The sequence below is a fragment of the Onychostoma macrolepis genome, chromosome 21 (assembly GCF_012432095.1).
Source record: "Onychostoma macrolepis isolate SWU-2019 chromosome 21, ASM1243209v1, whole genome shotgun sequence".
NCBI classification, from domain to species: Eukaryota; Metazoa; Chordata; class Actinopteri; order Cypriniformes; family Cyprinidae; genus Onychostoma; species Onychostoma macrolepis.
This window is the reverse complement of record NC_081175.1, coordinates 22578937-22639884: the sequence shown is the minus strand read 5'-3', so window position 1 is coordinate 22639884 and position 60948 is coordinate 22578937. Positions and strand designations below refer to the sequence as shown.

Sequence of the window (60948 nt, the reverse complement as noted above, 5' to 3'; positions counted from 1 at the left end):
CATATTTGTATCATTTCGAATTCGGCTGACTCATAACACTGTATCAAAACAGTTCTTCATTTTTATGTAAATGAGACCTTACGGAGCACAGGAATTGTTATCTTATAACTAATGCAGTCCTGTTACACTGGATAAAATGCTTAGTTAATCACTAAAAACAACAAATTGTTTTATCATATCTGTTTGATTAGGAGTAATACTCTTAAAAGAGCAGGTGTTCTCTGTCTGAAAACAATTCATTTGTTCTGTTTACTTGTTCTGCTCGGTGTTTGTGTGTTTGAATAGCACAACATGAATTATGCAACCACCTGAGAAAAAAAATATCATAAAAACAGCTGGACAGAATTTGAAAACAAATGTCGGGTCAGTGAAATTTAAAATGTAATATCCGCAATCATACTGTGATAAGAAATCATGGTTAAGGACAGTTTTTTTGTTTTTGTTTTGCAACTAATAGGGATAATTTTGATCTAAAAGGGATTAGAATAATTTATTTACATTCTTTTTTTAAGAGGGGGGAAAAAAAGAGTGAACTTTTGATACTTAGTTTAAAGTCTCCATAAAGTCTAGACATTGGCTTTGATGACATCAACCTTGTGTCTTAAATCTGAAGCTTGGATTGCAATGAAAGTGTTGAAGGAAAAAGACAAGCAGGGTTTCTCACTACAAAAAACAAGGCATGAAAACTAATCTCAGCCAAGATTCATCAGCAGGATCATGCAAACAGCTCCATGGAAACACGTCCTTTTGGAGGCAGATCATTTATCTGGGCTTCCAAGCACTTGAGATCGACACCGTCTGATATGTTTAGAGTTGCTTATTCATGAGAGATGGTTCCCAATCTCATGAGATGTGAGATTAGTCATCAGGAAGGTTTGCTGGCGAGGGCGTCTTCATTTCATCAGATGGTTGGGGATGGAGACTGCAAACAAGAAACAGCTGTTGTTTTGTCAGCCACTAGGGGGCAAAACTTTCAGTAAGTCTCCTCAGTTCATCAGTGCCACAACTAACATAGTTCTATCAATCACAAGGGTATGGATAGCACTAAAATAAAAAGAACTACAACATTCAATACATGTACTATTAGCTTAATTCTTTTTAATTTCCCCTGGCCTTGTGGGACATTTGGGTCCCTTAACAGCTTACATAGCAGTCAGAGGTCAAGGATGAAGAATTGGTGCAAACAATCCCTGTTGTGAGGGAATCAGTTAGCCAACACGGTCTCATTTGCCTAGTTTAACCTCAGAGGGCAATCAGAGTGAGAGCTTTAAATTATGTCATTGTCATGACAGGGCATATAATTATTTTATAATTTCATATTTAAAAATTTTCTCACAGATAAATTACAGAATTATTTCACAGATAAAAATTTTTTTTAAATTAAATAGCATTACATTTGCACTGCCAATGTACAGATTTTTTTAAGAACTAAACATGGGGAGGTTAAATGTCAACTACTTTGTCAAGCATCTGGCCTATCTGTTAGGCTTTTTTCTATTCTATACTAAATATTATACATGCAATTTTTATTATCTAATTAATTGAGAGACACATGTTTGTTTAACATATTAGCACACATTTATGACTCCGGCTGTGTCCTTAAGTAGTTAAAATAAAATTTGTTTACTCAATAAATGAATAAATGTACAATGTTGAAAAAATTGAAACTGTAAATAAAAGAAAGACTGAAGTATGTTTTACAAGAAAATACAATTTCAGTTTTTCTACATGAAAATTTCACCTTCAATTCAATGTGTTACTTGCTGTTTCTTTGTAATTTTTTGTGCAATTTCTGATTTCTACACCATTTTTTTCAGCACACATATTATCATACATTTATATATGACTTTAGCTGTGTCCTTAAATAGTTAAATGTATAATAATAACAAAAATGAATGAATAAATAAATAATTAAATAAATAAATATGCTTTAAAATGTTTTTATGTAGCCTATTATAATATAATATTTCAGTTTTTCTACATGAAAATTTCACCTTTAATGTGTTACGTGCTGTTTCTTTATATTTTTTTGTGCAATTTCTGATTGAAAATTATTTCTACACCATTTTTTCAGCACACATATTATCATACATTTATATATGACTTATAAGCTATAAGCTGTGTCCTTGAATAATTAAATATATAATAATAATAAACAAATAAATAAATACATTTGGTATCTAAGTGTTTTTTTGTTGTTGTTGTTTGTTTGTTTGTTTTTGTTTTTTTATATACGTAGCCTATTATAATATAATATTTAACTCAAACCTTACACACAAGGATTTCGCCCCAGGAATATCTTTAATGTTACATGTGGCAGTTATTAAATATTAAATTCATAACTTGCTTTCCTGAACCTATGGAAGTTGATCAAGTGCGGGAGTAGGAGGGGCTGGTGGGAATCTGCGCGTGGGGCTTCGCAGGAGGTAACCAATCAATACTCTCTCAATTCCTCAAAGTAACGCTGAACTTCAAGACGCTGGCTTTAAACGGACAAATATCTTTTTCTTTTTTTTTTTTAGCATCTCAGAGTGTCTGAAATGAGCTACACGGGCAGAGGAACTCCTCTCAGACTTGCTGTGGTGGTAATGCTGTTCTCATCGGGAACGCCGTGGACTTTCCGAGAGGAGAAGGAGGATGTGGACAGGTAAAGTGTCCGTGCAGTGCGCGCGCTGTCAGCTCGCTGTTTACAAGAACTCAGAGGATTGAATGTTTGTTTCTTCTGCGTGAGGCAGATTTGTTTACGTAAAAAGAAACAGCTGACGGCTCCTTTGTCTTACAGAGAAGTGTGTTCAGAGAGCAAAATCGCAACTACGAAATACCCGTGCGTAAAATCCACAGGAGAGGTGACTACATGCTACAGGTAAGAGACTGTTTACTTCTCCATATTAACATTCTGTAGGTTCTTGTGTATGATAATGTTTATATATTGGCTTTTGTAATGTAGTATGTAATATAATAAAATCGTTTTGTATTTATTGAATTGGACGTCACCACTTCCCATATGGGATAAATAAAGAGTCCTGATTGTCTGTCTATCTATCTGTCTATCATGATTGTTTATTTTACATTTTTATGCAATGAAATCTGTTTTGCCTGAAGTTTTTCTGAAAATCTTGTTTGCAGGTAGGCTGCCAAGAAATTATGTTTAGTTGTTTTATGATTAAGTTTGAAATGGTACCACTGGCTCCATTTCTGAAGGCAGCCAGTTTTTAATGTACCATGGTATTCTACATCACTAGCAATACAGACTCCAGCTGTGCTTTATGCATTTCTTATGTGGCCAGGGAGAAAACGTATTAAGTTTATATTTAGAAAATGAGACCCATATTTTTTTCCTTTTAAATTTAAAATGACTCAAATTTGTTCACTCAGTTACTATTCTTTCTCACAGACACACATACACGCACACACACACACACACACACACACATATATATATATATATATAGGGAGAGAGAGAGCGAGAGATTAAAAGAGACTTTTAAAAATGCCAGATTATCACTTGCTTATTAAGTGTTTCCTCGAGAGTGACCTGTACTGTTTCTGTTCCCAAAGTGGCCAGGGATTCCTTTCATTGGGTTAGCTGTGTTGGTGTCTTGTGTGGGGCATGTAAAATAATCCTGTTTTCATTCCTGTGACCGTTTAGAATTAGTGAAAGAAAGCAAGGAGATATTATTCTTTGAAGGTTAGGGATTATGATGCTGGAACTTTAAGCCGGCTCCGGATGCAAAGCAGAGCCAGACTCCTCAGCTTTACGGTGGTAACTTGACTTACTCTCAGAACCAACTGACTTGCTATGTTCAACACAAAAGTTTTTTATGAATGTACTTGTATCCAAGTTAACAAGGATACAGGTTGCTGAGCTCCAAAAGACAGAAGGCACCATAAACTTGGTCCATATAGTTTGTCCTCCAAAAAAGTAAAGTCAATGGAATACTTTTATTCTTCAACATTTCTCCTTTGTTCCATGGAAGACAATTTTCATTTTGGTTGTTTCATTTCATGAATTATTGTGAATTATTCCTTATCTAGAATAAAAATCAAGCAATAGAAACTGTATATGAAGAGATTTTATTCTCTCTCTTGCATCACTTCTTAGTCGTCACCCTTTCTCTTCTATGGTGGTGCATTTCATTCCACCTGCATGCTGGAAGTAGCAAGTTAAAGCACAAACTACTACAGGCTTTTTATTTCAGCAGGCGTTGATGTGCGATGCTTTGAAACGCTTGCCAAAATTGTCGTTAAGCTTGTCCTTGTAAATTCTTGGCGTGTGTGGTGCACCAACACTGGTGACCTGTGGAGTCCCTGAGTCTCTCAAGCGTGCATGGAGAGTATTTGCACACTGGGTTTCATGTGAGCAGGCTTGCTATTACCATTTGCTCATATGCAGATGACTAAAATGACTCAATCGCAGTGTTGATATGAGCTCATTGTAAATTAACAGGTGCAGTTAAGCCACCACACCTCTTTTCGTTTGTGGCTTGGCGACTCTTAAACTCATGATGTGAGGAAATATTTGTTCAACTGATGCTTCTGATCTGATCTGATCTTCCGTGCATCTGTTCCTGTGGTAGACACATGCCTGCAAGGCAGGGTTTGTCTCTTGTATAGATCATATAATGTCAAACAGAGGAAAACGTTCAAGCATCGCAGTGTGACATTTTCTTTGGTTGTGATCCATCCTGGAGTTGGATAGTTTCAAAAACTGGGAAAGGATGTAGCGCTAAAACGTTTGGTCCATCATTGAGTGTTTAATTTTTTTTTTTGAGTTCTTAAGGGCTGTGTCTCAGAAAATATCTATGCATGTGTGTAAAAGTATTTTGGCGTTATTTTGTACTAATATGCATGTGGCTAATGGTTAACACTTGTATCTGAATAAGGGCTGTCAGTTGATTACATTTTAAATTAAACTACATTATTTGCTTTTTTTTCATCGAATTAAACTGCATGTTTATGAAAATAGTCCACAGGTTTTCACATTTTTATTTTTGTTTTATTGAATAATTTAATTTAATTATAATAATTATTAACACAAAATTCTTTTAAACACCATTTATATAAGTAATCACATAAAAGAAATAAACTGACAGCTCTGATCTGAATGCTTTCATGTTGCTAAAATGTGGGCCAAAGATTAATTAATGGTAAGTTTTATTGGAAGGAAACCATTTTACAAAGGAAAGCAGTGTATTCTGAAAGTCTGCTGTGCAGTTGTTGATATTGTGCCATAGAATTTATAGGTCTTAGTTTTAAATGAACTGCAGCATACAAAGTGAGTTAGTACTGTAGTCTTGGATTAATAGACGTATTTTTTCTCAGGACTGGGATCAGGGACAACATTGTGAAGCCAGATCAAAATGAATCAGAACAGCCCTTTCCAGAACATACTGAAGGTGTTTCTGGAGAACTTGGTTCTTGGTTGTTCTTCCAAATATTTCTGGTGGTTTCAGGCCTGTTTCTACACTCTTGAAGCATTCCAGGCCAAAAGGCAAAGGGAACCAAACAGACAAAGGCCATATCATATTAACCTCTCGTTTTTTTTCCTCTCACTAACTCCTCTAGGGCTGAAAACCAGCCATGAACTTAAACATAAAGTTCATCTGACCACAAGCACTTGTTCGTCGCCAGAAGAAAGCTTTTTAATTATCGGCTGAACCTTTATACAAACTGGGAAGCCTCTAGAGGCCAGTCGCATGTCTTTCACGACCCTCTAGTTCATCTTTAATGTCCACTGGTGTCGAGGGAGTTTATTTCCAGAAGTGTCCATTAAAAGAAACAAGATCATATTGGGTTTTTCAACCCAGACATGTCTAAAAGCTCTCTTGAGCAAATGCAGATGTGTCTGGCATATGCACGGTAAGCTAAAACCTGTAGCATGGCTTCACAAGGGTACTGGTTGCCTACCACTGAACAGCTCCAGGTCTGATTGTTGAAGTACTATGAGATTTGGGACTGAAAGCAGTAGGACAACGGTTTTCCAAAATACTTTATCTCTAGTTCCATTGTTTGGACAAACAGGTTACAGTAGCCCCATCCCATACTCTTTGGTTTAACCAGGAGGTGAACTACAGGAATCCATAATTGCACTACAACAAAGTCCTTCACAAATGTGATGTTTAGTACTTTTTTGTTTTTTTGTTTATGACCATGAGGCAAGGAAATGTTTTTTTTCCCCATCTTTTTTGTCAGAGGACTGTATTGAGGAGAAGACAATTGAAGTTGAAGAATCTGTCAGTGTCCTGTTTCTTTTGTATTTGGAACAGACTTATTGTTTGTTCTCTTGAATACACATGGGAATATTTGAGTTATTTTTATTCTGTTCATCAGTTTTGATGAACACAGTCCAGAGGCATGTAGACAAACTGCTATCTATGGAAACTTGTTTCTACCACAGAAAAAGAAGGTATTTCCGACATTTAATCTCAGTTCTTGCGGTTCTGAGTTCATATCTTACAATTCTGACTTCTCAGAATTGGAAGATATAATCTCAGAATTGTGAAATGAACTCGCAATTCTGAGAAGAAAACTCTGAATTTGTTAAAATTAAAAAATGTAAAAAAAAAAATGTAAAAATTATTAGATGAAAATGTCACAATTACCTTTTTTTTAATCCATGGTTGGGGAAAAACATGCAGATTTGTAAAATCAGAAACTCAGAATTATGAGGGGAAAAAGTCAGAATGGCAATATAGCTTATGGCTTGCAATTGTGCGATATAAACTCATAATTCTCAGAAAGTCACTGTGAGATATAAACTTAAAAAAAAAAAATGTATTACTTTTATTCATGGTTTTATTCAACAAGTTTCTATAATGGTCAGAGCACGGTGGTGAGGAGAAAAATGTAGCACAGATTTAAAAAAATTGGTTGACTTTTTTTCTTACTAATTGTCTTAATTAAACTCGCATCATTTGTTAGAAAAAATCATGTGCTCTCATACAAGGTTGTTTGCAATTGTTTTTGTGTTTGGATTTTTGAAGTCCATCACTTTTAATTGATTTAGACTTTGTGTTCATATTTCATCAGGAACAGTTTATCTAAACTATTTTTTATGAGCATGAACTCTGTCTTCTAGATTAACACTTATGAAATATGGAACAAATCTCATTTAACGGCAACACATGTGCAGCTGAAGACGTAAGAGACCTCTGCTACTTAATTGCAAAAATATTTAAGTGTGATTTATTTCCAACAAACATTTTATGAAGGGTTTGTACTTCCCTTTAATATTCAATAGACACAAGGATGTAATTGATGCGAATCACTCTCAGAGCATCTGCCCTTTGGGATTCCAGTGCATTTAATTTCATGACTTAGGCAGAAATATTACGCAATTTTACAATGATTAATGCTCTTCTTGGTTAAGTTAACCAGATGGTTCATATCAGTGAAAGTCTTCATCAATCAGCTCAAAGTGCTCATCAGGCCGAACACGCTGTCAAACAAACCGTTTTGTCCACCAGCTCGTGAAATTCCCGGGGAATCGGATATTGGCGTTGTTGACCCATGAAACGAAAAGGGTGATTTAACAGGAAATCCTTTGCATTGTTCTCTGTTGTGTCTTTACGATTACCGTGGGGATTAATGGCAGCAGATCAAACAGTGGTCAATGTGCCAGTCTTTTGTTTGTGGTATTGTTTTTTTGAATATCATATGAATTCCTTCTTGTTTGCTCATACAGAGCTCTGGTTATAGTCTCTGTTATGGGGTGTTTTTATAGCCACAATGATTTTACGCAGGGGTTACGATTCCATCTGAATGTGTATCTTTTTAAAGCACAAGTGAGTCATGAGTTCAGATGCTTAAACCAAATGGACCACTGACCACCAAGTCAACACCACTCAAGCTGATTTATAAGCTTTTCAACTGGCCGGTATTTATGACAGGGATGACCCTCATTGTCCTCTCCAAAAACCAAAAAGTTAATGAATGTCCACATTTTCAGGCAGCTCAGGAACGCGCTAGATCGAGTGACTGATTCTAGTTGGGACGCAGCCAGAGTTTATTTGGGATCAGTTGAGCCAAGCTAGTCAAAGCATGGAGAAAACTGAATGCATTACCCAACAACCTCTGGAATTTACACAAGTCCCTGATGGATTCTGTGATAATTCTGTTGAAAATAGCGGTGGTGGAAAATGGCGTTTGTTTTCTAGCACTCTCCTTTAATATTTTCTCTCTTTGCTTTCCACATCTTGTCATGACGCTGTTTCTTTCAACGCAGGTCTGGTTGGTGATGCCGTGTTGCTGTGTGTACACAGCTGTAAGCCATGAATTCAGATGTGTTCATGAACGTTCTTCGAAATATCAGTCTTGAAGAAATTATCCAAGGTGAAACGCCCCATTGACATCTAAACAAATTACGTCAACTTCAGACAGATTGGCTCGTGTGATTTTATGAATATAATGAAACCATTATGATATTGATCTATAAAGTAGATCATTAGCTGTGATTTTTATTTGAAAAATCTCCAGTGAATCTCTCATATAAAATGCTATGAATGGCTCCGAAAGTAGCTAGAAGGGAAACTTAATGACTAAAGAAACAACTAGTCAATACTAAAGAATATAAATTATGCAACCATGTTTTTACTAGCCTACTTATATAAGCTTGTGAAATTGTTTTTAAATCATATTTCAGACAGTACCTCATAAATGATCAAAGCAATACCATGTTATTGTGAAGTGACATTATGGTGTCACATACAAATGATGGCCATCCCTCTCACTGTCTTATGTTCACAAAGGTTAATTTCCTGACCACAGTTTTACATAGTTTTGCTATTAATCGCCAATTTTCTTGCAGTAATTACAAGCAATGGTGGACTGTTTTGTCTCACTAGTCAAAACGATACAGACTCATGGTTAGGCCGGTAATGGTTTGCTCATGCAATTAGAAGGTCAAAGGGCAACAACCTGAATAATTGGGGCCTGATGTGGTAAATCCAGTGAACCATGTTGCTGTTCAACCAGTTCCCATTACTTCATTTTATTCAATTTAGAATAACGGTTTTCTATTGTAATATATTTTAAAAAGTTATTTATTCCTGTGTTGGTAAATCTTAATTTTCCGTAGCCATTAGTCAGCTTAATATTTTTGTGGTAACGGTGATTCATTTTATTTTTTGATAATAAGACAGAATTTCAAAACACAACAGAATATATTAAAATGTAAGTCTTTTGTAACATTATTTACTGTTGCTTTTGATAAATTTAAAACATTCTTATTCTGAATAAATACAATTCTTTAAAAGAAAAAAAACTAAATATGTTAGTGTAAATGTATAACTTTTTTATACTGTGTGCATTTGCATAATATAAAGCGTACAGTCACTTTAGTTGTCAAAAAACACAATTTTAGTTTACATTATAAACAGTAAGGGAGTTGCCACTATTGAAATGCCATGACCAATCAACTACTACTCCCTTTATAGCAGTAACCCAATATTTATGCAGTTTTGATTGTGGAGTAAATTGATATAGGTGATTATACACTTGGAAAAAGGGTGTGTTACATATCCCAAATAAATCTCTATCTCAGGTGTCTTGCAGCACATACTGTATGTCACACATACAGTACATCATCTGTTCATTTCAGTGCTTTGTGAATGGAAAGCATATACAGGGCTCGCAAAATTTCAAAATCCCTGGTAGCCCTTCGGGCAGGTACTCTTCAGATTTTGGTAGCCCGAAAATTAATTTAACTAGCCCAAATGAAATTTATTTTATTTTTTTATTTTTTTAAATATAGAAAATCAGATAGGAGTTTAAATGTCAAATCAAAAATATCTTCAATACACAAATATCAACAAATATGAAGGAAGGAATCTTATTTCACTATTTACAGGGTATCTGCAGAATTTTTAAAAATAAATTTAAGGCAATTTATGACCCATTTTAAGAGCTGCATGAGTAAAATGAACACAGAATGAGCGGGGTTGGACAATGGTAACATGCAGTATTGAGTCATAAAATTACATGATTTACAGCTCAGATACAGGTTTTCACAAAAACAAAAATCTTATACAACAGCTTTTCAGGTTATAGACCATTTTTATGAAAAGGGATAAATCAAGCATATAAATTATGTTAATTTAAAGTGTATTAATTGTTAAAATTTTTAGAAGGCATATTAACTTCTTTCTCATTTACAACTCTATGTGTTTGCTGCGTAAAAAGTTGATATTTGCATTGATCTGACCATAAACAGCAAGAAAGGCTTATTGGAAATGCAAATTCATCCTCTGCCACGAGGTGGCGCTTTAGGAGCGCTGAAATATTGCGGTTTCCCCGGAAACGCTGTACACAAAGCAGCTCCGCGCTCAGAAACGCTGCTTTATCAGGCATTATAGTTTAGATGAAATTAAAATGCCAACGACACATTTCTGAGGACACTCGGTTACCTTCAGATACATTCACATAAAGACATCCACGCCGCGTTTTGACTTGAAACGTGCAGCGCTCATATTTATTCAATGACATCATTGCCTTTTGAAGTTTAATCCTGCATTATCACGACTCTTGTCTTTCTGTCCCCAACTGTAAGACCTCTAGAAATTATAATTAAGACATTTCTTATACCATTTAACGTATTTAAAACTTTTTATGGCCTTAAGTTTGATACAACTCACTTTAAGAGTTTTTAAGGACCAGCGGGAAATCTGTATTTAAGGAGCCCGTCGGGCAGGCGGTGATACATTTTGGTAGCCCGACTGGAAAACACAATAGCCCCGGGACGTCAGGCTAGCGATTTTGCGAGCCCTGATATATACTAAGTGCAACTGAAGTCATGTGATCTAGAACTAATTGTCTGGTACCTTTGGCTCTGTTTCCAAGGTCAAATTAATTTGAAATACGCTTGTTGTAGGATGAGTTTGCTTGTATAACTGGTGAATCTCAACCCTGAGAGACATTGCCAGTTGGCAGAACCTTCCCTGCTTGAGTTCTGCCAGTCGTTGAGGATAAATAAGTCAATGCCTCAGCTCATTGAGAAACCTCTCGGCTGAAGTGAATGTAAAATGAGTCTCTCTCCATCCTGGCTTCAGAGAGACCTGGGGAACTTGATATTTAAGGCCTATTTTTTCCAGTAGTTGACTGAAAAAAGAAGACCTCTTTTCGGCACAATCTGAGAGCACAGTTGAGCAACAGGGAGTCTGCAGCACTGTTTTGGATATCTTGGCAGGCGTGCGGGGGAGAGGACGTGTTGTTTTTGTTGTGTTGCATTCCTCAGTGATGTATGAATTGCCTTGGATCTCTGGTCTTGCTCTCGTTCACGTTTGCTGATTGCGCATCATTATATCCTGTTATCTATCCTAAAGTTATCACATCTCTGTTTCTCATCATTATTTAAAGTTGGGACGGTGGTGTCATGTCCCTAGTACTTTGACATCTGACCGAAGTTTGTATGTACTATAATGTGTGGCGATCTGCTGGAATTCTGTAACTTGTTTGCTGAGTTACAGTTGCATGTGTCACCAGTGGCGTACAGCGGCCATGTTTTCTACCACACACAGCTGTGCGCTCTATACTGCCCTTTTGCTTTTCTGCGGTTCACTGTCCGTTCTAGTGAAATCACAAATCAAAATGCAAACAAATGTGTTCCCACTGCTGATATACATCTACTGTGGCACAGCTGCAATTTTGGCTTATTAAAATCAAAAATTATTTTAAGGCGGGTTGGAGCCTTGAATGTCTTGTATTTTAAGCGAAAAACATTTCCACGTCATCCATCCAGTTTTTGACACAACTAGCACTACCACTTAAAAGACACAAGGGAAACAATGAAGCATCATTCTTACAAACGCAGAAGTTTTAGGTGAAATTTTCATGTCAGCCATGATGATTTACATCTTGGCAAGTGTTTTGATCCACCTGTAAGTAATTGCAGTGGGTGTAGATTGATATCTGCCATTAATGTAGTTTTCTTAATGTTCTCATGTCAGTCTTTTTAAAAACAATGCAGAGCAGATGCAGTTAACTAAAACACTTTGTCACCAGAGCAACCTGATGTTTATGTCAGAGGTCTTCAGCTGTCTGTAATTGACGGCCAATCACAAGAGAAGGAAATTGTTAATACGAATCAAGTGTTTTGTTGTATGATAAAGTCATTGCATAAGCTGAAGATTGTGAAACGGTATGTTTTGTGCATGAACTCATTTTCCTTGCACTTTCAAGGCTGTAAAGATTCGAAGCGCCTTTTATCAGAGCTGTAAATAAAAGTAAAAATTTCCTTGTCGTTTCTTTTGGATGGTCTTCAGTAATTTCTCTCCACTGTTTGGAGAAACAGAAAAATTATAGTCTCTTTCTCCCCAGAGCCATTTTTATTGAGTTAGCCATGTTAACAAAGTATGTTGTTACAGTTATGAAGGATAGGAAGACATAATTTGCTTTTATCTAGAAATATCTACTGGAGTTATTGACTAATTTTTAAATTAAAAACTATATTTCTGCATAACACATTCTTTGCTATGTTATTCAGCTCATTTCAGATGATGTCAAGCAGTAGTTATTTGAGGCATAGAGGCATTGATTGATGTTCTCTGAATTTAATTACTTATGTTTTCCACCCAGAAAGAACCCGAGGCAAAGTCAATGTGAGCAGTTATTAGATTAGAGAGTTTGGATGAATATAGCATTTGACAGGTAGCTCTAAACAAACCCAAATTAATAGGTTTAATATTCAATGTATATAGCGGCCTTAAATCTCAACCAGCGGATAGTGCTGGCTTTCTTCCTAGGCTCATGATATGTAATGAAGTACACTGGTATAGGAGTATCACAGCAGGATATCTTGTGATATGCCAGAGCACTGGCAAACAAGCTCTATAAATGTCATATATATCTGTTAAGTCTCATATATCATCATGAGCACGCTTGGTAAGAATTCTTCTGCTTCTCAGAGTCAGCCATAAACCAAAGCTGTAGGCAGTCTTTATTTTATTTGCAGTATTATACCATTGCGTGACTTTTTACAATAAACCAGTACTGAGTTCAATATGAAATCATTTGATTCAGTTCATTTCACGTCTTTGTATTTGTGGATTCCTCAGTGTGTACTAAAGGGAAAAAATGTCCTATTTATAGATGCAGTGTTTTATGCCACGCTTGAAAGGTTGCGGTATTTATAGATGTATTCATGCAGAAATCTAAGTGAGATGTGCAGTAGTTTCCCATTCCTTTTCCTGATGTCTTTCTGGTCTCACCAGGCTAAATGAACTTGCATTTTACTGTTATATAATGTATTATAATTTAGTGCGGTTGTTTATTAGTACAAACACAGTTTTTGGATGGCTTTGAATTCCTTTTTTGTCTTGAAAGCTCTCTGTGGATTGTCTTTCCTTCCTGATTTTCTTTGTGTTTGAGTGCCAAACTTTAAGAATCTCTGCTCTTTGCGGCATGATGTGCCAGGCAATACACAAGGCCAATGAAGTGAATTACAGTAAAAGGTCATTCTCTTAGATTGTAATTCATTTGTGAAGTGCTCTCTGCAAGATGCATAGATCATCTGAGACTGTTCTTGGTGACTTTTGTGTCCCTCGTAGTGTGTAAATAAGATGCATAGTTAATAGACTTTTAAAAATGAATTATGGCCTTTTGGAAACGCAAGTATCATTATATAGGCCTAAATGGAATTTACTTTCATATAAATAAAATGTAAATAAAACATCTGTATGCTTGTAATGTAAATATTATAAAACTAAATATTTATTTATTTATTTAAAGGTGCTATAGAATGGAAACCTGTATTTACCTTAGCATAGTTGAATAATAAGAGTTCTGTACATGGAAATGACATACTGTGAGCCTCAAACACCATTGTTTCCTCCTTCTTATGTAAATCTCGTGAATAAAATAGACCACTGAAAAATAGGCGAATCAGAACATAACACCGACTGTGACGTAACATTCGGGATCACTAATAGTTACGCCCCCAACATTTGCATATACCCGCCCATGTTCTAGGCCAGCTGAACCTACACAGCCAAATCATCAGAAGTTGTGCAGGTATTGTGAAGAAACAAGCGAGGACAACCGCGAAAATGGCAGATCATGGAAATTAATGTTATGTTTCAGGCTGTGCAGCAGATGTGAAGTGCAGGGATGGGTTGGTGTCTGTATTCAGAAAGGTACGGAAAGCAAATAACGCGTTCTAATAATATAATGCAAACCTCTAAAGGGATATGGTTAGCTCCTTGCTAGCGGTAGCCTGTTACATTGCAGTACATAAGATTTCACTTACCACATAAACAGAGTAAGTAGAGGCGACTGAGGATGATGGCGAATGATTTACAGATCCTGAGCACCACTGACAAGCATCTGATCTTGTAAAATGTGTGGTAAGTACTGCCGCTCCATAGTATAAACAGTTTGTGCAATCGCGAATCTTGAAAGTGAAAGTAAAAAGCGATCGTGCATTTGAAAGCAGTTTATAATTACCCAACGATATAACTGTGAGAAAGAGTATTTAAATATATAGTTTCCACCCTGTGTTTCCTTCCTGCTGTGAGCTACTGAAATAAGCAGCACTGTGAAACAGCCAATCAGAGCAGAGCCGCACTGTGAAACAGCCAATCAGAGCAGAGCTCAAGATTATTATTCATGACCCTTCCAAATAAGCCAATAAGGAAATTAACTGCAAGTAAGTTTATCACTTTAAGTGATTTTAGATTTTATAAGTTATTGACCTTACATGGTCAACCCTGTTAGGGTGGTTTTGTACTTTGTAGAAATAACTGTCAATCATGTTACTTCTCATAAGGTAGATTAACATTGATTACTGTAATTAAAGCCAGGCACACATTTCAAATGATAAACAATTTTATTTGGACACAAACACAGAACTTGCAAAGTGATCAGAGTAATAGTGATTAGTTAAAATTAGTCTTTTAGATTTTAATATCGTCCTGAACGTGGCCATACAGTATATTGCTTTTACTCCTAAATTTTTCTGTTGATGATGAGAGTTATCCTAATTATTTAATTTTATTTAATTTTATTTTTATTTAATTTCACAATTTTATTGTGAAAAACTATAGCGTCACCTAATCTTTTTATATAAACCTGGTCTTGGAATGTCTCCTTTTTTCATAGCCTTGAGTCTTATTTACATAGCTTATGTTTCCATAACATGCTCATTGTTCTCATTTACTGTTCATTACATTGAATATAGTTGCCATGGTTGTTGCATTTCTTTGCCAGGGTTGTTTTATCAAAATGATAGTAATGACCTTCATGATCCTTCATAAGTGCTCCAGTTCCCATTGGTTTCCTCTTCTGAGATCAAGTTTCAGCACTACAAAAACTACCAACACAGAAGAGCTTAAAGAAAAACAGACCTTCAACCAAAAGGGATTTAACTTGTTTAGGCTTGGATAATTATCTCGCTTTGCATCTTTGTTTGGGGCTGTGAATATAAATCTTGATTTATTTTTTTTTTTCAAGATGATTACCTATAATTTATATTAATAATGTTTTATTTACTTTTCTTAATGGCAGAAATGGCAGATGATGAGCTGGGTATAATTAAAGATGAAGTAATTTGGCACAAAAACAGTACAACTGGGCGTTAGTATTATTTTATTTTGATCCAGACTTACAGTAATACTAGCTGTCCAGACCTGTAAGCTGGGCACTGAAACGTCTTTTAATCCATGTGCTTTAGGTGATCAGGTCAAATAGAATGTGACTGAGCATGTTGGTAGCTAAAAATGTTGACGTACTTGCCAAAAAAATGGGGAGTTTGATCCACGTCTCTCTTTGCTGTGGATTAGCCTCAAGGTTTTGGCTTGGCGGAGGTCCACTCATCCTGTCTACGTGTTTACCACAAACTTCCAAGCTTCTGTTAATCACGGGTGAAGACTTAGATGATTTGTTTCTTGCTCATTATTTGCTATTATGAATGGCATGTGTTTCTATAAACTAGTCTCATTTGCACAATGCTGTGATAGGTTTGTTTGTTCATGTTCGGCTCACTTGGAAAAGTATGACTGAAACATCCTGTTTTACCAAATATTTGTGCGCTGCTTGGAAAAGCTATACTTCTAACATAGGAATAATACTGATTTAATTACTTGGCAGCACATTCATTGTGCATGTTGCACAGAGCTTTGTTCATTAATTGACCATTCACCTGAAAATCACTTTGTCTGTGAGTTGTAAACAGATTTTTAGCGTATAATTGATGTTTGTTTCTTTTTATTTTTCAAGTTTTATTAGCGACAGGAAATGAGTGGAAGAAGGCAAGAATTGGCTGGGTGGTGATCTCAGTGGTAATCATAGGGTTTTGTGTATAAACTAAACATTTTATGTATGAACAACTTTAACTTTTTACTGTGGGTTCATAGAATATTGAATTCATGGAATTATTACATTGACTTTATTGTAGTGCTGGACAACGATTAATCGCATCCAAAATAAAAGTTTTTGTTTATATAATATACAGTATGTGTGTGTACTGTGTATATTTATTATGTATATATAAAGACACACACATACAGTATATATTTTTAAAATATTTACATGTATATATTTATATTCATATAATTTATATTAGATATAAATATATTTAATATATAAACATAATTTTTTTTCTTAAATATATAAATGCATGTGTGTGTATTTATATAAATATACACAGTACACACACATATATTATGTACACAAAAACTTTTATTTTGGATGCGATTAATCACGATTAATCATTGCCCAGCACTACTTTATTGTATTTAATCTGTGACATAAATGTGATGGGATTGAATGCAATTAATTGAAACATTTACGTCAGATATAACTCTACTATTTAAATAGTAAAATGTAACTATACAAATATTTATAATATAAAGTATTTATAATGATTGTTCTGAGAAAAAAAAAAAAAACCTTCTAAAGCTGTGCAAGTTTTTTTTTGTTGTTGTTGTTGTTTTTTGAGAGATAAGTCTTTTATTTTCACCAAGGGGGCTTTTACTTGGTCAAAAATGCAGTAAAACTGTAATATTGTGAAATATTACAATTGAAATATAACACTAAAATTCAGCAGCCTTTTAGTCTTTAGTATCACATGATCCTTTAGAAATCATTATAATATATTAATTTGGTGCTAAAAAAAAACATTATTTATTATCAGTGTTGATAACAGTTCTGTCATGACAACTCTCAGAGAGTTTAGCAAGGTAATACTATATGCATGGCGATGTTAATGCTTGCTACTGCCATTACATCCACAGACTGATGTGAGCATTTAAGAATTACTGCTGCTGCACATATATATGAAATAACCTCCATATATTACATACATGAAATCACCCCATAGCAGATCTATACAGGTGGAGCTGGGGAAGGTGGAGGGTTTCTGAAGTGTGCTGCAACTACCGCAAGTACTAGCCAAGTATGAGCAGATATTGAATGTTGAGCAGCAAGCTTATTAGCTGCTGATGTGAAAAGAAACCAATCAGCTGCACCATGTGAGTAATGATGTGATTATACACTGTAAAAAAAAAAAAAAAGAAAAGTTGAGCCAACTTAAAATTTTAAGGCAACCAGCTTCAGCAGATTTTTGAGTTTGCTCAACTTATTTTTGTGGGAGATTCTCCAATTTTTGTTTTATAAACTTGAAACGACAAGTTGAGAAAACTCAAAAATCTGCTGAAGCTGGTTGCCTTAAAATTTTAAGTTGGCTCAACTTTTTTTTTTTTACAGTGTATCAAATTGAGTTAAAACCTATAGGCCTAGAGTCTCATGACAGAACAAATGTTACAGTACATTTGTGCTGCTTTTTGGAAAACTATCATGCATTTTTTTTTAAATGAATGTTTATGTAAAAAGGTTCAAAAGGACAGCATTTATTTAAAATGATTCATTTTCCCATTTTACCTTGTCAGGACAACACCGTAACAGACCCCCATGTGAGGATGAGTCTAGTCATCACTGAACATAGCCGGCGCTCTAAATGTTTCAGTCCCTGCAGTACTGACAAACTCTTGGCTCTTTATAACTGCATGAAAAATAGCGCTGTCACTCTGTCTTTGCCGCACACTTATCCTTTTTAAGCGTAATTTTGACAATATTCATTTGCCCCTGCCATGGTTTCAGGGGGGGTTTGTGTTGAATAGGTGCCATAAGTTTGAATGCAGACTACTGAGGATTTGGCTTCCTAAAGAGAAACAGATGTTAGCTTTGGCCAGAATTAAAGCAGGATGGTCGAAACACAGGTTGATGATGTATAGGGCTTTGTACTGTGTCAACGTGTGATGTGTGTGTGTGTGTGTGTGTGTGTGTGTGTGTGTGTGCACACCTTTATCCTGTTAAGTGTGTTCTAATGGAACTACTACCGTGGGCCTAATGATTATTTAAGAGGAATATAAGAGTGGGACTACATTTTGCATCAACATGACCCCTGTGTGTACACCCTGGGCAGGGTGTAAAAATGCGGTTTCCAGGTTTGAATCCGCGGCATTACGTTTAAAACTCGAGTTGTAAAATCTCTTTGAATTTTGATGCTGGATAAATTCTTAAAATTCTGAAAAAAAATAAAATAAAAATGTAAATAAATAAAGTATGCATTTGCAAATAAGTGCTTTTGGATTATTTTTATTATTGAAAAAATTTCATTCAAATTGCTAGGTAGTTTCACAAATAATTACAAAGAAACTGCTAGTAACACATTAAATTAAGCATGAGATTTTGAAGTAGACTGACTGAAATATTATTTTCTTCCAATAATTATTGTTTCATTTACAACTTCAAAAAATCATTTCAGTAGTAACAGTAGTTTTATTTATTTTGCAGCTTTTAAAACTCAAGGTTGCTTTAAAGAAAACAAAGCATGTGATTTTTTTTAATGAAGCTGAGAGATTTTCATACATCATACAGGATCTGTTGGATTTGAAGACTTTTTCCCACCAATGCTATAAATTCCCAGCATGGCTAAATTGTGCTTATTTTAATTCTTTATTTTTTTGGAAAGGCATTAAATGTGTTAAACTGCGTGACTGATGTGTAGTGGATAATGAAGTCAAGCACGGATTGTCAAGAAACTGTTTATGTGGGTTTGCATAGGAAATTGTACGTGGTTCCGCAAAACCACAGTCTGGGTTTTTCCTCCTTTAGGTGGTTAACCATTTGCCTGTTTTGGGATTTTCAACGCATATTTTACTGCAAAGCATTTCGTTTCTGTTTTACTGTCTTGCTTTATACACAATTTGCGGTCATTTTAACTCTTAATTTATTCTCCCATTAGGAGAAGAGACGATAATTTATCAGACCTCTAGGATTTTAGCTAGCGAAAGGAAATGTTCTGCACTGTTTAAGTGCTATAGTACCAATCATTTTCTATTGCTAACAGCTGGATTTTCAAGCATTTGGATGCCAGTCCTCTTTTCATTTCTTTTTAGCACATTTTGACATTGTACCACCATTATAATATATGCTTCTGAATTTTAATATTTTTGTCAGTCAGATGGACTTTCCAGGTCACACATAAGTCACTTAAACACACTGCTTTCAGTTCAGGACATGCAAATTGTACCCACTCTGTTTTCTTGCTAAATCGCAGGGAAAAACCTGGTCATCTGATACCCCGTAAGCCTTTGACTCTCCAACAAATTGGATGTGAAAGAAAAAACCTCTTTGTCTGAGAATACTTTAACTACGGCTATCGTTAAAATCGCCTTGTTGACATATATAATATATTTTCCGCTTAACTGAAACATTTGTTCCCAAGCAACAACTCTTTGTCCTGATTTGGTGTTTTTGTAAACCTCTTTTCAGAGGTCAGTGCCTCCAGGATTGATTTTTTTCAGAAACGATGGACGTGTTCATTCATTCATCCCATCATTCTTTCGTGTCCTTCGGCAGTAAACGTGTCACTGTTTAAGAAGCGGCTCAAGTGGTCAGTCCATGCACTTGACATTTTCCTGGAAAAAACTCCCGTTACTGTGCAAATAGTCCGTCTGTTGAGGATTCCAGTAGTCGAAGCCCTTTCTTCTTCGTTGATCTGGCCCAAGGCCAGCGGTGTAGTATGGTTTGAGTTAAGGGAGTATAATGTGAAGAAAGGACGTCCGTAAACGTGGATTCTGTATAACAACTTATGGATGGGCATGTTCTCTGTAATTTCCGGGGTTGTCAGGGTGAGAGACATCACACCGGTTAAATTCAGTGCCAGTCCTCCTTAACACGCTTCTAAAGATACCTTGACTTCCTCCGCCTGCTGTATATTGAAGCCAGACGTTGCAGATTTCTTGGTTGTTCAAGGGTTTGTGTTTGTGTATCTGAGACGACACACATCTTTTCTTTGTTTGGTTTAATTAACCTTATCGCTTACAGGCTCAAAAGAGATATTTAGATGGTCCAGATAAAGAAACCGGTTACTGAGTGTGGAGAGAGAGAGAGAGATGAAGATGAGGATAGAGATTGTTCCGCATGTGATTACTGGCCAAAAGGAGACAGAACTGCGTCTAACCACAACCACATGGGCTTTGGGGGGTCTTTTCTAGAACCCTCCGACTGTTGTCAGGAAAACAAAGAAGTCGGCAATTTCTAATGTCAGTGAGCATGTGCAACAACAAAAACCGAGACGTTCACATGTGCGTCTCAGGTCGGGAATTTAGAATGTGATGGAAAAACAAGACCTCACACGATAATGATATAAATATTCTGCAACAGGTCGCCTCATATAATTTGGGTTCAAAATGATTATCGAAGCAGTTTTAGTTTTATTTTTCACTGATGTTTTATGTTATCAAGTAAAATGTTGGCCAGTGTGTCAGACTACCTGCACATTCACACTCTGAAACGTGGCGACTGATTTAAATTTTCCAAACCACTGACGATGCTCCAGCTGGGAATGCGTTACTAAGCGTGAAGTGAACATTATTAAATTAAGCAAACCATTCATGCGGGTTTGATATATACATTATTTGTTTAGGATAAGACCAGGCTTGACAGGGGATTTTGGAGAAACTGTCTCTCACACACACACACACACACACACACACTACCATGGAAAAGGTTGGGGTCATTGAGTGTTTTTGTTAGAGTGTTCTGAATGGTTGGCAGGGGATTTTGGGAGGTTGTCTTGTCTAGTGCCTCTTTTATTATCTGCCAGGTGAAAATTGTTCATTTCTCCTCTCCTCAAAAAGCTCAATGGGTGCTACGTGAAATAGATAAGGTGTTTTGTAAAGATGGGATAGGTCGGAGAGAGCATTTGATTAAATAACGGTAATTCTGTAATGCAAATGCAAAATGCAATTCATTAGTTTGAAGACACTTTAGAGTGTAAATTCCCCTCTTGTATGCTTTTGAGACAGCATAACCAATAAGTCCCTCAAGTGTTCTTGAATTTTATATTGCTTTACACAACTGCTTTTTCCTTGGCTTGTGTGTGACCACTGTAAACCGCACCATGGAGACTACCTAAACTTTGGCTGGTTAACATTGAGATGACTAGACAGTTCAGGAGCTTAAAGATTTGATCCAGAATTATTCTCTTACAGAAAAGTTGCCCGGTCAGAGCGAGTCACAGACACTGACCCGCGCACAGCACGTCTTTAGAGTAATATCCTTTTTCAAGACAAATGGCCTTGTCCTCTGTACCTAGTGCAATTATATAATAAACGCCAAAGTCAATTCAGGCTTTTATGTTTACAGTATTTTAGAGTCCCAAGGCAGCTGTACTGGTTGAAATTGGGAAGTGAATCAAAGAAGTGAACGTAACAGGAAAAACATTTTACTCCAGTCAAAAAAAAAAGACAAGATGAATTGTACCATTTATGAAAAAGTGCAGTTCTTTCTGCAATTCGTGATAAACGGCACTTTTCTCAGGTCTGCAAAGCATCCTGTGGTTTGACAGAGATATTTTTAGCAGGGGTAGGAAGTTCCTCCAAATATGACGTTTGGAAGAAGAAATATGAAAAAAAGAAGGACATAAAATATTGAGAACAAAAAGATATCCAAGCACTTTTCAGAGGTAACTGTTCTTTGTAATTTATGCCTTCCTGTAACTGTATTCCCAGGAGGCAAAGTGTTTTGGAGACATAACACTAGTATTTTCCGACAGCCGTTCTCCTCTCTTGAACTTTCTGGCGAGGCCTTTCGTTCTCACTGCTCGCTTGAGTAACCAGCGCACCATGACGGACATTTGGTTCACCCCTGCGCCGATGAACGGTTTATACATAAGTGCGTGTTTTGACCAATAACTTGCCACGCTGTTGCCATAGATTACATAAAGTGAGTTACATAAAGTGAGCACATCGCCCAAACGTCAGTTTTATTATAACACATGGGGCTTGAGATTGTTTGCGGACCCCAGGTGTTGATATTTGAAGGACTCAGAGAACCGCAGAGGACTGTGATGGATGTCAAACTGATGTTATTGAAAATTTTGGTGATTCCTAAATATTGCAACATCATATGCTCAGGGGTTTAATACAGCCTTCAATAAAATGGCTGTAATGTGAGGTATCATGTTATAAATAAAACTTTGAATGATTGTTGGAATAGTAGTGCTTGATCACTGTTTCATATTTTGCATAAACTGTATGTTGCACAACTTCCAAATAATTCCCCATGCTGATCCCATGTGTCTGCTTCCAGTTCTTGGCTGGTCTATGGCGAGAGACTACGAAGCAGTTTCTGATCACATATCGTAACGTAAACACTGGATAGACAAAACCAACAAGGCATTTTTTTTACAGTGGAGTAGACAGATCCAGTCAACGCATGCTTCCACAGAATGACATTAGGCTGTCCGTAAAAGATTTCTGTTCTAAAGTTGGCCAGCTCAAGATCTAGATTCCACTCTCAAGCTGTTTATTACAAACAGGAGTGACGCGAAAACAACAGAGGGAGAGCGAGGGCAGAGCGACAGAGAAGGAAGATTTGCCAAAGCAACAACTCAACACAGAGATTATATTTCCTGAATATCTCAGGTTTCCTGAAAACTTTCCAGCTTGCCAGTCTTGCTCAGGAATTTTCTTGGACTTGAGTTACTTATAAGCATTGATTTCCATCATAGATGTGGCCGATATACCGGTTGAAACTGTGAACCCATACAAATTTATGAACTGGTATGTATATATATATATATATATATTTACTTCACGGTTGTGCAAAACAGCACTGCATTGTTGGGAAATCTAATCATTGTACGAATACCGTGAAGGAGAACATGGGAAAATGAGAGGGCTTGCACCTCCACAGTGTGGAAATTTGTGTATATTATATTATATTATATTATATTATATTATATTATATTATATTATATTATATTATATTATATTATATTATATTATATTATATTATATTATATTATATTTCTGTTCTATAAAATGTGATTTTGATAGCTGTTCAAATTGTGATATTATTAATTTATTATTTCAAACAGAATTGAATGTGTGTATATTAATATATATATAGGCAGCGGCTATTTGCACTAAGTGTAAATAGCGATAGATGTTAGATTCTATTTACACTAGGGATGGGTATCGTTTACATTTTATCAATACTGATACTGATACCGATACCGATACCGATACTTTTGTGATTGCGAATAAGTGCAGTGTCTAGTGAGTGTAACTATACTGCTGAATCAACATTTGTGAATGTGTCTCGCGAGTTGCAGTTGGAGCTGGAGCCGGGAGACATGGTAAATACAATGCATTGCTTGAGGTAGATGTTGTGTTTTGTTAGTAAATGTTTCATTATATTATAGTGTTGCCTCCTTTGTTCACTATTACACTACTGCATATATTGCATCTGACACTACTGTTGCTTAGTTTTGTAACGTGAGCCCACACTTTCACTCTTGCCGCCACTGATTGCACGCAAACACACACCGCGCATGCGCATGGATATCACACGCACGTCGAGCAAACGACGGCCACATCATTCAATGACAAGCAGCAGCTTCTATTTCGTCATTAACATTGAAGTATACGTAGATAAAACAACGCAAGTATTGATAACAGTATCGTTTGTCCTGAAGCTTATCGGTAGTCCGGTACTGACCCAATTACGTACCGGTTCTCGGTACCCATCCCTAATTTACACTAAGTGCGAATAGCATATTTTCTTAGCGAGAGAAAATATTACAAAAAGTATTTTTTTACGATATGCTATTTACACTAAGTGCAAATAGCTATAGATTCTATTTACACTATGTTAAAATAGCAAGATTTTCTGCTATTTATACTACTAATTGCAAATAGTGGCAATTATCTGCACCTCAGTGTTGTAGTACATTATAAAACAGTATGCAATAATAACGTATTGAGGGTAAATTATAGTTTTAATTCAAATTAGGCTATTAAATGGATGCCACCTTATTGGGACAATAAAGCCCTCTCTTCACCTACCCTAACCCTTAAATAATCAACTTTTTGATTATTTCCTTAATTTTTATTGAAAATAAATGTCTTTCCGATGCGATATGAGATTTGAAAAGGGAGAAAAAATAGTTCGGCAAAAGGCGGATTCGAACTCGGGTCGATCCCGTCAAATTGCACATGCCTTACATCTACGCCACTGAAACTGATGTTCAGCTGTTTTCTTTTTTGCAGTCTTGACTATCCCAACCACACGTTGATGGGTGGAGTTAGTGTAAATAGCCTTTGCCAACAAGGCGGGCTATTTGCACTTAGTGTAAATAGACACTCCGATATATATTAATGTCCACTTTAGTTTTATTTAATGGTAACACTTTAATTAAAGCCCTTATATATAATGCATTATAAAAGCTTTTTAATGCATTAATTATGCCTTGTAAAACACCTTATAATGCAAAAAAATAAATAAATTAAATCACTTTATGATCTCATCATGAATAAATGTTCTAATGCATTATAATACTTGGCTATTCATTTTTACACCTTTATAAGATATATGAAGCATTAAAACATGATAAACAAACCTTCATATATTATAATGCATTTTAACTTTGGTTAAAATTAATAATGAAAAGATACAATGCACTACAATGTACACTATAAATAGCTTAATAATGCATTATACATAAAGGCGTTAAGTGTTACTATTTTAATTTTATCACCCACCACATTCCCTCCCATAACTTTAATTTGACATTTAGTTTTTAATAATACAGCTTCATCAGCAGTTTGTAGGTTGAATTAATTGACAAGCAGTCTTTAAATTCAACTGAAATGTAGACTTTAAATGCCAAATGTCAAATGCCCTGCCATATGAATTACTTTATATATGAATGACTTTAATCAGCATAGTAAAGGAAAAAAGTATCTAACAATAACTGGATTACATGGTGCCAATGCCAGCGTAGGGTTTCCAGACAAACTAAATGCCCATTACAACATCAATCTGAATTCATTTCAGTTTCTCATCAGCTCAGCTTGTCTGAAATGTTGACAGGCAGATCTTTGCATTGGCAGGCTGGTTCTGTCAGGCCCCATTCCAAGCAGCTACACCTAAACAAGCACCAGCACTTCTGTGATTTAATGTGAACGTTAAAGCACAGGGGGAAAAATTCAGTCCAGTGGGTTACCAGAGGCACACCGACTCATAAAAGACCTGTGGGTGGTGTTACAGTGCGCACAGAGAGAGAAGACAAGAAAAACGAGGAGCCACATCTGGGGCCAGTGTGGAGGAATGTAGAGTTTTTGTCTGTGTGGGTTTCAGGCTCTTGATCTGTGCCACATTATCAAGATTCTTCTAAGCGTTAAAGCAGAGAAGGTGAAGTGGCCCTCTGCGTCAGAGCACCATCAAAACAATTAAACCCCCCTGAACACGCATACACACACTTGGCACAAAAGCACCAAGATCAAATCAGTTTTAGAGGCCCAACTCGAGCGAGGGGAATTTACTGACATGCAAGATACATAAGATACAATGAGATCTAGGCTCTAATAAGACCCTTACATGTGTAAAACTGAAACTTCAAACAACCACACATGTACATAAAGCCTGCATTGAGTTATACACTCATTATATATCACCAAACGATAATGGAGGTCTGTGTAATTTACAGTTTCCAGCTGTAGAGGTTTTTGCTCGTGGGAGAGAGATGCCCGCCACGAATTCATGATATAATACGGCCGCCCTCCTTACACAGCTGATAATGGCTTAGGCTCCTGGCCAATTATGTGGATGTTAATTATGAAGGAAATTGTGATTTTTGTTATGAGTTTGTTAGCCTGTGATTTCCAGCTGTGATCGTAGATGACTCTTTGTGCTGTGCTTGGCTTGATAGTCTGGAAAATTTATCTGTGAATATTAAATATGGGGTATCAAGTTCAAATGCTATGCTAATCTTAAAGTCATCATGGGTTTGAAATGCTCCCAATTTATTTAAATTCACATTCCTGGACTTATTGTGCATGATTCTTTAGTGCCTTTGAAAGTATACCTTCCTCGTTAGGTGAGGATACACGAAATCTGAACAGATTTTCAAGCACTGGGCATCTCGTTATCATACACAAATCGACAGCAGATCACACACTACCAGGCTCTGGTTCTCTGCCCATTATATATTACACGATTTTCTGTGAAGTTTGTGAACTCTGTCCAAAACCTGATGACTGGCTCTGACTTTTGGCAACTGGTGTTGACTTCTTCCAAACTGTAAACCGTGACAAAAATCTGTGCAAATTCATGTAGTGTATTCCACCAGTTCTATCAATGGATCAATCATTCTTTAATTCACTTTTTAACAGTCTATCATACTTTGTATTGTATATTTTGTATTCTATCTATCATTCATTCTATATTGTTCTATCCTTCTATTGTTTTTGTCTTTCATTCTATATGTTGTTCGCTCATTCATTCTGTAGTTCTAACTATCATTCCTTCTATCATTCTTTAGCTCCATCTTTGTTCAATCATTCATTCTATTGTTCTATCTGTCGTTATTCTATAGTTCCATCTGTCGTTCATTCTGTTGTTCATTTTCTCGTTCTGTCGTTCTATCATTTGTTCTATTGTTTGTTCTATCTATTGTTCTATCTGTTGTTTGTTTTGTTATATCTATCATTTTTTCTGTTGTTGTATCTATTGTTTTTTTCTGTCATTCTATGTATACTGTTCGTTCTGTTGTTCTATCTATGTATCGTTCATTCTAGCTAATGTTTGTTTGTTCTATTCATTCTGTCATTCATTCTGTTGTTCATTTATTCCATCCCCTTCCTTTTTATTCATTCTATTTAATTATGCTGTGTTACTTGGAAATGTTGCATTATGAAATTAAAAAAGCTTGCATTTGCTGCTTTATGTAGTTTTTAATGTTCTTGATTTAATATTAAAGCAGAACTCTTTTAGCGATTTAATTTTATTTGTGCAAAGCAGAGCTGCTTTAGAACAATGCGTTTCAATTTGAATAAAATTTATTTTGAATTCTGAACATTCATTGAGTCCTTAACATCAGAGAACAATAGGATATGTGAGTTCTCTTATGACGTCATAGGAACTTAAAATATTCATATCATAGGAACTTCATAATCACTTTTTATTTTGGAACCTTTATTTAGAGCCTTAAAATTCAAATAGTATTTGATTTGAATTGAACCAGCGTTGCTCATAGACTTTCCATGCTAAATTTCTCAGTGTAGCCAGAATGTAATGTTATTTCCTCCATGTGCACTGTCTGTGAGTGTGTTTACTCCAGGTCTCTGCTCAGTTTGTTTATAAGGTAATTAGAGATCTCTCAAAGCCCAGCGAGTGGGCCTGAGGTCACGCTAATCCAGACCTGATTTTCTCCTGGTAACCGGATCCCCATCAGCGTGGGAAATTAAATAAACACAACATTAGGAAAGCACAGGTGCTACCGTACCCACTAATAACGTCTGACAAGTCAAGTAAAAGCTCTGTTTAAAAGTGAATGTGACTCAGTGTTAATGCACCTGTTTTTGTTTGGACATGGTACTGGAGACTCACCGCTCATTCATAGAGTTCCCATAATTCACGTCTATCATTTAGCAGAAGCTGAAGAAAAACAACACATTTCCTTTTCTGCACTATTGTATCTAAACAAAACACTCCCAGCTCATTTTTTACTGACTTGTTTTAACATGCCAGAATAACTAAACCTTTCCTTATTAACCTGCAAATAAATACACCTGCTCTATGAGGACTGAAACACTCTCAGAAGTCGAAATCATGTGCTTAAGTGAGTGAAAAGGGCTCATTTTTCTAAATGAATTATCAATAAGTGATATTGCATAAATATGATGAGACATCTCTTCCAGTCACTTATTACGCTGCATTGAACCATGTGTCATTGCATGCAAATTCCTTTGCTTTCTCTTTTTCTCTCTTACGTAACGAGGATTTGGTTAGAAGTCTGGTTGTTTCTGAATGACTCAACCTGAACTAATCCATTTCATCCCGTTTTAAACCTCCCGAGGTTGGGTTCACATCTGGATCCTCCCCTCCTGAGACGCGCGCACCATCAGAGCAATCGGCCACACTACAATGCCCCACATCCTCTTCTGCTCTTCAATGTGATCTTATCATTGCAATCTGGCCCCAAGAGGATGTTAAATAGTAAATGATGTAACGGCCTGCAGTTGCATGGCATTCTGGAATAATAATCTACTGCATGATAACATCTTTTTGACAGAAGGTCCCCAAAATATTCAAATCAAATTTAGTTGCTTATCCTAATCCATAGAAATACTGCTTCACTCCCAGTTCATCAGCTTCAGTGCGGATTTCTGAGGAGGAATGCATATTAGTTTAATATGTTGTATTTTGTTGAATTGTTTATTAAGAGGAACCATTTAAGGCATCTAAAGAAAAACAATTTAGTTGTTCTTCCTTCCAGTCCAGAAAGATCATTTTATTTTTAAACTGAACATTAAAAATTACTGTAAACCTATACTTTTTCAGACGGATCTCACATCAGTGCTGTCGTGTTTAGAAACTAGATGTGCTCAAACCATGTGTTATTCCTGTATTTTTGTTGCACCTGCTGTTCTTAATATGCTTTTTACAGATTTCCGGTGTTAGGAAGAATTCGCTTAAATTCATGTTATAGTCTTCAGTCTACAACTATTTTATAGTATTTTATATTTAGTGCTATATTTATTTTTCAAATTAATGTAGAAGCAACATAAAGACCGTATATTTTTAATATTTGTTTAAACTGGAAAAATCAATCGCCTGTGTTAATGTGCTAATTTTGACAGCACTTGTATTTTTACGTAATATTTTGTAGTATTTCTTGCATGTGTAGGAGCATAATGTTGCAAAGAACTATGTTAGAAGTATGTGTCTAACGGCATTCATGAAGACTGAAGAAACTCTCAGAGGTCCTGTCATGAGAAATGGTCATCAGGGAAACTGATTCTGAAGATTCTGGCCTTCATCAGACTGTCAAGCTTTAAGAACACTGACAAACACTCCACTGTGGGGAGTGATTCAAATGTTTCACATTAATATATGTCATGTTTTTAAATGCTAGTGCCGTTGACCTTAACTTTAGAAAAACCTTCTTCCTTTTTTCCACTGATTTTGTCATTTGCTGTTCATCTATATAGTGCATTTTATTTAGAAGAAACAGGCTTGAACATTTACCAAGCACAGACTCCTGATTAGTTTTGTGTTTTCAAGCTTCTCAGATTAAACCAGTGCTGTGTCACACAGATAATATGAATCGGTGTAAGTAGCCGTAGTCTATATAAGACCTCAGCACAGAACATCTGGGGTCGCTCAAGGCAAAATATTATAGCTCTTGTGAAGTTTCGTATATTTACATAGTTTTGGATTGTGTGATGTATACAGTATAGTATAGTTTGATTCCGTGTTTGAACATTTCTGGCTCTGTTTAGGTCATTACGGGATTTGGTCCAGCTGGATTTCATGTTCTCCTATCCATTAAGCCAGTACAATTTTTCATATTAATGATGCACACACTAATAAATACTTTCGTGCAGTGCAGATTTAGTTCCTAAAATTCCTATTTGCATGCTTCATGCTGCATCACATCCAAAATATAACTAAATTACCCTTTATTTTGAGGTTATATAAAGACGTTATGTTTACAATATAAAAAAGCTAAATCTAATAATTTGTATTATACAATACTCATGATAGATTTCAAAGTTTGGGTTTTATGTGTTTTTATTAAGTCATTTTTCAAAAATTAAATGAAAAGTCAAACCCTCATTCCCCAAATATGAATATTTGTGAAGGCACCAGATGGATGGAAACCTGAGCATAAACAGCTCTGAGAGTCAATAAACAAAGCTTTAAAAATATTTTTGGAAAGCTTACCCTGGCAGACACAGGTCCAGGGTCAGTTCTGGCTGTTCTCTCTGTGCGTTCTTCTCTCTGAGTGTTGCATGTTTGTTAAGATAGGGACATATCAGAGTTTGTGTATTTGTGGAGGATCAGGGTGGCTTTGGTGTCAACATACCAGGAAAAACAGAGATTTTCTCTTTTGGATCTCATTGTACTTAAACCTACCATCCTTACTATCCTCCTGGATGTGTTTGTGGAAGTTCTTTGATTTTTAATTACATACTTTAGTTACTATCCTGAGCACAGGTTGAGACATTGTTGAGATATATGAGTTTAATACAGATTTTCCCCTTTGTTTTAAAGGAAATATGCAAGAAGCAAGACTCCATTTGCACTTAATTTAATCTGAAACAGTTGAAATCTCATTTGCATACGTTGCAAATTGACAGCTGTATTGTAACCCATGCCATGTGTTGTTTATGTTTCTATAGCGGCGGTGTGCATATGCATGTGTGATTTTACTTTGGTAGAGTGAATGTGACCCTGAGTGTCTGTGTGTACATGAATGCAAACATGTGTCAAAGTGTGAAAATCACCTCCACCTCGTTCTGCTCTCACACCCATCATCACCTCCCACAGCAGGAGATTTGTGCCTCTTCTGTCCTCCTCTTCCACTTCTCAGTGCTTCCTCCCCGTGGTCTCTCTCGGTTTCTGATGTTTTTCACCATATAAATGCGAGTTACGTATATAAAGTGCTTGTGTGGCACTGCACAGTTGTTTTTACAGCTCTGTGTTTTAGCATGGGTCTTGTTGAATTCAGAATTTGAGATTTTTTACTGGGTAAGAAGGCAGAGCATCCTACCCTGATCTCTCTTATACACTCTTAAAAATTTAGTTTCTTTTGCATATATTACAAAAAGATGATTTTTTTTTAAAAGTCCTAAAGAGTAATTTGGAAAAAATAAAATAAAGCTTCTTTGGCAAAAAATAAATAAAACTTGATTTTATTTATTTATTTATACATACTATATATTATTTTGGAATTTTTATTATAAAGTATTTTTACATTTATAGGTTCATAAGAGAGTAAAAATTAATAGTTTTTGCCCAAAAAAAGCATTTACAGTCATGGCCAAAAATATCGGCACCCTTGGTAAATATGACCAAAGAAAGCTGTGAAAATTAATCTGCATTGTTAATCCTTTTGATCTTTTATTAACAAAATTAACAAAAAATCTAACCTTTCATTGGATAATAAGAATTTAAAATGGGGGGGAAATATCATTATGGAATAAATGTTATTCTCAAATACACGTTGGACACAATTATTGGCAGCCCTAGAAATTCTTATGAGTAAAATAAATGGGAAGTATATTCCCATTCATATTCACAATTTTGTGCACTCCAGGGTGATTATGAACATGAAATTATCCAGCCATGGCTTCCTGTTTCACAGAAATATAAATAGGAGGGAAAACAAAGCCCAAATTCCCTTAATCATCCATCACAATGAGAAAAACCAAAGAATATATTTCTGATGTGCAGCAAAAGATAATTGAGCTTCACAAATTAGTGAAGTGGCTTTATGAAAAGAGCTAGAGCAGTGAAAATTCCCATTTCCACCATCAGGGCAATAATTAAGAATTTCCAATCAACATAAAATGTTACGAAACTGCCTGAAGAGGGACATGTGTCTATATCGTCCTAATGCACGGTGAGAAGGAGAGTTTGAGTGGCTAATTGAGTCTCGCTGTCAGAAAACCTTAGAAAAATCGTCAAACAGCACCTACATCACCACATGTTTTTTGGGAGGGTTTCTACGGTGGCCGGGAAGTGCAAAACAACATTACAAAGTGTGAAACACTTTTACGAAGCTCGAGACAAATTTACATTTTGGAAAACATTTTTACATATCATAAAACACAATTACAAGGGAAAAACACTTTTACCAAGGATGAAACAAATTTACATTTTAGAAAACAAATTAACAAGACGCAAAACACTTTTACCAGTCCCGAAACAAATTGACAATGACAGATTCTTCACGGAAAGGGAATGTACCACACACCGGAAGTGACGCGGTGAAAGGTGGTGTTGTGGTTGTGGAGTAAATGCCGTAAATAAAAGTTTATGGTGACTGAACATGGACTGCGGCCGAGGGATGTTTTGCCCGTTTTGTGGCAAACACATGAGCAGCTTAAGGCGGTTTTGCTGTACGTGTGGTCGGTGTTTGGAGTTTCTAAAGGACGCGAACCAGACGGAAACACAGAGGACGTCTCGACAGCCGGACAACAGGGAGGGGAATTTCAATTTCGATTTGTAGTAAAAAGGACAAAACAGAATTCACATGAGTCCATAGATTGACAACAATTGGACATTCCAAAAACATGTGGAGAAAAGTACCTGCTGATACAGTGTTATAGATATGACAGTTATAGGTCGATTGCAGCTTCATTTTAAACCTCTTGTAAGGTTTAAACCTCTAGTTATGTATGCTCAATGGATGACTTTGAAATGGATAAGACAATGAGCCAAGTTTTTAGAAGTTCAGATTAGATTAGACCACACTCTCTCCCAGTCGACCGATAAATCAAAATCTGTTAATTCACGATTCCAGATAGATTTAATAGAAAGAGACTTTGCAGTGTGATCATTAAGTTTACTATATATTAAAGAAACAGATAGCCGACCAGAGGGTAGTTTGATCCAATCCCATATAGGATGAGAGGAAATAGGGGATGCCCAGGGAACTCCATAGGCCTTGAGAGCAGAACGTAACTGAAAAAAGACAAAATATGATGATGTTGGTAAACAAAACTTAGTTCTTAGTTCTTGAAGTTAGCAGAGTCCCTGGTTATCATATAAGTCACCACATGTGTTATGCCCAACGTAGACCAAGAGGGCTGGACAAATGGCCGATTTCAACATAAAAAAATTAAAGTTGTGCCATAAGGGTGTGTTGTTACAAAATTTGAAAGGTCCTCCCATCAGACGTTCCACCCTTTTTAGAAAAAAGAGTGAAGTCCTTAGATGTAGTATTCTGGATTCTCCAAAGATCGATTACATTAAGTTCAGTGATAAATTTATTCAATAACTTAGAGGATGGTCCTTTTACATCAAGATTGAAATTGTATCGTTATGGAATCCAACTTTAAAATCACTTTTGAAACCTTCATTAGGAGCGAATGCTGCAGGTTCTTGTTAGCGTGGGAAAATTCTTTATCTTGGAGGGAACTCCAAAGACACCCATTAGTTCTGGGCAACATACAGCAGGAAAAAAGAATAGTGTGGTATGGAAAGACTGCAAGTCTCTCTGAAAACAAGCTAGTGTAGTCAGTATTTCAAGTCTATTAAGTTCAATGCCAAGTTGTGGTTCTTGATTATTCTTTAATTATCAGTAATTTCTCCACTCCTTACTCAAAATGCTCAATATTTACATCTTGCAGTTTCATTGCCGTGAAGGAATTACTTATGGTTCCATGTAGTTGAAGTCTATGTTATGTGTATTTATTATTTTTTCAAGATATCAAGATACAGATGGTGCCCCTTAATATTGGGAGGGTTTACTGTGTTTTGGTTTTAGGTTTGTGTGTGTTAGAGAGATTTGTAAGTAATTGTAGTTCCCGATATTTTCATCTCGAACATCAAACAAACCAATAAAGTTTTCCTGTGTGATTCAGACCACCTGAAGAGCTCCCATGATTCAAACCATACCAGCCCGCCGTAGCCCAGCTCAGACCCCTTACTTCATCTGTGACTGTAAAAGTGATTGCATGGAAATATATTAGCTGTTTATGATCTTATTAACTTGTAAACCAGTGCATTTAACTGTTTAACATGCTGATATGCTTTTTTAATATGCGCCATTTAAGCATTGTTGATCAGTTTGCTTCCAGATTAGACCAACAGAGTTTACTCTGGCAGACTAGACTAAACAGTTCCACAAAATTTGTGAGTAATACTGTTGGAAAGGATATCACCATTACTTAATATCCAAATTCCATTTCCCCCGTTGTATTTTTAGTTTTTCTTTTTTTGAGTGTTGAAACATTTGGGAATCATTGTAGCATAGTGTTGAAATGAATCATTTCTGTTAGTGCTTGTGAGTTGTTCCCTTGTCATTCCGAAAGAGGAACATCTCCACGATGACTACTTAGAGCGGGAAAAGTTTGGGGGAATATTACTGTTTTACCATGGAGGTGAGTTTTCCATCACTGTCCAGAAAAAAACACCTTTTTTCCCTTTGGACCTTCACTTTGTCTGTCTCGTATTGTGGACATGGATTTCAAATTAAATACGATTAGGAAGATCGCAAAAACAGAAGAGTCACATTAATAATTCATGCAAGTTTGTTTCAGACTGGATTTAGGCCACGGTTCTGTCGTTTCTTAGGCAAGCATCACTATTATTATTGCTCATCCGTTCAGTTGGCGGTTTGAATGAACCCAAAACCCTGAGTATTAAACTTCTGTGCGTGACTCGTCCCAGTTTGCTTGTGCTACAGATATGGATGATACCTCAAAACATGAAGCTTGTTGAAGATAGATTTGCTTTGATACTTTTCTAAGCACTTCTGATTTTCCTGGCAGATGATAAAACAGGTGGGGAAAAAATATGATTCGATTTTAAGAAATGGGCATGTATGCAACTACCGCAACTACCCAGGACTCACATCCAACTTACAATGCTGTTCAAAAAAGGTTGTTTTTTCCCCCCCTCTTTTGTCAATTATAATCACCAAGGCTGCATTTATATTTTTAAAGAATAGTATATGCTAAAAACAGTAAGATTATTACAATTTCAAATATTATTTTTGTATTTTAACATTTTTAAAAATGTGTTGGCAGAGCTTGAATTTTCAGCATCGTTACTACAGTCTTTAGTGTCACATGATCCTTCTAATGAGCTGATTTGGAGGACAAACATTTCTTCTTGATGCTTAATGCATAGTATTTTTTATTTTGTATTTTTTTGAAACCATGCACAACTTTATATACAACTTTTTCAGGATTTTTCGATTGATGGAAAGTTTAAAATAACATTTATCTGAAATAAACTCTTTTGTAACATCATATCTTTTCTGCAGAGCAAAAAATCTAAAAGTAATCTACTTTTAGTAATCTAAAAGTAATCTAAAAAGTAGTCAGAATGCATGACCTAAAATGAGTAACCTAGATTACGTTACTAACTACAGTTTTCATCATGTAATCTGTAATCAGTAATGGACTACAATTTGTAAGTAATATACCCAGCTCTGCTTTTCTGTTATTTTTGATCATTTTAATGTGTCCTTGCTGAATGAGAATATGAATTTATTGAAAAAAATTAAAATAAATCTTAACCCCAAACTTTTGAATGGTAGTGTAGCAACATCCTGACAGCCATCTGTAACAGCCTAGTATCAAGTGTAACACTTAATCACAATTTTTAAAGAAAATATTAAATGTATTTCTTTCACTTCTTCTCTCTTTCAGAAAGAAGTGCTGTGAAGGTTTTAAGTTTGTGCTGGGACAGTGTATTCCAGAAGGTAAGACCTCTTTCCCTTACTCTCTTCCTCTTCCTACCCAGATTAGGCTCCTCTGGGTGCTCTGATTTTTCTGGACATGTTTTCCCTCGTCTCCCATTAGCGTTCTAAACAAAATCATTCCTTTTGGAAACCGCTCAGCTAGTGCTTTTAATGTTGTTTTAACATTTCCAGCACACCTTTAAGAGCTTGGCAGAATTTCCCCACCAGTAACGATAGCTTGATTACCTCGTGTGTATTTTTATAGTGGGAACTGGTCTGTATATTAGCTTATGAATACAGTAATATACTTCTCTATCTTTGGGTGAGGAGTTCAAACCACTAACGAGTTTTTACTCGTAACTGTCAAATAAAAATATGCAATTATATTGTCTGCGTTCTGCGGTTTACCATGCCGCAATGAGAGAGTGTTTAGTGGTCCCCTTTTGAGACAGTCTACAGCTTGTTTTTAAAGGCTTTTTTCTGTTTCTGTGCTGTTTGTGTTCTCTGGTGTCCTTACCTGCCCTCTCTCCGCTGATGAGAAACACATAAAGTACCGGCTGAGAATGGACACATATTTCCCTGACTCACATGGCGCTCCATGCTGTGTGTGAGATGGTTTGGCTCTTCTAGGAGAAACTGTGGAATAAGGAAAAGATGCGAGAATTCTTGGGCTGGAACTAGCTGTATTGGCTTCCCGGATTGCAGAGTTTTGTTTTTACTATTATAATAAAATTAAAGGGAAAAGACGTTTGAAGTAACACATTTGCATATGATTTTTGGAAATGACAGTTATATTGTGGGTTTTGATTTAAAGCTAGGTTTGTTTGTTTTATAGTCTTGTACTTTCCTTTCTTGTCATGTTTATTTCTGTTTGTTTGTGGGTGTGTTTGTATATGCAGACTATGATGTGTGCGCTGGCGCCCCATGTGAACAGCAGTGTACCGATCATTTCGGCCGTGTGGTGTGCACCTGTTACCCTGGGTATCGTTATGACCGGGAACGACACAGAAACCGCGAGAAACCATACTGCCTGGGTAAGATTTTGCTCTTATTTATGTTAAGATATTGAGAACAGTGTACTTCATTAAGTATATTGAATACATAATGCAATATATTGCAGTGTTAGTCAGGGTTTGGCATTAACTGAAACATTGCAAAGAAATTCAGTTTCCACACAACAAATATGCAGCACAGGTGTGAATGTATCAATCATAAACAAGAAAAATTTATTACGATAATATACCATTTTGGTCTCCAGCATAACTGTATGCAAAGAATTTTATTTTATTTTATTTTGTGAGGCTCAAAGTGTACATTTACCCCTTTTATTTTAATTTTTAAAAATATTTTTTTCCTTCTGTAAAATCACAGATAGATAGATAGATAGATAGACAAATAGATAGATTTTAGATTTGAACTATTTTAAAATAAATAAATGAATACATTTTCATTTATAATAACAATAGCTGTTCTAACTGTTGTAGTTTTGCTGAAACTGTGGTTAGCATGGAAACTGTTTTTTTTTTTTTTTTCGAAAGAACAATTTAAAACTTGTCATTTCATATATGTTTTGAAATTGGACTTGTTTGAAGTATCAGGAATATTTAACAGTGTGGACATGTTAGCACCCTCTATGGGTTGTTTTTAGTTCACAGGTTTGATTTTTCAATGCCTTTTTTAATGACAGCATGAGTGTTTCTTAAAGGGTCTGACCTCCCAGACTGCTAAAGTGTAAAGTTGATTTGATGGGAGTCAAATATATACCGCCCCAGGAGCGAATATCGCGTCTTTTGCACTTTGCCAACTTTCCGTCCCTCACACTTTCACTCTCTGTTCTTGCATCAGACATTGATGAATGTGCCAACAATAACGAGACGGTGTGCTCACAGATCTGTGTGAACACCCCCGGCAGCTACCGGTGTGAGTGCGAGAAAGGCTTCTACCTAGAGGATGATGGGAAAACATGCACCAAGGGTGAGAGAGGTGAGTGTATATTCTCTGAATCTTTGTTTGCCTTTCTTAGCAACACTCTTTGTTCTTTTACTTTAGCTTGCTCACTTTCTTTTTGGTCTTTCTTCTGTAGTTTGGAGTTTCCCAGACTTTTGTGGACATATAAACCTATTCATGGCTTGAAACTGTTCACAGACACCTCTTTCAGACTTTCAAAGTGTAATTCCTGAAATAATTACTGTAGCGAGATCCAGAGAAATCGTTGATGACATGTAAAAGAATCAACTTGGTAGTCATGTGTTTTGGTGAAGAATTTTGTCATAAACTTATACATTTTTATACTTAGTTTCAGTGGTTTTAGTCAGTAGTTTTGTATTGAATAGCCATGTTTTTTTATCATGTAGTTCGCTTTCCCATTAGAAGCTGCTTTTGCAAGCCTCATAGACAGTCCTGCTTTGATTCACCCAATGCATTTCCAACAAACAGCAGAAATGGAGCACAAAAAAGGCGAATCACATGTTTTTTAAGGTTTTAAATGGAGCACAGAGAACCAGAGATATTTATTTTCCTGTCAGGACTTGACCATCCACAGATCTCTCCATCACACAGGTGTGGAAAGGATTGAGTGAGGTCTAAATGCTCTGACAGGTCATGGATGCATCATCCAGTTAAAGCAGTGCAAACACAAAAAAACACAAAAGAACATAAGCCAAGTGGAAATGGTGGATGTTAAATTTAATATTAAGTTTCTTTTTTGTATCTGAATAATTCCATTGTCTATATACTGTATATATATATATACAGTGGGTACGGAAAGTATTCAAACCCTCTTAAATTTTTCACTCTTTGTTATATTGCAGCCATTTGCTAAAATCATTTAAGTTAATTTTTTTTAAAAGCACCCCATATTGACAAAAAAACACAGAATTGTTGACATTTTTGCAGATTTATTAAAAAAGAAAAACTGAAATATCACATGGTCCTAAGTATTCAGACCCTTTGCTGTGACACTCATATATTTAACTCAGGTGCTGTCCATTTCTTCTGATCATCCTTGAGATGGTTCTACACCTGCATTTGAGTCCAGCTGTGAAAGGAAAGCCACACACCTGTCTATATAAGGCCTTACAGCTCACAGTGCATGTCAGAGCAAATGAGAATCATGAGGTCAAAGGAACTGCCTGAAGAGCTCAGAGACAGAATTGTGGCAAGGCGCAGATCTGGCCAAGGTTACAAAAAAAATTCTGCTGCACTTAAGGTTCCTAAGAGCATAGTGGCCTCCATAATACTTAAATGGAAAACGTTTGGGACGACCAGAACCCTTCCAAGAGCTGGCCGTCTGGCCAAACTGAGTTATCGGGGGAGAAGAGCCTTGGTGAGGGAGGTAAAGAAGAACCCAAAGATCACTGTGGCTGAGCTCCAGAGATGCAGTCGGGAGATGGGAGAAAGTTGTAGAAAGTCAATCATCGCTGCAGCCCTCCACCAGTCGGGGCTTTATGGCAGAGTGGCCCGACGGAAGCCTCTCCTCAGTGCAAGACACATGAAAGCCCGCATGGAGTTTGCTAAAAAAACACCTGAATAAGATTCTCTGGTCTGATGAGACCAAGATAGAACTTTTTGCCCTTAATTCTAAGCGGTATGTCTGGAGAAAACCAGGCACTGCTCATCACCTGTCCAATACAGTCCCAACAGTGAAGCATGGTGGTGGCAGCATCATGCTGTGGGGGTGTTTTTCAGCTGCAGGGACAGGACGACTGGTTGCAATCGAGGAAAAGATGAATGCGGCCAAGTACAGGGATATCCTGGACGAAAACCTTCTCCAGAGTGCTCAGGACCTCAGACTGGGCCGAAGGTTTACCTTCCAACAAGACAATGACCCTAAGCACACAGCTAAAATAACAAAGGAGTGGCTTCACAACAACTCCGTGACTGTTCTTGAATGGCCCAGCCAGAGCCCTGACTTAAACCCAATTGAGCATCTCTGGAGAGACCTAAAAATGGCTGTCCACCAACGTTTACCATCCAACCTGACAGAACTGGAGAGGATCTGCAAGGAGGAATGGCAGAGGATCCCCAAATCCAGGTGTGAAAAACTTGTTGCATCTTTCACAAAAAGACTCATGGCTGTATTAGATCAAAAGGGTGCTTCTACTAAATACTGAGCAAAGGGTCTGAATACTTAGGACCATGTGATATTTCAGTTTTTCTTTTTTAATAAATCTGCAAAAATGTCAACAATTCTGTGTTTTTCTGTCAATATGGGGTGCTGTGTGTACATTAATGAGGAAAAAAATGAACTTGCAAATGGCTGCAATATAACAAAGAGTGAAAAATTTAAGGGGGTCTGAATACTTTCCGTACCCACTGTATATGTATATATATATATATATATATATATATATATATTAGTGGTGTCAAAATTAGCACATTAACGCAGGCGATACATTTTTTTCAGATTAATGCATTAAAAATGTTTAACGCAATTAATGCAGGGGCGGCGCTAGTTGCCTTTCACAACTGCTGTTTCTGTCACTTTTTCTCTTGACAAGAAGTGCATTTATTCAGTCGCAGAACGTCTTTATGACCACATCAAACAGGAGACGTTTCAAACGCGAGCTCCAGCTTCACTACAGCGGCACACACGATTCAAACGAGAGCGGAAACGGTACTGCGCTCACAGCACATGCGGCGCCTATATCATTTCATATCAAAGCACGAAATAAACTACGTGCATGCAATGTTGTGGTCAGTTAGTCATGAAGTTACCAAAAAGGCTTTTAAAGCTGACTTAAAACGGTGCGTGCATGTAATATGTTATATGAGTCACATTTAAAAACATGTCTCTGAAATGTTTTTCAAAACTGTCCTGGAGCAGCCCAGCACTGTCTCACTCATCAACTCATTAATAGAGACCTGAAGTGGGTCAGAAATGGTAAAAAGAGTTGACAGAAAATATGATGTGTGTCAGATCTGCGTCATGTTTAGCAGCGACAGCTATTAAAGAAATAACAGCCAAAATAACCTAATAACCAGCTGCTGTGATGTCTATTCATCAAAGGATAAAGAGGAAAAAAATAACTTTTATAGCTTTAAGGATTCATCTATATTTGATTTAGAATTTAGTGTTTGATAACTTCAACTTCAATTTCTGTATATTTCTGCTGAAGGGCACAGGTAAATATGACATTTATTATAATGGGTTTATGTGAAGATTGTTTTAAGTTCACTTAAATTAAAAGTTAAGTCTAATAAATGTTAAAATTGATAGCTCTCAATTATACTCTAATGTTGAATGGCTATAGTCAATGGTTAAATATGTGGGGAGTGGGGAGAAATTTTATAGAGAAATCAGTATTGGTATCAGTGATGCAATATAAAAGTATATTTAAAAACTTTAATGTTAGGTGGGATTAATCGCGATTAATTTAAAAAAAAAATGTGTGATTAATATATAAAATTATACATACATATATATAAATAAAATTTTAAGGGCCATTAATTTCATGTCAGATATGGTTTTGCTCTTAGTCTCCTCACTATTTACAAAAAAAAAAATAATAATCCATTCTGCAGCCTCTTCTGTTGACACATTTATAAGACATGACTTCCTGTCTCCCTGCAGGAAGTCCACTGACCCATCGCGGTTAATGACATGGGACACCAGCTAGCGGTTAGCATTAGCATCAATCACTCCTTCCTCTCCACTCCTCTGTCCTTTTAGGCTTTCTTGTGCAGCGTATCAGTCATTCAGAGTTTCCTGACTGCTGTTTCCTCTCTTTTGGGTCAATTCGAGCGCAAAACAAGGTGACCTTCAGGGCATTTGGGGTTGCAACAATCCAGATGTACGAAAAAGGAATTCTGGGAATTCCAGACCACTGAGATTACAGTGTGTGGATCAAATGAGGTTATCGGCTGTGAGTCAAACTAAGCTGTAGGAGTGATTGTGATTATAACTCAGCAGACTTCTGGCCCGAATGACAGTAGTTAGTAGATTCTGATCAGGAGCTAGTATGTTTCTGATGTTGCATGTATGGAGTGAGCCTCCATTGTGACCTTGAGCAAGACTTCAGATCCCTGTTATAAGTTATATATGACACAGTTTCATGGCAATATTAGCTCTGTTCCAAAACCTAGAGAGAGCTGCCATGATGTCTATGGAATCTTGTAAGCTATTGATTTAGAACACTCTAAATAGGCAACAGCCATACATGCCACATATTGGAGATTCCCCTTTTGAAGTGCACTTAATTGTACTGAATGTGCACTTGTAGTGAATTTCCAATCTTAAACGTATGTTTACTTGCTCTACTTTCAGATATAATATGAAAGAAATAAAAGGCCATGTAAGTGTATTTAAACAGTGCACTTTTAAAAACATTTTTCATTGTTTTAATAATCTTTTGTTATTCTTTAAAGAAGTACACTTATTTTTGATGTTGACAAACATACTAAAGCACATGTACTTTGATAAACCATCTGATATTGCATTTAAAGTTAATATATTTTAAATGTACTAAATTGCAACTGTGTAATTAAAAATATATATTTAAAGACATGACAGTTTCAGTAGAAATTGTATTATTTTGGTTTACAAGAAATGCTTGTCAGTAAATTTGACAGTTTGAAGGAATGAAATTGCTTACTTAAGCGAGTCAAAAAACACTCTTAACTAATTGTATTTAATATAAATTTAAACTATAATACTTTTTAACTTGATTGTAAATATGCAATTGAGTGTCTTAAAACATTAACATTCAGTTCACTCTTAAGTATACTATTTTAAAGTATATTATTACTCTTTATACTAAGTATGCTAAAATGTACTTTTTCACTGTGGTCAACACTGATTTCATTGAAATTTGATGTTAACATATTGCTAAGCTAAGATGCATTACACTAAGCATAAAAATACATAGACATAATAGGTAAAACAGTCAGGAGTTTTTTAATTGCTTTCATTGAGAACCTTTTATTGCATTACATATGTGTATTATAACCAACAGTTATCTCAGCATTTGCCTTCATGTCTCAACTTTTTTGCTTAGCAGCTGATTCGTTTTAGCTTTGTCCAACAACCTTCCTTAACTTCCACATTCATGTTGTTTCTTTGCAGCTCCGCTGTTTGAGAAGTCAGACAACGTCATGAAAGAGAGAACGTGCTCGGCCACATGTGAAGACTTCCATCAGATGAAGATGACCGTTCTCCAACTCAAACAGAAGGTGCCCTTTTCCAGTTTCAACTGCAGGGCTTATTCGCTAAAACAAGCAGCAGATTTCCTTTTATATGCATGTTCTCATCCGTAGACGTGAGTCGACCCAACGAGAACCTACCTGCCAATGTTTCACGAGCAAGTCAGACTCAGGTTATACAAGTCTTAAGGGATGTGTTGGTGACTTTATAGGCGAAATAAAAAGCGATAAAGCACGGGCCGAACAGCCGAGCGATCTGGTAGTGTGACTTATGTCTGTCCTTGCTGCAGGCTAGTAAATCATGTTGAATGCAGTGATGCGGTTTAGACGGGCTGAGGGCGCAGAGTCAGTGTTCTGCAGTCAAAGCGAGACTGTCAACAAATCCACTCAGCACCCTCATGGTCACGGCGTGATATATAGCTCTTGTGTGTGTGGTCCAGCAGACTATGAGGGAAAAAATTGAGAGCAAAAAATGTGGTGAACTAGTGAGAGTGAGGCAAGGCTTATGGTTCTGTGCAAAGGTGACACAAAAACATTGATATGATTGTTACGAATCGTTTCTTTGACCGTTGTTGTAATTTCCCCCCATTGTTTTGTTTGGAAGAAGAGATATCGGCTTGCTCAAGTTTTATTTATTAAGTTATTTTAAAATTTATTAATGTTTTTGTTATTTCAGTTTAAAAATGTAATGAAATTCTTTATTTTCTTTAACTTTTGCCTTATCAAGTTCTCTTCCAAAAGCTAGCGATCTTTCAATGTAAACGCTGTAATTATGATCATTTAGATTAGATTAGATTATTGAAATCCATTAAATAACTGTAAAATTATATTTTCTTTTTAAGATGCCTTTGTGGCGAATGTAGTTCCATAATGCAATGAGAAAAGCTCAGTAAAAATTTACTCAAGATAATAAATATACTTGATTAGAAAGTGTTTTTTTTTAAAGAAATTAATAGTTTTATTCAGCAAGGATGCATTAAATTGATCAAAAGTGACTATAAAGATGATAATGATGATAATATTACAAACGATTTCCATTTAAAATAAATGCTGTTCTTTCAAACCTTTTACAATAAAATAAAATTCAAGCAGAAATAAATCACATTCTTTTAAGTAAATTTTAAAATAGAATTTTTTTTATTTTAAAATAGAAATAGAGTATTTCAAAATGATTTATTTTTTATTTTATTTTATTTTTTTTTAACAAATAAATGCAGCCTTGGTGAGCTTAAAAAGCATCTTCAACATTAAAACCTATAAAAAATTTAATAAATAAAAAACAAAAAGTTCACAAAATTTGTGGTCAGTATGCAATTCAATACTTGACAATATCATTATAAAATGTTAGTAAAATTCAAAATGAACTCTTGTAGTGTACAGAGTATTGCATTCTTACCAAATCAGTCATTTATGTGGTTTAATGACTGTTAGGATTGTGCCTTAGAAGGCAGCTTACTGTAGGCATTTGACTCCAGTGTTTGCTAGGTTTTGGAACAGAACTGTAGTGTTTTAGTTCAGATAGTGCAGATCTTTTATTCAAACTGGACTGTTCTTCTCGGCACATAATTCTGTTAATCTCTTGTGGCATCATAAGTGGTTGACATTGGCACTCGGAGCAACATGGGATTGAAATATGTGCAGTCCAAGGAACCCGACACAAATCAAAACCAGAAACAATGACAAATGAGATTTAAATTGCTTGCAAAGGGCTGGACACAGACACTTACACAGATTTATGTGCTAGGCCTAGGGCTGTATCTACTGTGTGTGGCGAGACCTCAAAGGTCTGTGGGTGTGTGTGTGTGTACTGATGTCCAGAGCTCAGAGGTTAGCAGGTAATGGATACTTCCAGTGAGTCCTTTGAAGTGAAATACTCCGCAAAGAAGGCTTGTAAAAGACAGGCACTGATCTCAGTCCATGCACCAAGTTGAATAATTCAGAGATTTCCTGTTTTTGCGAACAGCATGTACACAGATGTTATAGTTTATAGATCAGATTATGCTCACGTTACTTTGGTTTAAATTATAATTCTTTTATTATATAAAATTATAATTCTTTTATATAAATTATCATTCATAGTGACATGTCTGTCAAAAATTCCATAAAATGAAAAAAAATGGGGGGTTATTATTATTTTTATTATTAATGTTGTTTTCATTTTATTTAGTTGTATTGTATTTTCATGTTTATTTAATTTTATTAGTCATTTTATTTTATATAATTTGTCATTTTATGTGACTATTATTTTATTTTTATCATTTCTATTTTACTGTTCCAGTTTTTTATATATATATATATATATATATATATATATATATATATATATATATATATATATATATATATATATATATATATATATTATTATTAATTTATTTAGTTTTTCATATTTTTATTTAATTTTTCATATTTTTCTTTCTTTTTATATTCTTTATTTTTTATATTATTTTATTTTATATTTAGTATTTTTTTCTTCTTTTCTTTTTTTTCTTTCTTTTTTTTATTGCAGCATGAAGATTCTTTATTGAAGATTCTTACTGCAAAGAAATAACATTTTGGGTTTGGATCGGCATAAGAAGCAGCAAATAATGACATTTATTTTCATTTATGGGTTACTGTTCCTGTAAAACCGACAGTCCCTGAATGATCTGTGTGTTTTGTTTAACTCTCCTTTCATCAGATTGCCTTGTTGCCGAGCAACACAGAGGTCAATAAACAGATGACCAATGAAAAGATGATGATGGCTCACTCGTTCTTACCTGGACCTTCAGGGCCACCTGGACCTGCAGGTGAGCTTTGTCAATATGCTACTTATTATTCTGTTTCATTTCTCCATTCTTTTCCCAATACCACTCTTCTGTAAACCTGTCTCTTTTTATGTCTCTCTCAGGGAGCCCAGGGCCCAAAGGTTCCCCTGGTCCCCCAGGACAAATGGGGCCACCAGGCATGCCTGGTCCTAGAGGCGACATGGGGCCCATGGGACCCTCACCGGACCTGTCGCATATCAAACAGGGGCGCCGCGGCCCAGTGGTACGTATCAGTCTTCATAAGTAACCCAAACACTTATCAGCTGTAATCAGTATCTAAAGTGTCAGATTTGAGGATTAATGTTCTCTAGTTCATTTTCCAGTATCTATAATAATTAGCCTAGCATAAGCATACAATCTGATTGCACTACTCCATTAATTTTTGATGTTTCGCGTGGGACACAGTTCAGTGGTGTTGTTTTCCAATGCCGTTTGTCTCTACCGCACCATTAAGCTCTATGAAGATAACTCGCTTTGGCTCAGCATCTATTTTGTGACATCTGGGTGGCCTGTCGTTTACATTCTTTAACATCAGTCTAGATGGGTGTCCACATTTATTATGATTTACTAAAGGATGTACTAAAGCAGATTCAAGGTTGTAATGGAGGGGATGCTCTATTCTATGCCTGGAAATCTACTTTCGTGCTAAGGTTTAGTTCTAGTGCTCATATAACACATTGTTAAATGACCCTTGAGACCTTGAGTAAAGGCCTGTTCACACCTGAAGAAGCTAAATGATAAGAAAGTAAACAGTATTTGAAAAATATTATTTTTCTTGTAATGGTCGCGTCACTGGGGGGGGACTAAGACACCGTTTTCTGTAAGGTGCTTTCAAAAGGATAGGCGATATTTTAATTTTTTTTTTTTTTATTGTGAAAATTGATTTACCCTGTATGCCAGGCTGATTATTTGTGTGTGTGTGGATGTAAGCTAAAATATCAAAATAATAATAATAATGATAATAATAATAATAATTCATGTTTTATTATGTGCCAATATTTTTTGTAAAATAATATATAAAACTATAATTTAATTATTGTTATTTTAGTATTATTTGTATACTATTATATTATTATAGTATTTATTTGAATGAAGTCTTAGTAATTTTGTTATGTGCTTTTGTCATTTCTATTAGTTTTTATATAACTATTTATCATTTGTTTATTTCAGTTTTATTTTTAGCAATTTTATTTAAATTAACCTAATTTATTTCAGTTAGTTGCCAAGGCAACATTTCTAATTTTCATTGAAGTTTACATTTCATCTTGTATTTATATTTTATTTTTTATTTATATTTCAGTTTTATGTAAATGACAGAATTTTTAAAATATGTATACTATAGCCTATACATTACTATTGTATTATTATTGTAGATTATACATAGTGTGTAATATAATGCAATATAATGTAGTATATAATATTTTAATTTAATATTTGTATTTTTTTTTATATTTTTGCTTTATTTAAGTTACATAAAGCAATTTTTAATTGCACTAATTAACAATAACAACACTGAATATAATATAATATAATTTTTTTTATGCTAGACCTATCAACAGAAAGAATTTTCTCTATTCTTTGGAGAAAAACATCTGGATAGCAAAATGAATAGTTCAGCATTCAAACTGTTAATAATTGACTTAGCCTTTGGCTAAAAATGACAGATTATCATAATTCAATATTTCAGAAGTGGATGTAGGAGTTAATAGAGATGCATTTTTGTGTTTGAAAACTTGTGACGTGTGTTCTTAGTGCTGGAAATCTAGACTTGCTGGGATACAGCATTTAGACATAACCTCTGCAGGAAGTCAGGCCTCCAGGAGTAGGATTGAGCCCCCCTGCTGTAAAGATTATAAACATCACATTACACTTACATTCTTAAGATGCTGAGTAACTTCCTAATTGTTAGTTGCACTTGATCTTCATTGTTGCACAGCGTTTGCAGATTTATTGAGCTAAGCTTCATTTTAGACACAGCATGAAGGTGTTACAGCTCGCTGACCTGTGGTTGCTTTCGACGGTGACACGCTTTACACTTCCTGTTACGGACTGTTAACCCTCATTACTCTTTCACACATTCTTCCCCAGACCGACGGGCATAATGAATTATCATCACACACACACACTTTTTTACTCGCAAATTACAAGCGCTGTGACTCACAACAGGCTTTCTAACATTAACCTTTTCAGCCGAATCATCACTTTGCGGCATGTATGTATGTAGCCTCTGGAGACAATGTCTTAAGTTCACGACCGTGGATATTTGTAGATCTACTGAGCAATTCGGTATGTTGTTGACACTGGAAATGTCACTGAATGTTTCTTTAAACACTTCAGATGCATTTGTACTTGAAATATTTTTACTCTAAGGTCATGAACGCTGAGTAAATCTGTACTGTCTGGTCTCATTTGGGACATAATCAGTTTTGAGCTCTCGTAGCCATGGAATTCTTTGTTTTTGGATGCAGTTCCACTTCGTGTTTGCTTTTACGGGAGGCTCTTAGTTTCAGCAGCCTTGTAAGAGTGAAACTGGATCAGCAGGTGCAGGATCGGTTTCATTTGCACTCATATCATTTAAAGAGTCTTCACACTTCTAGCATATGTGGTTGTTGGCTTGTGGACCAATGAGATTGCAACAAAATATCCTGCTTCTCACGGTTGCTTGGGACAAATCTAGATTTATGTAAAGAGATATTGTCAATTTATCACGCTGTAACACTGCAAGGCCTAATGGACTGATCCAGTATTTTGACACACACACACACACACACACACACACGTTAGACATTACCAACTGTTTACATTTAATGCTCTGCCAAGACACACTTTTTTTTTTTTGACGTGAAGTACCGTTAACATTTTTTATGTTAATCATTGTGCCATATTAAAGTGACCCCGCCAAAAAAATTATATACGCAGTTTCAATTTCAAAGATTGCTTGCAGTAACATCCCATCATTCGTGCAAATTATATCATTAGAGTACAAATCAGCTACAAATGTCTGTGGCGATTGCTTGGGCATACAGCCCCACCATGATGCCAGGGTGTGTTGGAGTGGTTTCAGGACGTTACTATACAGACTTTGCATTCTTCTTTGCGTTGTGATGGACACAATCACAACCAATTAGAACAGATTTGATGTTTCATTTAGGACCACATTTAAAAGTTGCCCAAATTTAAAATAAAAAAAACAAAACAATCCAACGTATTATTTTTTTTCTTGTATTTCTTGTATTTTCCCAATGTCTGTTAAAGATATTATAAAAAAAAAAAATAATAATAAAAAAACAGAACTGATTGAGTGTAAATATACTCTTAAATTATACATTTATTATTATTAAATATTTAAATATTTCTAAATTAATTAATTAGTAAATATTAGTATTTAACTAAAATACATTTTAAATTTTAATAAAGTATGAAAGTGGCTTTAAGTTCAATGAATTAAACCAACATTCTTTCTTTATTTTGAATTAAAATGGCATTTTAAAAGATTTAAATATTAATACATTTATTAATTGATAACATTAATATTTTAATGTATTTAAATAATTAAATAATTGTATTTATTTTTAATTGTAATTTAATTGTATTAATATTTTTATATTATTTTAATACATTTTAATATTAATGTTATCAATTAAGAAATATATCATTTTTCATTAAAATTTTTGTTTAATATTTCATTTAAATAAATTAGAGATTGGAAAGTTCATAAAGTGTCATAGAAGTTTATAAAATATCACGTTAACACTTTATATAATATCACGTTGAAACTTTTTAAAATTAAAAGTCATTTAAAATTAACATTTTATTAAATATGAATATATTTAATGTTAATATAATAATATATAATATAATATAATATAATAATATATTTGGTCACACTTTATTTTAAGGTTGAATTATCGCCATTAACAAACCACGAACTACGACTTTTGCCTCAAACTCATAATTTGCTGCTTATTAATAGTTTGTAAGGTAGTTAAGTTTAGATATTGGGTAGGATTAGGGATGTAGAATATGGTCGTGCAGAATATGTATTAATGAACAGCCAATATATTAATAATAGGCATGCTAATAAGCAACTAGTTAATAGTGAGAGTTGGTCCTTATATAAAGTGTTACCTAATGTTTTTATGTATTAGTGAATAATTTTATATATATTATTATTCAATAATTTTATTATTAATTTTAATAAATACATTTTAATGTTAACATTGATAAATTAATACATCTATTATTTTTTAATTTGCTTTAAATTACTTAATATTTATTTAGTTAGTAAAGATTTAGTAGAGATGTGACTTTAATAGCAAGTCTAGCTGCTATAAGGCAGCAGATTTTCAGCTTTCCAGATTGTGCTATCGGCTCATGCCTAGCTGGGTCACCTCCGCCTTGGCCGGCGTTTGAACACGTGTCCCCCAAACCCCCTGACCTTCAGCTGGCTGACCTATGACTCTCTGAAGGGGGGCGTCTTTGCAGGTGGGGTGGAAAATAGGACGGGTAACAGGAAGCACTTCTAACAGGATCTGTCCTCCTTTATCATGTTTGATCCCCTGTTCTTTTTGATTGTTGCTTGATATATTTCCTTCCAGAAAGCTGGTTGTGTGCCAAACATTTCTTATAGTTTGTGTGTGTAGAAACAATACATTTTTCAATATACCAGAGCACAGCATTCATCCTACCTCTGGATGTTGACAAATGATAATGGCAATAACAGGGAAAAGGCTGACTGCGTTACTGCACATGGGTTGCTTTCTTTGGCCCGTGTGCTTCTCGAGGCCAACTGTTAACCCGTCCGATACAGTCGACCTTTTGCTTTTAATGCATTGGACCTCATCGCTGAAGCACGAGTCGTCAATGAAGAAAAATACTGCTGAAGTATTGCAGTAATTTATGAATCCTAGAAACGTGAGCCCTTCAATGCTCTGGAGTCGTAGCTCATAACATGAATTTAGTTTGAGAGTGCTCAAAGTTTCAGTTTTTAATTTGATAAATGAGAAGTTATGCAGTGTTCTTGGAAAACGCTGTCTAAGGAGCTGCGTCTGTGGGATCTTTGCATGTGCATAAATACAAATCTTAAACCCAACATGTGTAGTTATGGGCCTCCCCTGTCTGTCACAACCGCTCCAGCCATGAACGCATGCACTCTGTGTCTTTACTAAAGGACCGTTGACGTTGCCACTGGCCCAGAACACAGCTCTCTCTAATCACCCGCATGAAGAATTCAATGCAGTATTTTTAGATTGATGAATCATGTTTTCCATTCTGGTACAAATATGGCTCAGATCTGCCCTAGAGATCTTGACAGGCATGATTTGATGTGTGAAAATATTTGAGAGTTGAATGAATAGGACCATCAAATCTATAATTCAATGAATATAAAAATGTCTTTCTTGGAGAGCCGAGGGTCCTTAGTTTGGCCTTTAGCTGTCATATGGTTTTGGTCAGATAAAAAGCTATTTTATGAAGCCTTTTCAGAGATGAACCTTTAAGCATAAATTCATTCATTCAGTCATTCATTCAAAATAAAAAATAAAAATCTATTTACAATATAATATTTTTACAGCATGATAGACTTTTTAACAGTTACATGTGTTCTTTATGTCTTTCTTTTCTCTTTTATTAGTTAATATTTCTACAGCATGATAAAGAAATTTTTAACGATTATATTATATTTCTAAACTGAAATTTTAAACATGAACAATTGTATATTTTGGGTACTTTTAAATATGTATGTATGTATTTATTCTAAATCTGCAGGTTTCGTTAATAAACTTTTTTACAGCGCAATGAAGACTTTTTAACAATAAAACATTTTATAAACTGCATTTTTCTAATGGTTTGCTTGCTGTTTCATGACTTCATATTAATTGAGAAACCACATGGAATATCTGTTTATTTTATACATTTATTTGTCACATATTGAAGGCAAACTGTTGATAAAAATGGTGATGAATAAAAGTATAATAAAGTATACATCTTTTCCTTATGCAGTCATAAACAATTAAACCTATATATTTGATGGGCAAAAAGTCAAGTATTTTTTAAAAGATATGTGGTTGTGTGTTTAATCAGGATGTTTTTGTGTGTGTTTTTAGGGTCCACCCGGGGCTCCAGGGAGAGATGGCATGAAGGTACGGTATGTTTTCTGTCTATCTTTATCTCTGTCCTCTACTTTTCAAAGCTGTGGCCAAGGGCTGTTTTCCATGTGTGGAATGCAAATATTTGGAAAAACAGGATAAAGATGTTTAAGATCAATGGTGACCGATCACTAATGAAATAAACTCTTAGATGGCGTCAGGTCGATGACCAAAGGCCAAAATGTTCAAATATGACATCATAGATGGCAGGATGAATTGCAGATATTTTAGAATGTCAAAACACCCTTATTACGTTCTTGAAATGGCAAATATGATTAGTCCAAATATTGAGGGAAATTACACAGAGGGATTTCACAATACACCACAGATCATCATGGTATTTTAAAGCTTTGATATCATATATTTATATTACCATATCATTGTATATTTTTATATATAGGCTAACTCTCAAAGTTTGTGAACTACAGATATTTTAAAGATATTAAGCATAGTACTGTACTGTCATTCATTCTCAAGTCTAACCGTTACCTGCTAGCTCATGGTCTAAAAACACTTAATAAAACTGGACAGTTTTTGCTAAATATTATATTGAATATATATAAAAGTTGTTCAAGTTATAGAAGAATTGAGGTAGGTCTTTTAAAGCCAACTAGACTAGGCTTGGAGACTGGTTTATAGACAAACTCTACATTAAAATACACTAAATATAACTCAAAATGAAACCAGAAACATTCTTTTCACAATTATAAAAAGAAATGTTATGCAAATGTTCAAGATATTGCAAGTGCATATATGATATTTTTTGCATTACTGAGGAGGTAAAAAGTTGCCTTTAAATGTATATTCTAGTGGTGTAACAATATATTCTCACAATATATTGCAATACAAAAATGTAGCAATATGTATTGTTGATAGCGACAGTACGTATTATGTATAGTTTACAGATTTAATTAAACATAAAGTAAGGTAAACCCAGAAGGTCACACATTTTAGCTTTCATATTAATTATTATTATTAAATTAAGGTTACATTTTATTTAAGGTGTAAGGTAGGTGTGTGTGTGTGTATATATATATATATATATATATATATATATATATATAAATAAAAATATTTAAAACTTTTAAAATGTATGTAGTCCATTCCTCGCGTACGGTAATACCAAAATGTAACTTTTTAATGACCAGTGCTTTTGTTAACTGTTTATCATAAGTTTTAGAGGGAAAAATAAAAATAAATAAATAAACTATTTAAACCATTTCAGCTTTGTTTAAGGTACTGTGAGATCAATATCATGTATCGAACTGAATCATGGCATGAGTGTATTGTTACACCCCTAGTCAGTGCAAAAAAAAACGGATGTTATTATTCAGGTAGCTAGCAATAAATATGTCAACGGTTTAACTAACTTTAACCAGATTGATTGTCCCTTGATTGTCCGTAATTGATCTACAAGAGAAAACTGGCTAGAAGTAAACTCTTCACGGCCTTCAAATCAACGCCGATAATTCAGAACATACCTGTGTCGCTTTATGAACTGCACCTTCAGACATTTCAGAACACAACACAACCGAGCTGGCTTAGCCAGAAGCGTTTATGTTCACATATTTAGGTTTCAGGCCTACATAAGCACACTTTTCTAATGTTTTGTTTGTTTTCTGACATATGTGTGCTTGCAGAGGTTCAAGGTTGCTCCGTGTATAGTGTGTGCACTTCTGTTACATGTTTGTATAGAAAGTTTTTGTGGCTTTGTATTCACAAATCAAAAACATCTGGGCCGCTTACTACCTCTCCATGAACCCTGACCCTACATAATCCCCACAGAGGGGTCAATATCTGTGTGGTACCTACTGCCATACCTCAGCCCAAATGAGCTAGAGACCAGCTCCAAATGGTGCGCAGAAACATTGCTAAGATAACATTTATATATACACTCAGATGCTGAATAAACTTGTTTCTGTCTTTTGGTTTTATATTGCATTGTGGGTTATGATTCAGATGCTGAACGATGGAGTAGAGATGGCCAGCGATGGCTTGTTTTCTCACATGTGATCGTGTTACTGAGAGATAGCGGGCAATAACTGTCCCGTTGGACTTCTCATGGCTTCTTTACTGTAATCCTGCTAACCCAAATATTTGTTTGGTTTCTCCAGGGAGAGAGAGGGGTTCCCGGCCCTTCCGGACCTCCAGTAAGAACTTCTTATCATGGCACTTTCTCTCATGGTTCTTATGTCTGAAATATAATTGTCTGTGTTAGTCTCCTCACTCTTACCTTTGATCACTCTTCATCTGTCTATCTGTCTGTCTCCCTCTCAAAGCACTAAAACAGACATCTTATTGCGATTATTCACAAAAGCAGGTCTAGAGGATTTATTTTTCTTGAAAACAGACCAAAAAAACTCTTCTGCCCCTTACAAACTTTGCCGTGCCTTTTTATATTTAACTGGATAAGGGTTGTGTGCCACAAGAAAAATAGATTATTAAAAAACAGTAATAAAGAAAAATCTATTTAAAATAAAATCAAATTACATTTGTTAAAAAAGTTGAGATATATCATAATTTTTTTTTTAAATATAAAACAATTCTATTAATAATAGCAATTAATAATACTAGTAAAAATCATACTTCATTAACACATGTGTGTGATTTTTGTTTTATGAATTTTATTGTGTATTTAAATAACGTGTGGCTTTTTATGTAAAAGTTTCGACACTTCTTTAAAAAAATAAATAAATAAATAAACTGTTTTTTTTTCTCTAACTATATGTCCATATGTATGTGTAGTTGTTATATTTGAAATTAATTATGTATGAAAATATTTTTCTCTTCTAAAATAATATATGCAAAATCACTGAAAATATGGGAACTTTTGCAGAAATTTTATTAGTCTTACCATTGAAATTATTATCATTCGAATTTTTCATTTATTTGTTATTTTAAGGATAATTGCATAAACTATCAAATAAAATAATAATAAATGATTCGTATTTTAATAAATAATAAATTATTATTATTTTAATAAATGCGTACAAAAACTGGAAATAGGAAACTTGAAATAATGGGTAATTTTTTTTTTCTATTTTCAGTGATTTTGCATGCATTTATTCTACAAAATCCTTAAAACATTCAAAATAAATAATAAATAAACAAAAAAAATTATATTAATTTAAATGGTAAGACTTATCTTCTGCTAAATCAAAATGGGTAAATATTTGAATGTTATGTTTTATTATTCATGTATTTAGCTTAATTAACCATAATTGATGGCAGTGCAGACAACTGCAAGCTGCTATGGTGCAACGGCAGTCACCTCCAGTTTACACAGTTTAAAGAAAACTAAACTCTGAAAAGTTACTGTAAATCAAGTATCCAAGCTCAACAGGAAGAGAGAAACAGCTCATACAGAAAGACAGACAGTATGTTGAAAATGTGACTCATCTGTATTTTACATGATTGCTTAATGCCCATTTCTGTTAATCATGTGGGTGTGGGACAACTCTTACTCCAGCGACCTGGAATTTCATGTGATGTTGAGTGTGTTTGTGATTTCAGGGCCCGCCAGGATCCTTTGACTTCCTGTTACTCATGATGGCTGACATTCGTAACGACATCGCAGAGTTGCAGAACAAAGTGTTCAGCAGATCGTTGCACTCCGTAGAGGATTTCCCATCTGCCCGGACAATTGGAGGGACACCCAGGAAAGCCTGGACTTTGGCTCTGGAGAAGACTACAAACCCCAGATCCCACCTAAGAGCACCAGGAAAAGGAAATTGCCCCGGACCTTAAATAATCCAGATTGGCCAATTTAAGATTGCCCTCGAACAGTGCCAGAACTGAAAGAAAGAACTGATTATAGAGAGAATGAGTAGTGTAAATATCACAGAATGACTGCTATTTAACTGTATACTCGCTGAAAAAAAGGCTGAATGTATTTCATTGTATGAAATTTCTATTTTTATAACATAAAGGATGTACATTTTGTATTTTGGGCATTTTGAACGTGTCATTTGTCAACCAAATAACTAAGAGGTTACATATACCATGGTTATCTTGTTCTGTGGCCGGATTCACAGAACATTAAGAATAAAATTCTTCTTAACTGTTGTTTTCTTATTTTCTAACTAAAAACTAAAAAGAATATTTTGTAGTTCAAAAAAAAAAAAAGAATCTGAAGATTAAGGTAACACTTAAGAAGAACTAAAATTCTTAAAAAGAATGTTTTCCAACTTCAGTTCCTGAAAGTAAGACTAATTATTTTATTGGGTTGTTACAAATATTAAGCATTGTAAAAGTATAGAATGTGCCACACATTACCTTTTAGTCCATTTTTTTATATATTATTTGAAAGAAATTAATAGTTTTATTCTACAAGAGTGCATTAAATTAATCAAAATTGACAGTAAAAACTTTTGCACTGTTACAAAAAACTGTAAATACTGTTCTATTCATTAAAGAATACTGAAAAAATATGTATGACTGTTTCCATGAAAACTGTTTTTAACATTGATAATAATAAGAAATGTTTCCTGAGCAGCAAATCAGCATATTAGAATAATTTCTGAAGGATCATGTGACACTGAAGACTGGAGTAATGATGCTGACAATTCAACAATTCAGCGGTAGTGCGTATAATACATGTAACTACAACAATATTTGACTTATAATCTAGTAGATTTGAATATTTGCATGTGCACCATTAACCCTTGAAGATTAGAATTGCAGTACCACATATTGTATAAATTTGTTTAGCTTCTATGAACACGTAATGAAAACAAACTGTCTACATACAAAACTGATCTTTCTTTGAGTTTACTCTTTTAGTCACACTTCAAATCGATGCCAACAAATCAGCGTTATGAAAGCAGGCACTCTTCAAAACATTCAATTCAATTCACACTCATGATTCAGCCATTTTCAACAGCTCTGTTTTTCTCTGTCATCCTCAGCTATAAAGCACCTTGCCATCCTTCTCACCTCTCTCCTCTTCGTATTTTCCCCTCACAGTTCATGAAGCGGTTCACAGCTATGGAACGTCATTGCCATTTGACCTGCCTGTACGCTCATTTATCCCTGAGAAAAACAAGATCATGGATAGCTGCTTCGGCATCTTCTGTAGGTTCTGTTTTCCATAGGTGTTGACATGACTAAGGAACTCTGGGATAGACTGTCTGTTAACACTCTGAGAGCCTTGTAAAACTGGAACACGAGGTAAAATAAAAGTGGGCCGAATACCGATCCCTGCAGAATACCGCTGAGTACTTTGTGCTTTCACCTTGACCTTCCACTTCCAGTGTGACAAAAGAATCACAGGTAATATCTAATATTATATCTTTGTTCATTTATAATTTAATTGGATTTATTAGTTAGGAGACATTTTTATATAAAATTAAATTATATTAGAATAATATACACTACCATCCAGTTTGGGTCAGTACAATTTTTTAATGTTTTTAAAAAGTAGTCTCATTATATTTGCATTTATTTCACCAAAAATATAGTAATATTGTGAAATATTATTTCAATTTTTTAAAAAAAGTATTTTAAAAATGTAATTTATTCCTGTGATGTCATCATTACTCCAGTTTGCTGCTCATGAAACATTTCTTATTATAATAAATACAAGGTCAGGTGAAGTATATTGCATTGTGACATAGTATTTCAAACATAACCTGAATATAATGTCAAATCTGTTCTATGAACATTTATCATTGTTCAGGTTGCAGTACTAAACTTGTTAATTCTTCCATTTGAAGCTTGTAAATCAGATCCAAACATGCTTGACTGACCTCTTACCCATATTCCCACCATCGGGCACCCGTCTGATTCTGACACTGTTTTCCCTTTCACATTTCATGGTTAAATTGTACTGATCCCTGTGAGAGCCGCTCAGAAATGGCCCATGAAGAGAAGCTGTCTGAAGTAACCAGCCAACAACTGCGGCCAGTTCACCCTGTAGGCCAGTTATACAGACTTCATCAAAACATCGTTTTCCAATGAGACAAGAACAACTTGAGCTGTGAGTACTCTGTGAACGCAAAGACAATATTTTGATTTGACCAAGTGAAACGATTAATATGAAAGTTTGGAAATGGCCAGTAAGTGTACATTACTTGTTATTAAAGAATGATGTATAAGGAGAATTAGATGTCTATTTTTGTGGTACTTGATCTCCTTTGCAAATTGTGAATAAAAAATAGATCCACATTACACAGTTTAATTGCGAAAAAAAAACTATCAAAGTCAGTGTTTCCCATGCCATTTTATATTACAGTGTATTTATAATTTCATAATTCATTTTGTAAATATAGCTGTAACATGAGGACCTTGAATTTTTGTTTGTTTGTTTGTTTTTGAAAATCTTGCACATTCATTTGAAATACAATAATAACATAAATAAAAGGACAGCCACAAATAATGTTAAAATAGTCAATAGAAAAAGAATTAGAAAGTCAGACTAAATTTAACTTACATAAATAGAAGAGGAATTTAAAAATATTCTTAAATTTCAGCCTGGGTTTTGTTTTACTTTCCTTTACTTTACTTTACAAGTGTTTATATACTCAGCCTGGGTTTTATTTTAGTTTACTTTACTTTACAAGTGTATATATATTCTGCCTGGATTTTATTTGATTTCCTTTAATTGCCTTTTTTATTGCACACTCTTTGTTGTGTGGCTATTTAACCACTAGATGGCATCAGTGTTGTATTATAATGCTGTGTAATATTGCATATAATGCTGTGAGGTGAGGGTTGTCCACAAGATGGCAGCAACAACACACAAACTTCAGACTGTGGTAGAACGGATGATTATGACAAACCTATAAATAAAAACTGGTGAAGAGTGATCATACTAATGTGTTGTGACACTGAGTAAATTTATCACCTCATTCTAATTCTGCACAGGTCACTGAGTACCATTGTTCTTTGTGTCTTCATTTCCCGCCTCCTAATGAGATAAAAAATCAGGTGGAGCGTGAAGTAAACACAAAATGCCTTTTGTAAGCACTTCACTCACTCAATTAAATCTAATAAATGTAAAATAGACAATAGAGACAGCTCATGCCACCTTTCCAAACACATTCAGTCAGGTTGAACAGTTTACTTTCCTTGATTTGTTTTAGGCCTAATTCTAAAAATAAGCCAAAAACATGGAGCAATTGCTTAATAACTATTAAAAGGGGCTCTTATTTTGACATTTCAGAGCCTCTGGTTATTTTAGATGGGAATGTACATGAACAACTAACTCCCCCTTTCCATCTCAACCCATTCACAAGGGTTATTTGGCTTTCCGAGTGGCACAATCCCCAAAAATCAATCCATGTTCAGATCTGGTCCCAATTATCTCCTCTCAAAAGCCTGACACCCTTTCCATGTCTCTCTTTTGAGAAATTTGCGCCCCAGTTCCCCAGGCTGTAATTAAAGTCCATCCCTGTTTAGATCTGTTTCCACTGAAGTAATTATCCCACCAATGCTGCTGGGATAATGACTTGATCTGGTTCAACATGCTGAAAAACCTGAACCAAACTAAGGCACTTTGCCGGTCTTGGCTGGTTTAAGCTGGTCTAGCTGGTCTCTGAGCTTGAACAAGCTGGTGTTTAGCTGGCTTAGCTGAATTGTACTAACATGCATGTGTTTGATCACATTGTATGAACGTATGAACATTTATATATTTATATGTATATATGTGTCTGATTGTGTGTACTGTGGTAATCTTTTAGTAGCATGATATATCAGAGATATAAAAGCATATCACAGACTGCTTTTTACTCCACTGAGCCTTTCTCACTTTTTTGAAAGTGAATATGTAAATTTAGTTCCAAGAAAAAAACGATAAAATATTTCCACCATTATTTCTCAAGGGAAAATAAAGAATTTATTGACCTTTTAACCCCGTGTGTGACAACATGTCCAGCTTGATGGGGTATTTTTATTTTTTTTCCCCCAACTAAAATATAAAGATATTGGAGAATTTGGATAAAAACGGATAAAAATATTATTTTGACTTAAAACTCCTGAAATAAAGTCCTTCTGACAACTTCCTGTGTGACAACTAACCCCAGCCTCCCTTAAATCAAAATACTATGGAAGCCCATGAAGTCATTGTCAATATCGACTTGTAAATTATTATTTATTATTATTTCTTTTATTTTTATACAGGGACAATGCACAACAAAACTGTTGTGCCAGAGTTAGCTATAAAGCTAATTTGCATCTGCAGTCCCTGGGCAGGATGTTGTTACAAAATTACCAAGTTCAATCAAAACAATACAATACAATACAATACATACTTGTAAATCGACTTTTTATCTCATGATTATGACTTTTAATGTCATAATTTCGACTTTTTATTTCGTTAGTAGTCAAAATTTCAATTTAAATCATAATTTCAACTTTTTATCTTGTAATTATGACTTAAGTAGCCTTTGTCATAATTTCGACTTTTTAAGGCATTTATTTTTTTTTTTCATTGCAGAAATGGGCTTCAATACATGAGGATAAGAAAATAATTACAGAATTTTCATTTATGGGTGAACTGTCCCTTTAAGAGATGGAAATGCTGTGCTAATAAAGCTATTAATGTAAGTTATTCTCATACCCAATAAGTGATGTCATCAAGTTAATTTTAGGCCAGTGACATTTAATGCACTAACATTATTAACCCAAAAAGATAATAAAAGCGGCATGAGACAAACAAGAAGCTCTTAAGATTAGAAGAAGAAGGGGCTGGGGGAGGAGGTAAACAGGACATTTTTCAGCTCAAAATATTCCCCGAAATCCCATCTGGAAGTAATTAATGGACAGTGTACAAGAGCCAGCCTTAAAAGATTTCAAATATTTGCTGAAGTGCCCCCTTGTTCCTAATTATATCTCACTGGCTGCCTCCCTCATTATTTAGAACTGCCCACTATGAAGGAAAAACCACAAGTGAAAGTGAATGCGGCCCCTCCCCGGGGCCCCCTGCCCAGGCCCCGTTCAAACAGCATCAAGCTAATGCTTAATGGCAGATCCTGAATGAGTCACTGTGCTGGAATAAAAGTCATTAATGAGGTAATTTTATTAACGGCGCTCGCTCGCCATGGAAGAACAGGAGGGGAAAACTTCCAGCAACGACGGAGGAAATTAGGGTTTCACTCCGCACTAATTAATGCCTTTAAGAGATTAAATGCAAGCGCCAAATTAACTGCCCCAA

The 60948-nt window shown here is 35.2% G+C and overlaps 1 protein-coding gene across 1 annotated transcript; it reads left to right on the top strand.

Moving 5' to 3' along the window:
* The first annotated feature begins 2408 nt into the window (after positions 1 to 2408).
* ccbe1 (collagen and calcium binding EGF domains 1) lies at positions 2409 to 55744 on the top strand. The gene is given in 13 exon segments (XM_058758866.1): positions 2409 to 2426; positions 2523 to 2647; positions 2783 to 2863; positions 35673 to 35725; positions 36604 to 36738; positions 37550 to 37687; positions 42768 to 42874; positions 45525 to 45633; positions 45735 to 45874; positions 51756 to 51791; positions 53912 to 53947; positions 55311 to 55428; positions 55431 to 55744. Coding segments are annotated over 12 exon segments (1197 nt in total). The 5' UTR covers positions 2409 to 2426; positions 2523 to 2540; the 3' UTR covers positions 55568 to 55744.
* The last annotated feature ends 5204 nt before the right edge of the window (positions 55745 to 60948 follow it).